The sequence below is a fragment of the Typopeltis vanoorti genome, chromosome 9, assembly GCF_054136105.1.
Source record: "Typopeltis vanoorti isolate ZY-2024b chromosome 9, IOZ_Tvanoo_1.0, whole genome shotgun sequence".
In the NCBI taxonomy this organism is placed as follows: Eukaryota; Metazoa; Arthropoda; class Arachnida; order Uropygi; family Thelyphonidae; genus Typopeltis; species Typopeltis vanoorti.
The window spans coordinates 108,127,637-108,199,725 of NC_143557.1; the positions used below are offsets into that span (position 1 = coordinate 108,127,637).

Consider the following 72,089-nt stretch of genomic DNA (forward strand, 5'->3'; position numbering starts at 1 on the left):
ACTGCCATAGCATCCATTCACAACACTGCAAAAATCGCTTACAAAAATATGCAACACGACATCAATCAAATCACTAACTGGTTAACCGAAAACGGCATATATATAAACCCTGGAAAAACAAAGCTAATGATATTCAAAAACCCTCAAACCCTGCCCATAGAAACTAAATATCTCACTATCAAACATTCATCCTCCTATACACAAAGTGCAGAACCTAAAATCACAACCATCACACAGGTGAAAACAACACGCTAACTTGGACTTCACTACGATGCAGATCAAAGTTGGAATAGCCATACAAACTACCTACATACCAAGCTTAGGATAATAGCAAGCAAACTATACAGATTAAAAGACATTGCCCCAACCCACATAAAAATACTAATCTATAAAGCATTATGTGAAAACATTTTAAGATATGCAATCACATCATACGCATTCTGCGCAGACTACAGACTTAACAGGCTACAATGGTTGCAAGATAAAATGATAAAACTGATATTCTGGGAACAACCCACTCTTATGCAGGAAGCATGGACAAAACACAAAATATTTAAGGTGAAACACTTACGCCACTACACAGTCATGTTAAAACACTACTACAGCCCAACATATACAGTAACCAGAACAACATATCAAATAACAAGACCACAGTCAACAAACTACATAACATATAAGTACAACAATCAGCACGGCAAAGCCACCCGAAACTTCTACGTACCTGATATGATAAACAAACTGCCGTTCTATAACAGAAACCTAGGAACATACAGAGAGCTGAAACAGGCACTATATAAATATTATAGCGAGAATGAAAATTAGAGCAATTCCTGTTTCTCTCTCCCCCACCACACATACACACACACACAAACCACGACAACCCCCCCTCTCAAAAAACTACCACTACAAGAACACAAAGAAACAAACACACCATGTCTAAATCCAACCCTATTTGCACAAAAAAAAAAAAAAAGTTAAACTGTAATAGCAGTCAAAGTCTTACAAACACGTACCAACAAACAGTAAAATCAACACCCCGCTTGTGACCACTATAGGAACAACCATGAATCCACCACCCTCTGTCATCTATTATCTTCCTCAGATAAGCTCTGCTAAGCTTCGAGGAAGAAAATTACTAACTTGCAAGTATCTGTTATACACACTTGTAATGCGTTATAAATATTATATACATATAATTACTACAGCAACTATGTATGCAATTCATCTGAGACATAAAAAAAAAAAAAAAAAATTCTGTATAATCCTTATTGTAAATACTGTAAATATTATTATTGTATGTAACTTATACTGAGACATAATAAAATGTAAAAAAAAAAAAAAAAATTATTATTACTATTGAATTGTGTATGTATGCTGCATTACTGCATTGTATCGTGAATTGTGTGCACATTGGTGCCAATCCATATTTAGCTAGTTTAAAAAAATGTATATTCATATTTATAAAATGTACTCTGCATTTTGTATATCGAATTTTCGTACTGTACAGAAAAGATAATATGTTTTTCATTGTGTGTGTGCAGATACTCTGTGAGATAGTAAACCTTATTACTTTCATTGTAAAAACAAATAAGTCGTTTATAAAAAAATAAAAAATAAAAAAAATAAAAAAATTATTATTATTATTATTATTATTATTATTATATTCTAAATTCAAAAATTCTCTATAAACCTTATTGTAAATATTGTAAATATTATTATTGTATGTAATTTATACTGAGACATAATAAAATGTTTAAAAAAAATAATAAAAATAAAAAAATTATTATTATTATTATTATTATTCGTGACACCTCCAAGGAATCCGAAGACTCATCGCGGGAGGACACCCACTTTACAACTAACTCTACCAGTACACCGAACCTCTACTACCAATCATCTCCATCAACGCCATCTACCACCCACCACCACCACAACTAGTATTTTTTGTCTTTAAATTGCGTGGGTTCTGATGGGCCGATTTGTCTGTATGCGGGATGAAAAACCCGAGTTTCAGGGAGGAAAAAACCCTATTACCTCCGTATTATTTCGGCTAACTCACCTTCCATTGAATGAAATTAAAACCTCATCCATTTAGTTCTATGGGACAGATCAAATAATATCTTTCGTTGCTACGACGAACTAGAAAGAAGGATAATGAAATCTAAAGAAATCATCCTTAATCCTATACATCTTAATAGCAACCTCAGTTATAACCTATCAGACTGTCATTGTGCTGCTATCCAACTTTGGCTTTCACGAGATTCTGAACGCATGCGCAACCCCAACAATAGGTTATCCAGAGAACAGTTTTAAATGTTCAAATGTCAACGCTTTAATACTGAACTGTGTATGCTAATACTTTGATTAGAGTTTATTCCTTCAAGTTTTTTGCTTCGTTTTCTGTTTTGAATGCACCTGAAGAAGTCTATTAAAAGACGAAACTAGTTGTGCTAATAAACTATATTTTACTTTTATCCTCAGTATCCAGTCATTTAATTTAATATATATATATATATATATATATATATATATATATATATATATATATATATATATATATATATATATATATATATATATATATATATATATATATATATTTTTTATTTTTTTTTTTTAATAAACACGAACAACGAAAGCCGCCAACATGAAGTAAATTGGACAGCAAATTCAAACCTACACATTTGCCACCCACGATGAGGTAGAACGCCGCATTGTCGAGTCAAAAGAAATCACATCTTGGACCCCCTTCATATGAACAATAATCTCAGCTATAATTTGCCTCACTCTTTCAGCTCTACTATCAGATACTGGAGATCGCATGGTTCCACACACTCACAAGTGTACGACAATGGAACTTTAACACGGACTATAACACAAGTTCATAATAACTGTAATTCACAGTCGAATGTTATAACTTTATAATTGTATAGCTTTAGAGTGGCTCAATGTCTTTTAATAACTTTCTATGTTCTTAACGCCTGATGAAGTCGATCCCAACGAAACATGTTGCGTTCCAAATAAATCTCAATTTGTTATAATTCTCGGTTTTTTAGTCAGTTTATATAAAAATGAACATATTTGCGCCTGAAACATAGTTCAAGTATAAAGATGTGCAACACCAGGGCAACTCATTGTAAAGGTGGATAAAGCTCTGATCACTATTCTTAGTATTTTCCATAATGTAAAGCACATTTCACTAAAAGAGGTATACTGCAATATATTATGGGTGGGGTCACTACCCAGACCGGTTTCAACCTTTTTTTGAGTGTAAAAGTGAAACGGGCTCTAAAAATAAGACGATCTCGAAAAATCGCCCAACTCTGCGTTGTTCTACTCAATGTGACAGGCTCACCCCTTCACCGAGAAGAACTTCTCAGTATTGGCTCGACCCAGTGTAAGGCTCACCCCACCACCAAGCAGAGCCATAATCTCAATGGTGGCCCCACTCAGAGACAGGTTAAAACCTATCCCCAAGCAGAGCCTCATGGAGCACCCACCGGTTTCAACCTTTTTTTTGAGGTCTCATCAGTGAGTAGCTAGACCCTAAATAAATACCAAGGTCCTTATCCTTATAAGGACTGGCTTAAAGGGGCGAAGCAAGAATGCTTTTCATCTTCCCCGTTATCTGTACAGGACAGTGTATGGAAAAGACGTTATTAAACTATTAAAGCTCTGATTATGGCAAGAGGGTAACAGCAATAGCCGAGCCTCAGTTAGAACTTCATTGGCTACAGCATTGCCATCCATTACCCTCCAAGGGTATTAATTAATCACTGCATTTAACGGTGGATTAACTCAAATTCTAGTCATACCCAAATACCAAGGTTCCTTATAGTCCTTATAAGGACTGGCTTAAAGGGGCGAAGCAAGAATGCTTTTCATCTTCCCCGTTATCTGTAGCGGACAGTGTATGGATAAGGTGTTATTGAGCTATTATTAAAGCTCTGATCATGGCAAGAGGGTAACAGCAATAGCCGAGCCTCAGTTAGAACTTCATTGGCTACAGCATTGCCATCCATTATCCTCCAAGGGTATTGGATTCTTGATCCCTATCCAATACCAAGGTTTTAGTAATACAGAGCATTATCAACTTTACCTATAGAAGTTGCTGCAAGGTGTTTTTATTTTTAATAAGAATCTCTGGAGAAGATATAGATGTAATTAATTTTTTAATTTAGAGATACTGTATATTAGGGTTAGCAAGTAATTTTATAAGATTGGTTATTTAACTCCTAATCTCGAGTATGCAAACAATAAAGTTGATAAGGCTCTGTATTACTAAAACCTTAGTATTTATTTAGGGTCTTGCTACTCACTGAGGAGATCTCAAAAAAGGTTGAAACCGGTCTGGGTAGTGACTCCACCCAGAAGGATGGATTTAGCAGTCTGGCCATAGTATGGCTTTCCACAATCACATAAAATCTTGTACACTCCTGGAAACTGAGTAGGAAGATGCTTCTGTGTATGTTTGCTAAGTAACGAACGAAGTTTTGAAACATCTTCCTACTCAGTTTCCAGGAGTGTACAAGATTTTGTGTGATTGTGGAAAGCCATACTATGGACAGACTGATAAATCCATCCTTCTATATTTGGATGAACACCGTAGAGATATCTCCTATAACAAGACTAGAGCTAGCGCTCTCTCTAGCCACGTTCTCTTTTCAGCTAACTCAGACGAAGGCCGCCAACACATTGTAAACTGGACTCAAACTTCTAACATCCATGTGTGCTACGATAAACTCGAAAGAAAGATTGTCGAATCTGGAGAAATTTCTCTGGATTCCTCTCATATCAACAACAGCCTGAGTTACAATCTCTCTGATGAACACGTTGCTTCTGTTCAGTACTGGCGCACTCGCGACAGCGCGTAGTATACGTTTCTTTGGAACTCATACTCGCATTTGTTTTTCAAACATGCTACTGTCTTTTTTTCTTGTTCTATTATTACAATTTTAAATCTCTGTAATTTTTTATATACTTCTTTGATTGTGATACCTGAAGACGTTGATTTATTCAACAAAACTAGTAAACTAGTAGTATATTTTTAAATATATCTTGTCATCTTTTTATCTCTCGGTTTCAGTTATTAAAGTTTTTCCATAATATTCCAACCGAGTAAAATGAATTCTCATAATATATATATATATAGATATAGATAGATAGATAGATAGATAGATAGATAGATATTTTAAACTTAATGATATACTGTCTAAGAACACCGAGAAAGGTAAGAACAACTTTAATATAACACGACTAGTTTCGTCAGAACGCCGACTTCTTCAGGTGTGTAAATAATAACAAAAAACAGGAAAAATAACAAGGTAAAAAAACATGGACTTCTCAAATTAGCAAAATAAGAATAGTAACAGTCATATTTGAACTGGTGTCCGCGTGGCAGGACTAGCGTGAGTTGTAAGTGAGTACCAACTGATTCGAGAACGCCTGAACTCAATCACTGCGCTGGGGGCGTCAGGCAAATTGTAGCTTAAATTGTTTTTTATGTGCGATTGATCCAGAACTATTTCCTTTGTTTATATGATGCGTCTCTCAAGTTCGTGACCGCATTTATAGATATTAGTGGTAAGATTCCAGTCTATCTGGTATTGAAGATCTTCTAGATTAGAGTTAGCTGAGAAAAGAACCTGACTGAAGAGTGCGCTTGCAAGGGTTGTTTTGTAAGAGATGTCACGCTGGTGATCCTCAAGACGTAGTAAAATAGACTTGTCAGTCTGTCCATAATAAGGTTTACTGCAGTTGCAGACGACTTTGTACACTCCTGGAAACTGAAGCTGGTTGTGTTTTGGTTTATATATATATATATATATACACACACACACACACACGCACGCACAAGTGTACAACAATAGAACTTTAACACGGACTATAGCTCAAGTTCATAAAAATTGTAATTCACAGTCGAATATTATAACTTTATAATTGTATAGCTTTAGAGTGTCTCAATGTTTGTTTCAATGTCTTTTAATATCTTTCTATGTTCTTAACGCCTGATGAAGTCAATCTCGACGAAACATGTTGCGTTTTCAAATAAATCTCAGTTTGTTATAATTCTCGGGTTTTTAGTCAGTTTATATTAAAAATGAATATATATATATAATGGAATACTTAATAATAATTTTTTTTAATTCTGTAATAACATTGTATTTATCATCTTACAGAGCATTTGCATATATATACACATATTGACATATTACATATTATATATATATATATATAATGGAATAGGGAATCAATCGACCGTGAGATGCTGTGATTGATTCATTCAATCCAATACCCTTGGAGGGTAATGGATGGCAATGCTGTAGCCAATGAAGTTCTAACTGAGGCTCGGCTATTGCTGTTACCCTCTTGCCATGATCAGAGCTTTAATAATAGCTCAATAACACCTTATCCATACACTGTCCGCTACAGATAACGGGGAAGATGAAAAGCATTCTTGCTTCGCCCCTTTAAGCCAGTCCTTATGAGGACTATAAATATAATGGAATACTTAATAATAATTTTTTTTAATTCTGTAATAACATTTTATTTATGATCTTACAGAGCATTTACATATATACACATATTTACATATTACATATACTGTAATATTTACTTTGTATATATTTCACTTTATTTTCTGGCGTTTTTTTGTTTTACTTATTACGTTTAACCACCAAACGCTATTCAACCCTTGTAAAGCTAAGGAAAAAACAATTTGGTGAAAAAATAAACTGACAATTACATATATACATCATCGAGGGAGGGCAGCTGCTCTACAGCTCTCCGCCTCCATCACTCCACTAACCTCAACTACCTTTATCATCTACACCAGCGCCATCTACCGCCCAGGTAAAACCAGGTTTAAAAAATTGCTTGGTATTCTTAACATTTATATATATAATTTTTTTTCTTTTTACTGTGAATTTCATACAAATTTTTCTGTGAAATAATTTTTAAAAGGATATATATATGCACGCCATTGCTCCTGAAGCCGCTGGAAACTGGAAACATATTATGTTTAAACGAATTAAAATAAATTCATTTTAATTCTTAGTGATATCAGGGCAGACAATTTGCGCCATCTCGTGACTTAAGTCATAACACTCGTTATGACTTATGATTGGTGTCATAAAGTCTTTCTTCGTAAATATTTAATAAATATTGTTAACATAATATTTTTTGTTTACTTTGTATATATTTCACTTTATTTTCTGGCGTTTTTTTGTTTTACTTATTACGTTTAACTACCAAACGCTATTCAACCGTGGTAAAGCTAAGGAAAAAACAATTTGATGGAAAAAAAAATATATATATATATATTTATTATTATTATTATTATTATTATTATTACATAAAACCTCCAGGGAATCCAGAGACTCATCGAGGGAGGCCAGCTGCTCTACAGCTCCATCACTCCACTAACCTCAACTACCTTTATCATCTACACCAGCGCCATCTACCGCCCAGGTAAAACCAGGTTTAAAAAATTGCTTGGTATTCTTAACATATATATATATAATTTATTTTTATATTATTATTATAATAATAATAATAATAAATATATATAATATATGTATTATTATTATTATTATTATTACATAAAACCTCCAGGGAATCCAGAGACTCATCGTGGGAGGGCAGCTGCTCTCCGCCTCCATCACTCCACTAACCTCAACTACCTTTATCATCTACACCAGCGCCATCTACCGCCCAGGTAAAACCAGGTTTAAAAAATTGCTTGGTATTCTTAACATATATATATATATAATTTATTTTTTTTTTACTGTGAATTTTTTTTACTCCGCCTCCATCACTCCACTAACCTCAACTACCTTTATCATCTACACCAGCGCCATCTACCGCCCACCATATATATATATATATATATATATGTTAAAGATGCGGAGCTATTATAAACCTGGTTTTTATTCCATTTCCCAAGTAAGCAAAGAGACAATTAAGTCAAATTTGCACCTGCACGTAATGCACGTCTAAGTGACCCGTGAAGTAGTACAAGTCTAGGCAACTCGTGGTAAAGGAGGAATAAGCTCTGATCACTATTCTTAATATTTACCCTTAATGCAAAGCCCATCTCCTTGAGGAGATGCATGATGCTATGCATTAATGGCAAGGGGCCACTATCCAGACCGGTTTTGACCTTTATTGAGGTCTCATCTGTGGGCGCCAGGCTTAGAAATACCAAGGTTGAAGTAATAGAGAGCTTATAAGTATTTTACCAAAACAAGTTACCAAAAGGTGCTTTGACCTTATTAAATAAAAATCTCAGGATGAGAGATAGATGTAGAAGGTTTTTTACCTTTTATCTTTAACATATATTATACCCAAGGTAAAAAACTTTCTACATATATATTTACAGTGAATTTCATACAAATTTGTCCCTTTTTTGTACTCTAAAATGTGTTAATAATATTTACTGTAGACGGTAATTTATAGTTTGCAATAGGATGAGGTTACATTTTTAACAGTATTCATAGTATAACAGTAAGTTATATATATTTTACAATTTTTGCTTTTTAATGTTTTGAACCGCTGTAACTACATCACTTCAGTGTAATAAATAATTATTTTATTTCTTTTTCTTTTTTTTTTGGTTGATCTCAGTTGAGATGTAAAGCTTGGATCTTCGAAGCTTTTTAATGAGCTGATCTGAGGATGACACCGGTTAGATATATGTATTTTTTATTATGGTTTTTTTATTATTTATTTGATTGCTGTGTTGGAAGTAGGCTGATGTTTGGAGGGTCAAATGAATGAGCTGAAAGGTCTGATCAAAGTGAAATTGCCAGTATGTTCTGGTGTTACTGCATCTGTCTTGATGGTTCACATTCATTTTTGTTGTGGTCTTCTTTTTGAACTAATTAGTAGACTTTTTTTCCTGTGGAAGCATTTCTATGTCTTCTGAGCTTTTAATTTGTATCGGTTTTGAAGTTTGTGACTTCCTCAAGAATATCTTGGCATCTCTGATCCACAAAAATTGGTACTTTGTTTCTGTGTACAACAGATCCTGGTTGAATGGTGTTAAATATACGGATAGGAAGATTGGTGTGTTGTCTTGAAATGTGTTCAAGTCCTTGGCAACTGTTTTTTCTGTCTGCTGGCTTTTATGAGATTGTCTCTTGTAGACTTGCTTGTAAGACGAACTATGACTGCTGCAGATCGTAGCAAGCCTTGTTTTTTGCTCTTCCTAGGAATCTGATTTACGGTCTGAATGTTTTAAGCTGTAGGGGGATGTCAATTGCATAGCCTAATTTTAAAACTACTTCTCTGAAATTTTCTGTGGATGCAGTTTCTGGATGACCGTTTAAGACAAGATCTTCTTTATGTTGTTTATTTAAAAGTTCGTATCGTAGTTTTAGAGAATGAAGTTCTTGACGGAGTTCGGATGTTTCTTTCATCAGAGGGTTGCACCTAATGCAGCCAATGTTGCACCTAATGTTGCCTGTCATTTAGTGCATTAATGCTCATTTTAATGTCTTTTACCGTTTGCAATACTTCTATCACTGATAAATTATTATGTTTGACCAAATCTTCATATTCGCTAGATATTTTGTTATTTGTTCGTTCTATTTGTCGAAAAGTTCTTGCACAAGATCTACGAAGCTGGCTTTTATAGTCTCTAGACCGTTTGCTATTAGTATATTTAAAGTTGAAATTATAGCACTCACCTGCATTTTTTTGTCTGTTCAGTTCGTCATCTGATTGTGCCTCCGGTTTAATCGGCTGCGTCGTAGGTGGCTGCATTAGGTGCGTATCATTGTTCCTCCTGCAGAATTCACACTTCCATTCTTCGCATTTTGCATTGGTTTTACGTTCCCAGTTTGTTTCTGAAAAGCCGGCACATTTTAAGTCTAGAATCCTACTGCATTTTTTACAGGCTATTTGATTTCGGTCGGACAATAAATCCTCCAGGCATTTGATACACATCATGACTCACCTTTCTTCCCTTGAGCAATTGTGGCATGATTGTAAAGATCGCGACGTCCTTTGTTCTTCGATCGTTGTTGACCGCGGTCCTCTCTGTTCACTTTTCAACACTTCAAAATTTGGTTTCTTCTTAGCCGATTTCGGTGAATTTTAGATCACTGTCTTTGGCGTGACTCGTAGAGTTACTTGGGAGCACTTTCAAATTAAAAACAGCAGTTGGAACCACTTTAAAACTATAAAAAACGAGGGCAGCGATATCGCCGTGCGCCTGTTCGTATGCCTACACAGCGTCCTCTTATTTATATTAATAATAATAATAATAATAATAATAATAATTATTATTATTATTATTATTATTATTATTATTATTATTATTATTATTATAATCCATATGGATTGCAAAGGGTGCACTGAGCTTATATTCTATCGTATTATACACACAGATCATAAGTTCTATAAAATATAAAAAATTATGATTACTGGAATATTTAGAAATATTTGGGTATAGAAAACAACAAGGTAATCCGACCAGATAGAACACACGCAATTTACAGACAGAAACGTAATTGTAGGGCTAACCACCTTCTCTTCAAATTATGGTCATGAGCACTTAAATGTCTGTTATAATCACTGATGATGAGGAACAGGAAGAGGAAGATTCCCCATCTCTATTTATAAGATGCAGAAAAGCATGTAAATAGTCTGTATACTTGCCAACATGGAACTGGCCATTCACAACCAAAGAGTAATATGAATGATTTCCTTTAAGATGATGAGTAATATTGTTAATACTTTCTATGAAAGTGTCCTCTCATTAAATACAGCAATACAGAAGGGTAGAAAAATCCACAAAATACTTTTGTATTTTACTCAGTAGGGACAACACATCACAGTACAACGGTTCGAACCGATTTCGAGTTTTTTAGTCAGTCGAGTCTTCAGAATATCATTTGTTGCTTTGAGATTTCATCTCTGATTTATTGGACAAAAGTCATGTCTCATCTTAGTGCAACTACTTACCGCAATCGAACAGCGCTAAAAAGACTTTTCTTTTCTTTGATTTCTTTTCTATTCTCTTTTCTCAATCATTAGGCAAACAGTATGGCGCTTGCTTCCAAAACTTTATCAGATCTCCAAAGCAAACGTAGTTTTGATTTGCAAGGATCTGGTGTAACAAGCATGAGGGTTATTCGCATCCCAAATACGGCAGTTGTGTGAAATAACACTACCGTTCAGAAACAAATGTGCCGCGTCACGCCACAAGATCTTCCACGGTATTAATCATCCGCCTCCATTCGAGTTAAGAACCTCAGGACAAAAGCGGCCAAGTTTCCGCATCATAATGAAGAAAAGCTTGAGTATGGGAGATCTTGTAAGGGAAAAAACCTCAGCATTATACGCAGGATTTTCCACAATGTTAATATGGCACGTGTTGCCTTGATATTGTATGAGCACTGCTGGACCTTTGTGCGTTATTTATTCCGTGTTTCAAGACGGAATAAATAATTTCACGTTGTATTTAAGTTGCAACTTCGTCAACTTGTTGAGGAATAATCTGTTTGCGCCCTCGTCCTGGTCTCACTGCTAAAGATATGCTGTTTATAAATCTTATAATCGTTTTTCTAAAATTTGTTATTGTCATTGGGCCTATCCTTGATACGCTGGAATTCTCGAAGCTCGGCATTAGCGCTGCGGCGTTGTTGACAGTAACGCTTGACTTGCAACGCACTTTCCAGTAAGGTGAGATCCACGGCACCAGTCTTATCAAATGACTGGAATCCGTTACGTTCTTTCTTATATCCAACTCGTCAGTGGAAACAGTGAGATTAAGGAAATATCACACGCGTATGGCGCCAAATATCCCCTAGTGGCAGAATTTTTTAACTATTTTTTTATCTTCTGTAAATCAAAACCCTATGTTCCAATACATTTTTCGCTACAGGGCTCTGAAAACCTCCTCTTTAATTATGGCCACCCTGTATATTACACAGACAGCTGATATTAATTAATTTGGAATCATAGTGACACAAAAACTTGCTTGCTTTTACTTACGATATAGCGATATATTAAACTGAGATTAGAATTTGAAATAAAAACCATACTTTTATTTTTTAAATGATCACATCTAAAAATAAAATTTTACTTTTAACTCTGGGGTAGTGTCGTTTGCATCCACGATGTTAGGTCGCCCGAGGAAAGCTGTTCTGCGTTCCATTCTAGTCAGCGACTAGAGGAACTTTTTCTAAACTGTTCTTCGACCTGTTCCGTAGTTAAGTGATCTCTGCTCCAGGTAAACTTATTTTAAAATCATTTCAAGTTTTGCTTAATATATTTACCAAAGGAATGGCTATGAAACATTACAAAAAAAAAAAAATTGTTCCAGCTGCTTACATTCCACGGAAATTATATCAGGAAAAAGTAAATTACCGTAGAATAAATATTACATACTATATAAATACTCCAAAATACTGAGTGAACTAATTTAGAAATTATTCTATTATCACCTACTGAAAAAAGACCATGGTTTGTTTATGTAATTCAAAAAATCACTCGAAACACCAAGTTCTTATTATTCAAGCTTACCAAAAATAATAATTTCATATTCAAAACCTTGTGGTGCCATCTGTTGACGTTGACGCTACAAAATAGTTATTTCAGGAAAAAATTAGTTGAAGGCTTGTCCGAACAAGTCTTATCATACGGCAATCTCGTTCCTGACAGGCTGTCTTGGGACCACAGTTACGCCTCTTAGAAAAGCAATGTGGGTTATTTTTCCACTGATTAAACATCCCTGATATCTCTCCTTTTGAGTCAGCTCTGCTGTTTACAAAATCGTGGCTCCAGCCAGACGGACACCAACAATAAACTCTTTATCGAACTCCAAAAGTGCCTTTGAATTTTCCATTGTAATCAACACGATTGACTATTACTGACTGGCAGCATCCTTATCACGTGGGGACCAAGTATTTTGCACACACGCTGCGTGCAATTGCACAAAGGTTTCTAATTCAGTGGCCGATATACCTACAACTGCTTTCTTTTTTGTCGGTTTTGGAATTTATATTTCTGTGATTACGTAATCCTTATTGAATTCTTAACAGGAATATTTTCTGTCTGCTATCAGTTTTTATTGTTCCTTCATTTCTTTTCCTAGCTCTCGCATTCCTCTAAATTCAATATTGTTAATGGCACTCCTATATCTCCGTTTTTTAATTATTCTTTTTTTTTATGATTATATGTTCTAGAGTCTAAGGTCTAGAATTTCCAGATCTAGAATCTGGACCATCCAGGACATCCGTTTACTGGTAATAATGTTTGTAAATCTTCAATAAGATATTACTCTTGACGCTGTTTCCTTCACTTTCTCCTTCCTACATCTTCCTTTCAACTGTCCTTCGATTTTAGTTTTATATTTTTAATGAGTTATTAAATCTTCGACTTGCAATTAATGTTGGCTTTTTCACTACCCATTTCAGTCTGTTTTTCATTTCAGGTTTTTATTTATTGGTGCTTTCATTTGCTCAGGATCAATAATTAAACTGGTTGATAAGAGTATTACGTGATATTTCCATATTGTTCGCTATAATATAATCGGCTTAATTACAAACTTCATCATTAGATAATTAGCCAAACCACTTATGTTTGTGTTATTCTTATCAAAGAAAATATTGCCAATATATAAAACTCATATCCCTCTTTCAAATTCATTGTCGTTTTATTCTCATTTCTTTGGCAGTATCAATACACCAATCACCCGTGTTAACAGCGCAAGACAGTTGCGGAGTTCGGCATAAAAATACTCCAATTTCATGAGCCCATTGACGTGGTGGTTGGGGGAGGGGGTTAATGCATATACACCGCTTGGAAAGAAGTCAGCAGACACCTCTATAGGCAAGGTGAATCGTGCCATGTAACGAGTCACGTGTTTGCAACGGTATAAATTGGAAGAATGTTAATGCTATCAGGTCAGTGCAACTGTGTTCAGATGAAATGGCTGCTAGAAGGGACCCGACCCAGTCTGAAAGACGTGCTGTGATAGGATTACAGAGGCCTATCTATTCGGTAAATTGTTGTTAACAAACTGCGCCTTCCCAGATCAGCAATGAGTGATACGATACTGAAATGGAAACACAGGGAGTAAACTGCAAGTGCCACCATCAGTGGGCGACTCACCACACTCATCGAACGTGATCGTAGGGTGATACAAAGGATAATATATAAAAACATCCATTCCTCGTCCGATGCGTTGAATGCGGAGTTCTGGGCATCGACTGGAACACGAATCCTTACAAAAACATTCAGAACCGGATCGCCCAAGAAGAGTTTCCACTGAAGGATCAGAATATGGAAGCAGTATTGTGATCAATATGTCTTCCATGTTGATCACAATATGGAATTGATTCAAAATAGCGTGTCGGCCATGTCTGATCTGCAGTTTTATGCTTCGGTTATCAGGATGTTGTGTCGTTAATCAGGCAGTCGCATTGATTGAAAAGGTGGAGTAAGTTGTGCTGTAACGTGAGTAGAACAGCTGATGGATAAGAGAATAAGAGAATTCGTTCCATAAAAAATCCACAGTGTAGGAAGCACGTGATTATCTAGAATATCAAGGCACAGAGTTGCCTTTATGGAACCACGGACAACGACCAGTGGTCCCCAATCCAAGCCAGCTGAATACACCATTACTCTTCCACCACCAAAACGTTACTGTAGGTACAGCACACTGTGATATCAAGCGTTCATTAGACTGCCTCGACACCCATACCCTGGCATAAAACTGGAAACAGGTGAACTTTGATTCATCGCTCCAGAGTTCCGTTTTCCACTGGTCAATTGTCCACTTCACACGCTATTTGCACCTAATCAGACGAGTTGCCTTGTTCGTTGTTGTGATGTTCAGCTTGTGTGCCGCTGCTATCCGTATAAACCCAGTAAATGGAGTTCGTTTCGTACAGTATTTGTGCTCAACATGGTGTTATTGGCTCTCTGTAACTCACGGATGGTCTGTGCCGATTGTAGTCAGTTTGTACGTGCCACCCGTTTTAACACCCTCCTGTCCCTGTTAGCCATTTTAGGTGACTCCCATGGGGTTTTGCCGTTTACTAATGATGCCAGACCGTCAATATTTGTTGATCGCATCGCCAACCGTTGATTTTGGATGCTCCCTTTGAGCGGCAATGGCACGGATCGACATGCCACCAATGTGGCAGCCCACGATGACACCTCTCTCGAAGTCACTGATTTCACTTTGTGTTGCCATACCACCTGTATTCGACTGCTACGATGAAATATTGCTTCCTACTATCTGTACGCCGGTTTTTATTTATTAACAAACCTGGAGTGTTAAATAGCTTAAAACAGTATTTCTCAACCTTTTTTGGATCATGCCCTACTTCAACGTCTCAAATATTTTGATCCCCTTCCTCTAGCATAATAGTCAGCCTAGTTCTGAAAAAGTTTAATATAAATATGTATAAATACGTAGATGTACATTTTCTAATTGCCCCCCCCTGTTGGCCGTACGCCCCACGTTGAGAAACACTGGCTTAAAAGAACATGGGTGTCTGGACAATTATTGGGAGATTGTGCAGATCCTTATTCGAATTTTATTCCAGATCCATTATAAATCCTTATTCTAATTTTATACCTTGATTATACCTTGGATGCCTAAAACATTATGGAGCTATGTTGAGCCCATCACATTGTGGGCTGTGCTGAGATTCAATGAAATCCAGTTAGACTACAGTTCGTTGGAGTGCCTGTCAGTTGTTCGTGGTTAAGAGAAGTCAACTGGCGTTGATAACACTAGCCAACAAAAAAAAAATATTTTCTGCTGATTATGATCTGACACTTGTTTTTTACTAATCTGGGTGCGCTGATTTCAAATATCAAATCCATTTTTCTTTATCACATCAGGTTTTTCCTCTATGGGATTTTCTTTTTGCTAATTTGTAAGTTTTTGCTGGTTTTAAGGAGGCAACACTATTTAGAGGATCAAAAAAATCGATATTTTAATATTATTTTCTAAGAGTATGTACTTTTAAAAATCTGTTCTTAACTTTTTATCAAGACATTCGAAAAATTCCCGAAGATATAGCCTATTATTCAAAGTGGTGCGCAGATCAGAATCCAAGCGCTCACTGCTCTCGCTGTCAAGACTTAAAAACTATGGAAGATCGGTACCAAGGAAGATGGGATTTTCACATGATGGCCGACTACTGCTGGAGTATTCGAAGGGATTGCCAAAACAGAACACACAGCAGAAATTGCTACAAACAAACATTTATTCCCTGAAACTCCTGTGTAAGTAAAATTGTTATTTTTTTTATAAATATTCTTGTAATTTTTAATGAATATTGTTAAGTAGTTATGTATCTAATTATCGGCCTCTCTCCATTCAAAGCGCCAGTACGTATCGTTGCAGGTTCTTGCGCATTTATTCGTTTACTAACAAGCGAGAGCGGTGAGCGCTCCGATTCTGATCTGCGCACCGCTTCGAATAATAGCCGATATCTTCGGGAATTTTTCGAATGTCTTGATAAAAAGTTAAGAACAGATTTTTAAAAGTACATACTCTTAGAAAATAATATTAAAATATCGATTTTTTTGATCCTCTAAATAGTGTTGCCTCCTTAAAACCAGCAAAAACTTACAAATTAGCAAAAAGAAAATCCCATAGAGGAAAAATCTGACGTGATAGAGAAAAATGGGTTTGATATTTGAAATCAGCGCACCCAAATTAGTAAAAAACAAGTCTCATATAAAAGTCAGCAAAAATTGCGTTGGACTGTGTAATCAATGTTAAGGAAACTGTCTAGGAGTGATCAACTCAGGTCTAACTTAGGATGTAATTTTCACTCATTTTTGTGGTATGTGGGACCAAAAGGTAGTAGATTTGGTTTTTTTTTCTCTTTTCTTATTTGCAGTACCAATAGCCAAACTATCTTTCCACCGAGAGTAATGTCTTTATATTTCCCCTACTTTTAAGGGGTTTACTTTCCCCTTACTTCTCTGTTAGAATATCCGAAGTGTTTTCAGTGTGACAAGGTTGACATGAACGACTCTGAGCGTGTCAATGTTGTCGCTCAATAGTATCAGACATAACGCTGAGAATCACACCACATTTTTCATTCATTCATGTTACTCCAAACATTCTGTTATTTAGAATTCTTTATCAGACCTGATAGTTAGATATACTGTACTCTGCCATAATATGCAAGAACACACATTCTGCTAGATAGCATGGAAGTCTGTAGGAAGTCTGTAGGAAGCCTGCTTACTATGGAGAGGAAAGGTCGGGCTTTTTAAACTGTAAATGAGACTGGAGAATTTGTTTGTTTAAATGAGAATGGAGAATATTATTATTGCCACTGCTATTATTGTATAAGTTAGAGATCGCGCAGTCATATTTGGATAGAAGAAATCAGAGTGGTGGGGAATTTCTGAGTTGGGGTTTTGATTTACAATAGAATCAACTAAAGCTATCAGGAACGTCGTAATACTTCTTTAAACTGCGCGCATTCTTCTGTCCGGTTGGTAGATTTGGTGCGAAGATGAACTTTAGTTGTAGGATATTTCGTATGCTTTGAAATTATAATGAAAGGTTCCGCAATAAATGAATTTTTACAAGCTTGCAATAGCAATTAGCCACATTGACTACATTCTGGTCGGAAGATGGAGACGATTTACATTAGACCATTGTGCAACTCATGATCCATTTAAGTAGCTGTAAATGTTGATTACTCTCCAGATATTCAAATGAAGTTAAATTGCCGAGAATTTCTACATTTCTCTTCCCTGGAAGTAGTACTCAAGAAGTCACTCTCATTCAGATTTTTGTTGCATTAGAAGGACAAGTTCGGTGAACGATCTTCATGGTTTCTCTATCTCATTTCTTTAGTTGAAAGATATTTGCATATCATCGGATGAAAATATTTTTCCGGAACTCATCCTCTCAACAACTCAAAACAATAAAAATTGTTTCAGTGAATGTATCCCTAAAATATTTTTATAAATATGGAAATGTTCATTTCAGATTCCACTTTACATTATTCTCAGGGAGTTCGTAAGGTGTAGTTCACAAACAACTGTGGCCGTGTTAGTTGAAAAATGAAATTCAATATGTCGCAATTTACGTTCATGAAAACCTCTATTTCCTGCCTTTCCTCTTAACATTATATTGTGAAACAGTCGTAAGTAAATTATCAACGCTTCCAAAATCGATAATAGCAGACAGACAGGCAGGCTTGAAACAACTCTATATCGCAATTCGAGAAGATAGACTAATTATAAAATGTCGAATGTGTGTATAATGTATGCAGCTTGATCTCCATAATGCCAAAGAAGCAACATATTAAGTTCGAATCTAGTTGACGACTAAAAGTACAAAAAATTTTGAAGGCATTATGGCAGACTGTCGCTTTTCGTCATACTCATACTATTTCATACAATAATCCGTGTGAAGGTTTTTTTTAATCCCTGAGAATGTCTCTGTGACGGAGACGAAATATTGGAAGTATTAAAATTGTTTTTAATCCTTTCTCAGTGCTGATAATATTCCATTAAACCCCCAACATGAATTCATACAATAATATATACCACTTTAGCGGTAAAAACATGAGGTGTTTAAAGTTTTCTGTGTTAATCTTTCCTGTAATGCCATTGAAATCAACGATCGTCTAAAGCTCAGTTATTAATAAGAGCAAGACAGAGATTGGCTGTCTTGGATCTTCCAAAAGTTTAGATTGCCTGACTGCTCCCTTTTTTTGACCAGGGAAGAAGTTTAACATATACTGTGAAAAAATAAATTTGGCATTTATATCAACATATCATGCCTTCTAATTCGGAAGAATCAGACTGTGTTATTTGGATACGGCAGGTGTCCTTCGTAAAAACAACGGATTCCATGGAGTAACGTAACGTTTTACTCTCCTTTCAAAAGAACAATGTTTCTGTGTGTGTGTGTGTGTGTGTGTGTGTGTGTGTGTGTGTGTGTGTGTGTGTGTGTGTGTGTGTGTGTGTGTGTGTGTGTGTGTGTGTGTGTGTGTGTGTGTGTGTGTGTGTGTGTGTGTCACGGCAAATTAAAGATTTTGATGTCTTTTTAATAAGACACGTTTATATATGGAAAGTGATTTAGTTTTGCACTGTATTTCTTTCAAAAGCACGTATTAGTGACAAATTAGCATTCGCTTTTGAATATGATAACCATAAAAACTAGGAACAATATGTGGTGGGTTAAGGAGATATTTGAGACAAACTCAACAGTCAATTATTTATTTTACTATAAATGAAATGGACCATAAATCCTGAGTACTACTACGCAGTTTATGTGAAAAATCTAAAATACATCAAATGAATAGCATCAAATGATCGTAATATCACTTTAATTGTTCTCTCTGTTCTATCTTATAATGATCAATGATAACACCCTTAAAAGGCTATAAAACGTATGGTATAATGGTATGAGTTTAGTAGGGGGTAGATAATTCCTGATAATTTTCTCTATTTTTCAGAGTAAAAAATAAAAGTGATTTTCCATCTCTTGAAGGTATCCACCAAATCCATGTGGTTCACAGTCAGACTGTGATGGTCAGAATGAAAAGAAAAACATAATCCAGTAGGTCAAAACACGAAAGTGAAGTAGATAATTAGCATCCCTTCATTATAACAAACTTAATATAAACATAGCCCTGTCATTTTAAACAATACGGAACAGAAATAGCACACATTACTGAAAGGGAAGGACACTTATTAGGCATATTTCCCTTTTGTGGTTTTACTTTTGAGTATTTTTTACTCTCTTTTTACAAAACTTGAATTTTATAGCAATATAGAGCTGAAACAAATGTAAATGTTTTAATTTACTAACGATCCAAATATTAATGCATATGATACTTGTTTAGAAATGCTGTATATATGTACACACATTTAACAGGAATGACATCTAAAACATTTATCTTGTCTCGTTGTTTCGTGTTATTTGCAGACAGCCACGATTTATTTCAAAACATTATGCATTTATTTGAAATCACTGAAGCAGAAAAAGCTATCCGATTAAATATACTTCTCCCATTGAATATATTTCTCTGTCACGCTGACAGCTATGTAGTGTTCTCTATACTCATATTTTTTCATTGTAAATCAAATGAAGAAAATTAACAGCACCAAAACACAGATGTTAATTATGCATAACCCAGGACTCATGCGCCCTGCATCACTCATGCTATACTGTCTACCATGCCACTATCCCGAATCACACCCGTAACACATACTAAATTCCTTGGCTTTTACGTAGTCTGTCACCTTAAATGGACTAAACATATAGAATACGTACATACTAAATTCCGCATCACTGTGTCAAAACTCTTCCAAGTAAAGTATCATATGCAGCGTATAACAGTTAACACAAACACTGTAAACAGCCATATATACAAATTAGAAAACAATTGAACGGGATAATATTTCGACAGCGCTTTAGGAATACCTGATAATAACCGAATGCCTTAATGCGATACACAAAATCCTGAGCATTAAAAACCTGAACTAAAGAATTACTTCAACAACACCTTTCATAAAAACAGACATAAGTATCGAATAACACAACCCGCCACAACTCTTTACACGTCAGCGGCAAAAACAGTGAGATCGCATCTCATACCAATGAGATGTGATCTCACTACTCAACACCCACACACACACAGTTGATTCTTTATATTTTCCATAATGTGTAATTGGCATAACAGAGTAATTCATTTAATAATAATAATAATAATAATTTTCTTGATTTCTAAAATATTTACACATATACAGTAATATCATCTTGAGTGACATTCCAACTTATAATAATAATAATTTTTTTGACATTGACATTGGCAAGTTTATTGTCCTCATCTCATATACATAATATTTACGACTATGCAATTGAAGGTGCTATTTTCTGTTCAGTACAATTATTCAGTCCAGAATATAAAGAAAATAAATAATATGATATATAAATATATATATGCGAGGGTGGTTTGAAAAGTTCTCGGCCTCGAACATAGATAGCAATGCTATCAACAAGATTTTGTTTCTAAGTTGGTACATGCGCCATAAGCATCCATGTGAAATTGCAAGTCATTCTATCAAGCAGTTTGTTTATAAATACAGCTGTATGAAGCAAAAGTGTTGTCTGTATCCCTTGAAATGGATAAAATTGAGTATCTATGACATTGGTTATAAAATTCTTTGTAAGAGAAGGTTTAACGCCAAAAGAAATTCATTCGAAGTTCGTAAAAGTTTATGGGCACTCTTCTCTTTCGACAATTAAGAAATTGGCTGCCGAAATTGGCCTTACCAGCCTTGAAGATGATGCACGTGAAGGACGTCCAAAAAAGTAACAACACTAGAAATCATCGATTAAGTGCACTGTATGGTATTAGATGACCGGCGAGTCAAAGTGTGTGAAATTGCTGAGACTATAGGCATTTCAAATGAACGTGTAAGATATATTTTGCATGAAAAATTGCATATGAAAATGCTTTGCGCAAGATGGGTGCCGAGCTTGCTCACAGCAGATCAAAAACGCACTCGGATGAAAATCTCTGAACAGTGCTTGGAGCTTTTCAGCAAGAATAAAACTGATTTTGTGCTTCGATTTATTACTATGGATGAGACTTGGATTCACCATTACACACCAGAATCCAAACAGCAGGCAAAATAATGGACAAAAGACGGTTGTTCATCGCCAAAGAAGACAAACTCGGTTTCATCACCAGGAAAGGCCATGACATCGGTGTTTTGGGATGCTACAGGCATTTGTTTATTAATTATCTTGAAAAGGGTAAAACAATAACCGGCGAACATTATTCCTATCTTTTAACCAGACTAGATGAAAACATTTGTAAGAAAAAACCCATTTCGCAGGGAAAAAGAATCATTCAGCAGGACAATGCACCTGTCCACAAAGATGTTTTGGCAATGGAAAAATTAAGGGATCCGCACTATGAATTGTTGGAACATCCACCCTATTCCCCAAAATCGGCTCCCTCTGACTTCTGTCTCTTCCCAAAACTAAACCTCTTTCTCTTTGGGCAGCGTTTTTCTTCGAATCAAGAGGTGATTGCAGCTAGTATAGAGGGGTATTCTGCAGATCTTACTGAGAACCACTTCAGGGATAATGGCGCTGAAGCATCGCTGGAATAAATGTATTATTCTTAAGGGAGATTATGTTGAAAAAGAAAAACAATTTTGAAATTTTGTTTTGGGTGGCATTTCTGCTTTCATTCTCGAAGCATCGGCGAGCTTATCTGAGGAAGATAATAGCCGGCGGTGGTTTCGTGGTATTGTGTCAATATCCGTCGCGAGCCAAGTGAAGATTTAACTGCTTATATGCACGTGCTTGGAAACTTCTATGTGAAGATATATTTATATTTATATAAGCGTGTTAGTGTCCTTTGTGTGTGTGTGTGTGTGTGTGTGTGTGTGTGTGTGTGTGTGTGTGTGTGTGTGTGTGTGTGTGTGTGTGTGTGTGTGTGTGTGTGTGTGTGTGTGTGTGTGTGTGTGTGTGTGTGTGTGTGTGTGTGTGTGTGTGTGTGCGCGCGCGCGCGCGCGCAGGGATACTTTAATATTAATTCCTGTATGAATGCCTCTCATAACGTGTTTATATTTAAATCATCGAATAATATATGCAGTTATTAATTTTTACATGTAACACTTCTTTCACACTCTGTTCGTTTTTGATTGAAGATTTTTTCTAGGCATATGTGTCCCGTTGCGTACGAGAATTAGAAATAAAAAAGGAACCATTTACCAATATACTTGTCGACAATTCCAGCAATTGAGGATGGCTGCATCGATGCCTGCTCAGTAAATTGGCATCTTTGGTCAAACTGTCATTCAGTTCATGTCGTAGTACCTTGTCGAGAACTCGTAAATGTTTCTAGTATTTCTCAACAGAAGTTTAGTAAGCTGATGATGCACAGGCAGTGTTGTTGTTGTTATTGTTGTTTTATTTATCACTTACTATAATTCTTATTATGCAATTAGTGAAAAATATGTTCTCTTGGTGATTCGTGCTGAGAGATGAGTCATAATTTCATAATCACTCAGAATAAAAACAATAGCTTCGCTTGCTAGTGCTTTCGTAATATTTGTAAAGATAATAAATAATCCAAATCTGTGTTTTAAATACTTTTCTAATTTTTTTCTTTACTTTTCTCTTTCATTTTCACTGAAGAGTCATTCGTCTTAAATTTTTCTTACCCTTTTTAGCCATTGCATACAAAATAGACTTAATAGTACTGCATTTGGCATTCATTTGCCTTATCATTTTTTATTTTTCCTTTATGTTTATTAAAGCGAAAATATATGTTTATTAAAGGAAAGGAAATTAAACTTAATAAGACATAAATTGAAATAGCAATTTGATTTTATGGAAATAAATATAACATAAAAAAAACGTTTATCCATTACGAGTTTCTAGGTAATATAATTTTGTTATTGGTGTTTTCTTAAATTTATAAGAATATTTTCAAAACTACATTAAATATTACATTTTATTTTTAAAAATATCAATTATATTTTATATACACTTATATTATATTCATTATATTCTTAGATCTTTATTTTTTATATAGATAGTTATTATTTTTAACGGGTATTAACAACGAGTGATGTCATTTAATAGAATATTCGTATTCAATGAGTAACATTGTCTTTAGTAAGTTGCAGAATGTGCAGCTATGCACATTCTGCCCATTAAAATGCTTCAAAAGATCTTATATTTCATCATTTGATTTCTTTTATCAAATACAGATGTTTGCAACGTCTTACCAAAGTTCACATCAGATGTTTTTTAAAAAGAATAGTGTATGACAGGAAGTAGCACTTTGTTCGTGATCCGAATAGCTGCACAGTACGCAGCTATGTAAAGAGTTAAACAAACGTACAAAGCTTAGTGTAGAGCAAATGCATAATATTTGGTATCTGGTGACTTAATACGTGAGCCCAGTGAATGTGGACGCGACACGCAAACATACACACACACTCGAAGGGAAAAGCACGCGATACATCACAAGGAAAATAACAAAAGGGTATAACAAAAGATTTAAGGGAGGTTTTTTTTTTATTAGTTTAAGGAGAACGAGATCTTTTGCCAGCTTTTAGGTAATAAAGCAATGGACAAAAAGTGAACAAAAAAGAAGTACAACGAATTTTTTTTTAAAGCGACTCAAACGGTGGCTTTTGGATTACAGTATTGTTAATATTTTTTTTGCAGTGATTCTTTGTGCTTTTTCAGAAAGCTCCGCTATTTTTTTTTTTCGAATTCAAGAATTAGCGGTCTAGTATGTTCTCCTTTCGTTCTCTGCTAATATAAGGGACAATATCTCCTCCGCGTGCTTGGAAGAGTTTCGAAATTTTCAGATGAGAAATTAGAAGGACGAACTCCAATCCCTTTCATTCCTTCCAGTTTGTTTCAAGCTCTCTCTCTCTCTCTCTCTCTCTGTGTTTTATCTGATTGAAAGTTTTATTCAAACTTTTAGTCATGGCAGAACATTACTCTTTACTTTTCCTTCTTTTAATTGACAAGCAGACAAGATGTCAAGACTTCAACAGTTAGAAAAATTCAAAATATAGAACAATCATTCTCTAAATTCAAACATTGAAACCAACACATTTTAAGCTGACAGTATTAACATAACTATTAGAGACCACAGAGGAAGTAGCAATCCGTGTGGTCAAAATATTTGCGAAAAACAGTTGTTGTCAGTAACACGCTGTGCATTTCTTAAAATGTTTTATTAATCTTTCATCATTATGTCGTCAAAGGGCGCTGAAATCGAACTAATGTTGAATTTTTTTAATAATTTGATTAAGTTCTTATTAGCACAGTTTGATAGGTAGCACTTCCATATAGCTACTGAAAAAGTTTCGTATCGTTATAAGCATTTCCCAGCAAGTAACAATCCTCTTCAATTCCGTGCGCATAGTTCGATGAAATACGAGTCGGAAACAGACTTTATTAAATGCATATACAGTAAACCCTCGATTTAACGGACAAAACGGCCGGTCCGTATGTCACATGTAAAATTAACAGTTAATTTTTAAATACCTTTAACAAATATTCGGTTTAATTAAATTAACAGGTTAATTTTTGTTATTAATTTCCTGTTATTTTTAACAAATTTTGGCGAATAGGCCATCATACGTTGGAAAAACACTGTAGTAAAGTAGCGGACATGAATGAGTCACCGCTCATAAAAACATGTTCGGCGAATGATTAGCACGTGATCACACCAATCGCGCTGTAATTGATTCTTTTGTCAGCGGCAGTTTTATTACACACATTGTCTTAATTTTAGGGAGTTAATTATAAAAAAAAACAGCAGAATTCAAAAAGTTCCAAAAAAATACTTGATAGTTTTTTCAAAGCAGGATATATATATATAGTATGTACTCCTCAGATATACGGTTTTATTGACATAAGAAAGGCTGTATTACAATTATGATCACGTGCTTTCCATGAGGAAAACATCAAAAAGGAGTTTAAAAAGCCTTTCTTCTCTACCGACGACAGCTTATCACGATGGAACTCTATCCACGATGGCTACAAGCTGGAATGATGATGATGATGATGATGTTCGCTGTCCTTTCTTACATGACTCAGGCAGTTAGCCTTGGTGATATTCTGTGTGGTGAGGCATTATTAAGTTTCTGCAATATGAAATACGCATCATGTAAAAGTACGTAAAGAACATTCAATCAAATCAAACGTTTTGTTTAAATACCAATATAATTGATTGCAATTATTGTATATTTGTTTTATATTTGTTTTATACACTACATTTTAATTAATAAATATATATATTTTTTGGGGAGGAGATGGATCGAGTCCTTGACTCTTCATCCCTTCATCTGATGAAAGAAAATGTGTGAATGGAGTGTTACTGAGCTAAAGGCTCTGGTCATGGATGGGTAACGGTTATAACCGAGCCTCAGTTAAAACTTCACTGGCTACAGCATTGCCATCCTTTACCCTGGGAATCCGTTAATAAATATAAATAAATAAATATATATATATATATATATATATATATATATATATATATATATATATATATATATATATATATATATATATATATATATATGTTAAAGATTAAAGATACCAAGTAATTATAAACCTGGTTTTACTCCATTTCCCAAGTAAGCAAACAGACTAAAAGTCAAGTTTGCGCCTGCAATTGATGCAAGTCTAACTGATCCCACAGGTAGTGCAGGACCAGGACAACTCGTGGCAAAGGTGGAACAAGCTCCGATCACTAATCTTAATATTTACCCTTAATGCCAAAACACATCGAAATACTTACAAGCTCTGTACTACTAAATCTTGGTATTTCTAATTCTAGCCTAGCTCCCACTGACGAGACCTCAATAAAGGTCGAAACCGGGCTAGGTAGTGGCCCCTTGCCTTTAATACAAAACATTATACATCACCTTCTTGGAGATGTGTTTTGGCATTAAGGGTAAATATTAAGATTAGTGATCGGAGCTTGTTCCACCTTTGCCACGAGTTGCCCTGGTCCTGCACTACCTGTGGGATCAGTTAGACTTGCATCAATTGCAGGCGCAAACTTGACTTTTAGTCTGTTTGCTTACTTGGGAAATGGAGTAAAACCAGGTTTATAATTACTTGGTATCTTTAACATATTTATACCCAAGGTAAAAATACTTTCTACATATATATATATATATATATATATTTTTTTTTTTTTTTTTTTTGGCTTGATGAGTGAAGCAAGAATGCTTTTCATATTCCCCGTTATCTGTAAAGAAAATGTATGGATAGGATAATATAGGGCTATAAGCTCTGATCATGGGAGGAGGGAAACAGCAATAGTTAAAAACTTCATTGTCTACAACACTGCCATCCAATACCCTCCCTGGGAATCCATTTTATTCGCCTCGTACGGCATGCATGGGCTACAGTGGGGTTATTGTTATCCCAGCCACCACACGTGGTGTGTATATATATATATATATAAATATATATATATAGATGACTATACGAGCAGATGTATAGTCACATTCAATACAGAATCGTGTAGAGATTCTTCTTTCTGCCAAGAAATTTCCAGTTCAAATTTCGAATATTCATATCCCCCTTGAATTACTGAGATGTCTTTATATTCTATTCCAATGCGTTTATTTGTCATTTAAAAAAACACAATATTTCATTATAGGTAAACCTAAAGATTATTCTCCACACTACTACAATATAAGTAGTGGATCGTGTTTCTGCTGGTCTCCTTCGTCTGCACGATATGCAGTAAAACCAAAGGAATTGGGAATAAATATAGTCCTGTACAACGAACAATATCCAAATGGCAACAAATTAGATATGCAAGACAACTCTACCTTGGCTGTTCTTCAGAATCCAAAGAATATTGGTCAAAAAATTTATTTTATCGTGCATGGTTGGAGAACAAAGGCTACAGGCACGAAAAAGATACGGGTAAGTCAGCGCAATCAGTTATAAATTCAGTGATTCGTTCTCAACTGTCATAAATGTCCTTCTTTTCACAGTGTGTGTGTGTAGAACGATGATATTCTCAAGAGCGGGAAATGTTTCTTGTATTGTTAACTTTCCTCTAAAGAAGCCACAGTTTAACCAGATGTTCTCGATGCCGGCAAGAACTCCCAATCTTTTTTTTTTTTTTTAATCAGCATACGTCTACATGTGCTCACTGAGACAGTTCTAATCACAGTCAAGGCAGTATTCAAATTGCGATTATTATCCAGCAGAACTAAAACCAAACATGTTCCCTAAAGTCGAAGCAAGAATGCTTTTCATAATCCACTTTATCTGTAGAGGAAAGTGAAGGATAACGTGTTATTGAGCGATATAAATATGTAGGAATAAGGTGTTATTGAGCTATAAAAAGCTCTGATCATGGCAGTAGGGTAACAGCAATAGCCAAGCCTCAGTTAACACTTTATTGGCTACAGCATTGCCATCCATTACCCTCCAAAGGTATTAATCATCGCATCTCACGGTCGATTCACCAAACATGTTCTTATAGTCCTTATAAGGACTGGCTTATAGGGGCGAGGCAAGAATGCTTTTCATCTTCCCCGTTATCTGTAGAGGTGGTATTGAGCAATTAAAGCTCTGATCATTGCAGGAGGGTAACGAGCAATAGCGGAGCCTCAGTACTTCACTAAACCTGGAAGTACGTACAGATTTGGTAATAAAAAGAGTATCTGAGAAAAATTATGGTGTGTTCTATGGGGAACCAAGTTTTTTTTTTGTGTAATTTTATGTTGAATCCGTGTTAAACAAGTTTGATTTTTTTTGTCTGATTTATTCTTTGTTTCATAGTCTTATGCTGTTGTTATTTTACGATGTTGATAATACCAGATCGAAGTAAAGATCCGATATGCTCAGTGATGTTTTTCTCTGTATAATCTATATAATAAGCATAATTTTAATCTTAAATTCAAACTTTTTTTTTTTACTGAAACTTCATCTCCAACTATTTTTTTTTCTGCCGAATGAACTATTCCTCCGTTGGATCGTTTCCAAAATCGTCAGATTTCGACTGACCATTATTTGGTAGTATTCTTGGAACATTAAATGCATTCGCTCTAGTTGTTGAATATGGACGTCAGTACCATTCATGACAAACCTCTTTATTTCATTGGTTCATGGATAATCATATGACTTCGCGTGCGCCATTTTGGAAATTACATTTGTTGATTATTTAGGAATCTAATGACATCCTTAGGATGTTTTAAGTGTTTGTGGTCTTTATAAAATTATTCATAAATTAAATTTCATACTAATAAAACGTGTTACAATTTTTATGACTTTTTTCTTGACTACTAGTATTAAAAAATTAAATACTTAATTCTGTATGTTAGTCAAGTAACTATTAGTATAATATCCAACGTTTCACTGACTGATATCTGTCAGCAATTTCAAAAGAATACACTGGTAAGCATTAGAAAGTAACAAAAACTAGAAAACTAACCGACGATTCTAAAAATTATACAAAGTTATCACTATGCGTGATACAATGATATAATCCGCGTGTCACAAGTGCAACGTTTTATTTGTTGAGATATTTAATGTAATTTTCATAAAAGAACACATTCACAACACGGATTCCTATATCAAGAACTCTCACAACCACATGATTTAGGTATGTTGAAGATATTTTCATGATTTGGAATCACAAAAAAAAGAATTAATAGATTATCTAAACAAAATTAATTGCTTCCACAACACCATCAAGTTAACCTTGGGACTACAAAAAGATAATAAACTTCAATTCCTAGGCGTACTTATTAAGAAACAAACTGACAATAGCATCAACCTGTCAGTATATAGAAAACCTACTAACACCGGACGCTACCTCCATTTCGACTCGTCTCACCACATATCCCAGAAACTCAACATTATCCATATGCTCAAAAAAAAGAGCTATACAGTGTACCATAGGCCCTGGCGACGTACAAGAAAAATTAATGAAAATATCCAGAGATCTATCCCTAAATGGCTACCCTACAAGAATCATCAACAAGATCCTCTTTAGTGCCATACCGCAAAGACAACGAGATGAAACCCAATACATTAGCTCTATAACAGAGTAACCTTCAAACCTATTGAGACCATACAAACATTTATAAGATCACCAAAAGATAGCCATCTTTTCTACAAATACCCTGGAGTTTATAGCATACCCTGTTCTTGCGGTATTAATTACATCGGACAGACATCTAGAAGTTTTGATACAAGAAAGAAAGAAACGTAGGCTATGTAAGGAATAACAGACAGGATATATCAGGCCTTTCTTCACACTTTTTCCTCTACCAACCATAATATTGAATGGAATATGAGTCATATGCCCTACATAGAAGGCAACTACCGTTCCAGAACATTTAAAGAAGCTGCTACAGTCGCCCGTTCAACAGGTAACTTAAATAAGAATCAAGGCCTAATCTTACCAGATATATGGAAAACTCTAATCTGATCATTTAACCAAAAAGAAATGAACTTTCATGAAAATTACATTAAATATCTCAACAAATAAAACGTTGTACTTGTGACACGCGTATCATATCACTGTTTCGCGTTCCGTGATAACTTTATATAATTTTTAGAATTGTCGGTTAGTTTCCTAGTTTTTGCTTCTTTCTATCGCCTACCAGTGTATTCCTTTGGAAATGCTGGAAGATATCAGCCAGTTAAACGTTGGATATTAAAGTAATAATTACTTGACTAACATACAGAATTAAGTCTTTAATTTATTAGTGTTACAATTTCCTTTTCAAATGGAAGGAAAGGGATGTGTTGCTTTTCTCAAATAAAAAGTCAAGATGATATTACGGAAACTGATATAATTTCGTGTTTTGAATTCAATTCGGATCGTGACCTGCTAGCAACAAGTGATAAAGGGGGAACAATTTTGATATTTGAACATGAATCGTCATCTAAACATTAGATATTATGTAGAATCGATTACAGTGTGTATGGCAGCTTTCAGCGTTAGGAAACGGACTTGGAACATTTTAAATAAACCGAAGCAAAAAATAAACAAGATTAGATATCTGAAAAGAAGAAATTCAGCTGTTGTTTATTGTCCACTAATCATAAGACGATAAAAATATGGAAAGTATCAGATCGAGATACTTTCAGATAGATTGGTTCAATTTAAAACATGATTATGATCAAATTCAGGATCCATCCTCAATTTCAACATTAAGATACTCTGTTGTTTAATAAATGTATCGTATAGTTGAAGAAAGTGAACAAAGAACTGATTGTTAATGATTGGTATTTATGATTGTGAATTGTTAATGTTAATATTAAATTCTGAAACTAATTGATTAATTTACTTCTTTTACAGGAACTTGCAGACGCACTTGTGGCCAATAAAAAATGCAATGTGATTGAATTCTCCTGGGAAAAGGGAAGTAACGTTTGTTACGAACAATCCGTTGCAAATGTTCCCTTAGTGGCTGCCATTTTATCACGATTCATCAATTTAATCCATGTAAGTAAGAAGGAAATATTTTGAAAATATTTCTTTTCTGTCTCTATAATCCACTTTTGGAGTACCTTCCTGTTCAATGGATTTATATCTATCTATTCTGTTTCTTCTTGCTTTCATGTTTAGTTGTTCCTTTATGGGATATCCACCCATAAAGGAGAAACAAAGGTAAGTAGAGAAATCTCTATGCTGGGCCTGTATCGCAATTTTTTCGTTTTCGAAACTAAAAGAAAATAAATACGAAATTAAATCAGTTGCCTATCATGAATTAAACTCAAGATAGGCTACTGTGAAAGAGTGCGAACCTAAAGAAATGTTCGTACACACACACACACACACACACACACATCCTCGAATATTCTTGATAAGGTAATTTACTTTTTTACATGTTTGCGTTTTGATTTACTAATTTTTAGGACCGGTAAGTAGAGTAATATCTTCTAAGTGACTGGAATTTTAACTCTAAAGCTCAGGAATATAAACTATATAACTAACATTTCATTAGGCAATGGGAATAGCTAAGGTACCCAGAATGGAGGCTTATTAAGGAGAATTTCAGGTGCTTATCGATTTCCAATAGTTAGTTAAGACTAAAAGTATCCTGCCTAATCCAGGTGGAAGAATAAAAGCCGTCTACTCCCCAGGATATTATAGCATTAGCGTTCATGAGTTTAGTATTACAATTGTTGAAAACAATACAAACGAAGATCGTGAAGGTTCCTTTGAGTGATATGTAGGTGTTGTTGTTTGAGACAAAAATGATCTTATATTTTCATAGAAACTTAATGTCATCTTCACATCAAACGATGAAAAGTTCTTTTGCATATATAACAAAACAGTATTATAAAGGGACGTTCTTGATGTTTGTAGATCCTGCTTGTCCAAAAGTAATAATATAAAAAAATAATAGAGTTTAGAAAAACTTTTAGAGATATTTTAAAAAAATAAAAACCCTGCTATAATGCAAAAAAAGACAAGAGAATCATAATGAAGTTATTTGAATTATTACAAAGGGGTATATTAAATCGAATTCTGAGGTATTTTACACATATACATACTGTACACGATGATGATGATGGTCAGGTAAGATAAGTTTAAGTTATGAAATATCACCTTGGAAAGAAAGAAACCAAACAGTTTAGCAGAGATATCCATACCTTTAATATTATATATTTCATTGAAATTAAAATATTTCGATTAAATATATATTATATAATATTAGTGATATATTGTTAACTGAATATTACTAACTACTGATATAATTACTGATTTTAAAGAAAAGCGATTCGGAATCTAAAGAAGGTAGCTGAAAATATTGTAAAAATAGACAATAATGATTTTTTTAAATCAAGACCCAAATTGAATTAAATTAGTAAGAAATAAAAAGAATTCATAAATAATTCTTTTGCATGTTTAGACTATCAATCCATGTAAACATGAAATACTTAAAAAAATGGAAAAATTTGATTCTAAAAATAACACAAGTAATAAATTATGCAAAACAATTAACTCGCTTACAGAGACAGGCTAAATTAAACATTTTACAGTATATTAGTTATCCGACACCATTTCGTGGAAGGAAAATCTGGATAATAAATTAAAAAATGAAATCTCAATCACAAATGATCCCCGTGTAGTTGCCGGGATAAGAATAGCACCAATGTAGCTCGTGCAATGTAGTCGTACGAGGCGACTAAAATGGGTACTCAGGGAGGGTAATGGATGGCAATGCAGAAGCCAATGAAGTTTTAACTGAGGCTCGGCTATTGCCATTACCTCGCCATGACCAGAGCTTATAGCTCAATAACACCCCATCCACGCATCTTCTTCTACAGATAAAGGGGAATATGAAAAGCATTCTTTCTTCACCCTTCTAGCCAAAAAAAAAAAAAAAACATCAATACGATTAGAACTGGGAACCTTAAATAAAGAAAAAAAAAACAGTTAGATAGAAAATAGATAGAAGTTCTGCCTAAGTAATTACTTAGAATAAACCAATCGGAGAGACGGGCCATATGATTTATTAAAGATTTAGTAAAATGTTTTTAGGCCATAAATAGCATTAAATCATAATTAAATGACAACGATTTGCTTGTCCAAATAGTTTACTACCTTTTATTCTGTTGTCGATGCTTGTCACATGAGGTTAGTCACTGATTAGCAGCTGATTCATTTACTCTGGGAATGCTTCTAATATTTTGACCAATCAATATACATTAAAAAGAAAAAAAAATGCTTATAAATCGTTCGACTTCGATGCTTTCAACGCTGCCAGTGAACTACACGTAACCACCCTTTCTTGGATAGAAATGCCATAAAATAAATAACACGAAATAAAAATATCATATTTTCTTGTTATTTCTGCTTCATTTTTAAGAAAGATAATTAAAATAAATAATTTTATCTAAATTTATATTTAAACTGTCGTTTCAGGAAATAGCAGGAATTTTATTCAGACAGATCATTTTAATCGGACACAGTCTTGGTTGTCATATATGTGGTATGGCAGCAGAAAGGACGAAAGGACAAATATTCGCACTTTTAGGTAAGTTTGTTCCTTTTTAGAATATATTTCATACTCTATGCATAAATACCCCCCCTCCCCAAAAAAATAAAATAAAATAAAACTAGAAATAATTCTAAAACCTCTCTCACGTCTCCCTCTGGATATATTTACGAGAAAAGTGATCTCAATTCACATTACAAAATTCAGATCATGGCATATGGATTCAGTGATAAGAGGAGTGTGTTTGAGAAGAGAATAAGGAAGTCGTATTTCCATGGAGGCAAGATTAAAGATGTTAGCGATTTGTAAGATATAAAGAAGAAAAATGAAAGAGATGATTATTTTGTTTGATACTCATAATCTAACATATCATGAGTACCAAACATCTTCTCGCATACATGGGTATGCGAGAAGATATGAAAAAGTTTCTGGTAAAAACGAATAACAATAGTGAGCAAATAAAAGTTGTGGTTCTGTTGCCACGGTATGATGGGGGGGGGGCTAAGACAAAGAGACTGTTATTGCAAATGATTCAGTGCGCTGTTGCGCAGGAGGAATGGTATGGAGTTTGTGGTTGGGTCAAGTGAGTATTATAGAAGGAAGGATTTATATAAGGCAGGTGGTTTGCATTCCACAGGTGAGAGCGTATCCATTCAACCTACAGGATGGGAGTGAGTGAGTGAGTTAGCAAGTGGGAGTGATCACATGATGCTGAAAGTTTCGCCATAGAGTTCTTAATTTTATTGGACCTAAACAACAGGAGGTGCAAGGCAGGTTGTTGGTGAACGAAGGTTATTTCAGTCTATGTTAACTAATGCCAGAAGTAGTCGGAATAAGGGCAAGTTGTTTTTGGCAATGGTTAGCTTATCTTGGCCAAACCTTATAGGCATTAGAAAGACTTGGTTTGCCGAGGATGATATAGTCATCGGAATGGAATGCAAAGGATGTACTATCTTCAGAGAGGCTAGAAGGCACACCAGATAGCTCAAATTCCTTTGAGGCAATTTGGTGTGAGACAGAGGCCAGTGGGTTGGAAATATATAATTAGTTACTGTTACAATGTATGCCATCTACTTTCTTCCTATACCAAGAAGTATAGGAAGAAAGTAGATGGCATACATTGGCAAATTGGCAAGAAAGTGTAGTTCGAGCAATTATTATGATATTTCAACTAGGGACACAAAGATTGAGAGGAGGAATAATCCCAAAGTTCGAAGGAAATGGATTTTATACAGCTGCTAAGAGATAATTACATCTGATACCATGTAATGGAGGGAATGCATGGTTCAAGAGTGTTGAATCTGGTCACAGCATCAGAGAACGTAGCTGTAACTAATATAGCCACGCTCTCTTCGCTAGGGGAAAGCGATCCTATAGTCTTGACCTGGAAATTTTCTATTAAGAAGGGATATTGGGTGGAACTATAAAAAAGCTGATTATGACACGGTGAGGAGGCCGCTTTAAGGAGCTATGGCATGAGAATTTGGAAGAGGAGATGTTGAAGGTGCATGAAAGATAGTCAAGGGGAAAGAAGATAATATAGTCCCTACATAAAGAAGGCTCCAGAAGTAGCAAATAATTATGGGCCAATCAGTATCTGCGGAGTAGTTTAATTAGAAAAGTTGGTTGGTGAAAGGCATAATTCACGACTGGAGGACAGGAATATGATAGCTGATAAGAAACATCGTGGTTTAGTGAAGGATAAGTCTTACGTAGTAGTTTGCTCTTTTTTTTTCAATAATGTTACAATGGAGTTGGATAAAGGAAATGGCAAGACACTTTGTAAACGCATTTCAGAATTCCATTGTTCTATTGATAAATTGAAGCAAATCGAGATAGATATAAAGCTAATGATTTGGATTAGAGGGCAGATGATGGTCAGATATCAGAGTGGTTTATGGAGGAATTGTGTCCAGGAGAAGTCGGTTGACTAGTAATGTACAGCAGGATTGAGTATTTGATTCTCTGTTGTTTAACTTATATGTCAGTGATATAGAGAATGATTTAACAGAAAATACTCAGTTGTTTACTAATGATGCAAAACTGGATGAGCGACAGTCCATGAAATTAATGGGCAGATCCTACAAAATAAGAAAAGTAAATAGAAGCCATTAAAGCTGGTCAAGTATTGTGATGCACTTGATTGAACTGCTTGAACTGCATGATCTTGAGTGAGTCTAGAGATTTCGGGAGTTGTGGCCAGGCAGTTGGAGTGAGAGAGCCACATCTGCACTGCTGTGCCTGATCTGGTCACATGGAGTCTGTGGGAGTCGTGAAGAAGTGTTGCAGAGGATCCAGTAGAAACTGACAAAGATTGAGGCAAATCTGTGGAATGCTCCCCCATGAGAACATATTGAAGGGATTCAAAAATTAGCTGATTGGAGAAAAAGAGGAAACATGATAGAAGCATATTAAATAATTCAAGGTGTTTTATAGAACTGACAGTGAAGACTCTTTTCAATACAAGGCACAAAGGGAGAGAACAAGAAATCATCCATCTTCTTCTTTAGTAGAACTTGATTTAGTAGCCGTTAGCACCAACTAATCTTATTGTCCAATTATCCATTTTGATGTTGGCTCTCATCCGAAACTAAAATTGCTGCCATTCATGTATAATATCTTGTTTATATTTATTAATCATATTTCATTAATATTAACAAATATTACCTTTAATGCATTTTTGATTTATCGCACCTAACAAAGTTCTGCCTCTTGAGATGTTATCTTTTACCAGGAAGGCATCTGAGATTTGTAGTTCTCCATTTCCGTTATTTCAAGAACGAATGCCCCATCTCATCCTCTGTATCAAACAGCTATCATTTCGACGATCAACTACAATGAAGGAAATGTTAATAATTTCTATTCTTAATTTTCTATTCTTTATATACTACAATCAAAATGATGTGTTTATTTATGGTTTAAAAAAATATGCGCATTTCAGGAAACAATTATATTTAAAATAAATAAGATTTAATGTTTTACTTGATAATTTATTATATTTTTGTTTATCAGTTAAGTTTTCTAAAATAAAGTCTCCAGAGAAGAATCAAAGCTTTTATTTGTTTAAATCATGCAAATAAAACAGTTCCACATTCTTTTTATACCTTTATTAATAGATGATAGAATTGAGGACATGCTTTAGATCAGTATCTGTCTCTAGATAAAATAGATAAAATTCAAGTTTGGAAAACACTGTAACTAGGACATACGTATAAGTAGGAAATACTAATAAAATAAAAAAGTCTTGGAATTAATATATTTAATTTATTACAGCTTTTGTTGCACACTGAAGAAATAAGTAATTTTTTTAAAAAGTAAATCTAAATATATTTTAGATTTTTATTACAACAATGTAAAAGTCATGATAATAACCATTAAAACGGTATCAGATTACAGTAGTCCTATGCAAAAAACGTACATGAAATAGCTCAGCTTAAATGAGAAGGTGAACGATTTAGGGATTTAGTCTGACATTGATTGAGGGCCATCATTACGCAATAGACGATATTTAATTGTAAATTATAAATATCGTGGAATTTTATTCCAATGCCAATATTCGATAGTAATCCGAATTGCTTAAAACCTGTTGTTGTTATGTGCCATCCAGTATCTTTCGACCCCTGGTGATCCTGTGAACAAAGGCTCTCCATCCCACTCGGCCTCTTGTCATTCCTTTCACTAATCGTAAGTTCAAGTTAGTGAGTTCTTTCATGTTCTCCATCCAACTCATTTGTGGTCTTTCTCTTCTTCTCATTCCCTCGATCTTCCCCAACATTTTTCCAATGATTCATCAGCTCGCATAATATGACCAAAGTACATCAACTTCTGTTTAGCGATCATCGCTTCCAAGTAACATTCTGTTTTTATATTCTAAAACCTCCTCATTGACCATTCTTGCAGTCGATGAAATTCTTAATAGTCTCCACCACACCCATAAATCAAATGAATCAATTCTCGTTCTGTCTTTCTTCCTAATAACCCAGCTTACACGTCCATACATCACTACAGGAAACACCATTGCTTTGACATTTCTGACTTTCGTGGCCTTATTCACACTACTATCTTTCATACTTTTATAAGGTTTAATATCCCTTTTTTTTCTATGACTATCCGTGTTTTAATTTCATTTTCACATTTACCATTTCTGATTCTGGATCCCAGTAAATCATAACTTTCAACGATTTCTATTTTATCTCCCTCTATCATAAATTCATTTAAATTGCCAGAAGCCAACATTTATTTTTTGTGACGTTTAAATTAAGCCCCCGGCTCAGTTTCTGCTATGCGGGTAGAATCATCTGCATATCTTAAATTATTTATTTTTCTGCCGCCAATCTTAATTCCAGCTGGATCTTTGTCTAAATGACATTGTCATAACATAGTCACTAAAAATATGAAAAGACAGGGCGACAGTATACAACCCTGCCGCAACCCCTTTTTCACTCGAACACACTGTTTCTCCAAAGACCGTTTTACTGAAGCTTCTTGGTTGTAATACAGCCCTCTTATCAAGACAATTACAGATGTTCAGTATACAGAGGAGGACAAATTTATCACACAGGTTCGTTAGTATTTGCTGAATGAGACACGAGGTGATATCGAATGATTTCCCAGAATTAGTCAGGATGCCACTCATTTGAAATTTGTACTACACTTATTATCTTTATTCAGAAATTAATTAACAGAATTCACCTTTAGAAGACCACCGTGGAACAGAACATGAATGTGCAACAAATTTTGTCCCAAATAAGAAATTGTGACGATAATCAGTCATTAAAAGTCATTTTAAGTCTTCCTTTCCTAAAAATACAAAGCCGAGAAAATATGGTTAGAAAGAAAATAACACTTTTGAATCTGAGAAAATGTTAAAGTAACCTGCAACCTCTCTACGACTATCTCAGTACAGTAGCACCATCCGGCACAAAAGCCGAAGGGCGTTTTCTGCTGCTAATTTAATTATGAACCAAATTAGATTCAGTTTAAACGATAACACTATGGATTGCATATGTTTCTTAAAAGCTAATTTTTCAGATAATTAGTGGGAATGCTTAAACATAAGTAAAAAACGTAGTACCAATAGATATATTTTGGTTTTCAGTTTTTAACAATTGTTTTTCAGAATAATTGTTATTGCAATAAAAGTTCGAAATAAAACATAAATTCACTAAATTAATCTAAATTATCTAAAGTATTTTTTTTATTTCCTTTTTTCCTACCTAATTCTCATAAAAATTCATTGAGAAAAAGTTTGTTTTAGGGATACCGATTTCATAAATTAAAAATGTACGATATTAAGATTTTATCGGTATTATAAGTCCTATTGTACTTATTAAAAAAGGAAGAAAAGTTAGAATTTGAAAGTTAAATTTTCAAATTTACTTCTTCTTCCAGTTTTTTTTAATTTCATTTATTTTGTATTAATTTCAATTAATTGCTTTTAATTCTTATCTTTAATATGTTCTGTAGTTTTATATTACAAATTAATTAATTTCATGTAAAAACGAAACAGAATTTATTTAAAAAAATTGTTCACTGTAGTGATTTTTGTTTACTGCACATTCAGATGCCTTCAATTCAAAGGTAAGTGGTTAAGCATTTATAACACAAAAAATCGCTTGTTCCTCTACGATATGCATTCGATGTAGCTAACATTTATCTAGCAATATGCTAAAAATTAAAAAAAAAGTAATAAAAAAAGTCATTGATGTACAATTTTTTTTTGGTTTCGCCAATTACGTCGTGACTTGGTCGTTTTGTAATTTTTGTAATTTTTAGATTGCGAAAAGAGTTAATTAATTTTTTCTATAACTATTTATAATCAGTTATTTTCTCTATGATCCAAGATACTTCATTATTTGTTCGTTTTCTGATTATTCTGTAAGTTGTATAGTTATTCACGAAATACTTGGTAAAAACTTTGTCGATTATCTAGTGTCTAATAGTTCACTTCAGTCACTATTATTTATTCATAAGCTATAAAAAAAGACGTCACTTCTATCCGAAAATGAATTTATGTGATTCTAACATTGACGATGCTCTCTGTCTGTGACGCTAAAGAAATATTAGCTGGTGGTTCATTAATCATCTTTTAAGTTTCCTGGCTTATTTTATTTGTTAAATTTCATGCAGAGTGCAGAATGCTGTAAAATCGACGTCTGCTGTCTCTTATTTTCTAAAATAAGATTTATGTCGTGTTCTCGGAATTTATATTGCCGATATGGTCTACGTACACAAAAGCCATATATTCTATTGATACCTCGATTTTGTTAAATCGAGATATTTATTAGCATTAGGTGAGTTATATCTTTACATTGATATTAAAATCTACAATCTTTAATTAGTATAATTACTTACGATTTTGAAAAGCAAAGTTAACTTGAAATCTGTTCTCTGGTTATCGCAAAAATCTAATAATTTTCGTCTGAGGAGATAAACAGCACTGCTTATTGTTTTAACGTCACTTGTAAGAGCTTCAAAGATTGGTATTTAGCAGCTATTAGTGGATATATTAGTTCCATAGTGAGGTAAAATGGAAGGAAAATTAAGGAAGAGTAATACGTATTCATTTAATTTAATTTTTGCAGGTTTGGATTGTGCCCTTCCATGTTTTGGCCAATTTGTTAACAGATATGTGAACGTTACTATGCATTCACTGAATCTGGCAACTGGCGCCGGCGGAGACCTATGCCTCGGTAAGCGCAATCTAACATTTTTTTTTAATTTAATCCATGATAGCAAGAAATATTATTATTGCTTATTTTGTACATACCGCATGTATGTAGAGTCAGTCAAAAATTGTATATGCATTTCAACAAAAGAAAAACCTATAAAAATTGTAATACTAAATATATACGGACAACAAGGGATGAATGTTACCTTTGACTTCTCCAATTACTCGTGGTGCTCAAAGTGGTTACGATTAGCGTCCGGATACTTATTATTACGGTGAACTACTGCTTGGGCAACGTTGTCCAAAGTGTCTAGTGATTGCTATTTCTGAATCACGGAGTAACTCTTCAAACTACTTCATGTTTCCATTAAGCAGAAGAGCATCTCCCATCAGTCGATGAAACTGTCTATCACCTAAAGACTTTTGAAAATATATGTTCACAGTGAGATTCGAACCCAGAGTCTGTTGACAAGAAAGCGGAGGCGCTATCTACCCTACCAAACAGGTATATTTATGCCCGCTCCTTATTACCTATAGGTGAAGTTCTTTTGATGAAGCATACAATGATCTAAGGTTTATTAAATGTATTACCAATATAATTTGTGCGTTATGTTTTGGGTGTTGATTGGTGAAATGGTTTCGGAACTCTTTAAAGGATCCTGTACATCACTCAAATTAAGAAAATATCACCAATATACCATTTCCATAATCCTGGCTTCAACGGCTTCATTTCTAAATATATATTGGCCAGTATAAGTCGAAGTTCTGTTTGTAAATTGTATTTTTAAAAACGTAAACTGAATTTACCAGAATAATGGGTTGGGAATGACATCATGTTTTAGATAATTTATTTTTTAAAAAAAAGTAATACCTAATCTGTGGGTGGGCACATTAGTAAAAAGGAAAATATCGAAATTTACCATAATTTCTTCTTTTTCATGAAGAATGTCTTATTCACTGAAGACAAACACAGTGTTCAGAATTCTTGAGGAAGCAGGCGGTCGAGTCTGTTGTACCTTTCTCAATTATGACCAAATGTTTAGAAAGCTTGTATGTGGTAGAATCGCTGACTTCTACGATGGATTTTAGCAGAGTGTTTTCCTTATATATTTTAGGAAAACTATATAAAGGAGGGATGGGAGGATGAAGTAAATGAAGTAACAGTCTTAAATTTCTAGGAAATTCTATAGTTATTGTTAGTACGATTGTGGAGTTCACGAGTTGGGTCTGCCTCGAGAATTGAATAAGTATCTATTTGCAGTAACTGTAACATTTTGGTGTTATATTCTTCAGTATCTAAGATGAGAGTTACACATTATCTGCGAGGAGAATTATAGGATCCTCATTTCTCTGTAGATATCTTAAGGTTGACTTCCCCCCCCATAGTAACGTGTCTACTAAAAGTTTTGCATTTCCCACCCATGCAAAATTGTAAGCTTACTGCATATCTTGAGTACGATAATCTACATATTCGTCTGTAGAGACCAAAAATGAAGCATGTTTCAAGCCATTTCATGTCTCCAGTCAAGCTTCAATCTTCAATCTTATTCATATATGGTTGATCCCTATCTATAATTATTACGAATACAAAATTCATCTATAACTCACTGATTATTAACTCACTAATAATCGCACATAAAGCGAGACGTCATTTTAAATCTGCTGTTCTTTATTTATAGGAATAAAGTAGGCTTTATATATTAACACTCTTTTTTGTTGTGCAGGATTCCTACCAACATCAACAGTCAAATTCGTGAAATTCGTAAAAGAGCAGTACATCTTTAATGATGGAGTAAAACAGCCAAAATGTAATGGTTACAACTTGACTGGTAGTCTAGGTAATTATTTCAGATATTTTTATACTTACTCAACAGCTATACTGTAATGCAAAAATACGTATGTTAACTATGCCAAATACAACAGGTATTGCTCAATACACGTGTTGAAATGAATAATTATTATTAATAAACATTCAGTAGCCAAAATAGTGGATATTCAAACGAAATTGAATCTACTAATAAAAGTAATTGATTTACGATTAATTATAAATATGTCAAAGCAATAATTTGCGCTGGAGCGTGCTTTTAAATATAATCCAAGGTGAAAGTGAACTCGAGTAGGTTTAACCAGGAAAGAACAGCAATAACAAGACAGGACGAAGCATCTCAGAAAGTCGTTTCTTTGCTAGGATGACTGTGTCTAACAGAAAGGATGAAGGATGTGAGAAGCAGATGAAAGATGAATAGGATCGTAAAGTTCCGAGAGAGAGAGAGAGAGAGAGAGAGAAAAGAGATCAAGTTGTTCAAATTATTTCCCGGATCAAGTAAGAAATTTTGAAGGGAATCTGTAGTGAACGCATCAAGCAACGGACTTTATTCCACATGAACACGACTGTTCATGAAGCCTTTCCAAGAAACACAAGTAACTGGGGCACCAGAGGACTAGAGAATAGTGTCATGGATGATGAATCTTGGTTCCAGATTCTTCGGTTTTCATGAAATCCGAAGAATAGTGAAATCAACAAAAGGCATGGACCCAAGCCATCCGCTTAGTCACAACAATAGAAGGACGTGTCAGTATAGCAATCATGTGGTGCATATTATCTTAGCATTATCTTCCAAGAAGATAACGTCATATCACAAGAAAAGTAGGCCAATCTCCACTGAGCATCTTTAGGATGTGGTGAAATGACATTTGAATACGCAGGCACTGGTGACAAATCAGATTTTACGGCCAGAAGTTAACCTGTTATCGAGAATCTTTTCTCCTGCACATACACATTCTGAAAGCTCACAGTGATCTAAGTTATTAAATTGATATCTCTAGTAAACTGGCGCTCTAGTTTATTCACGACAGAGTAGGCTAAGAGATCAATGGTTTATGTAGCTTGTATATCTATCAGAGCTTTCTAAATTGTTTCTCTACAAAACGTAGTGGTGTGCGTAAAATTGGAAATTTTCTCATATCAATAACTTCACATGACTCCTTCGTCATGTGGGTTGATTAATTCAGAATTACTCTGCATTTTTTTGTTTTAATATCTTGTGTGAGAAGGTTGTTCTTCTCATTATCATTAAAGAAGTGAACGGATCCAACAGCTTTCCTGAATCCATAGAATATCCATAGAGAACTATCTTAACGAGTCCGCAGAGTGCACCTCTATGGATACTCAAAAAAGCATGAGAGACATATTCAGAAGTGAAATCCCTATGAATCTAAAAAGAAAATCTTTAGGTGAGTGCATACTTTCTGTCCTAACATAGAAAGCTGGACTATAACAGAAGCCATAAACAAAAAGCTGCGAAAACGCAACATCGGATGGAGTGAATCACAGATAATCACAATAATAGCTGCATCAGATTGATATGAATGTTCTTAAATTTTATGCTTACTATATCAGACTCATAAATCGATATTGCGATATTTAACATTTACTGAGGCATTAGTAAACTTTTAATTAAACTCACGACGAAAATGGAAGTTCTACTTGATTAATTTCGATCTAACTCACACTTGTAGTTGACTCTATAAATGCTCTTATGTCACATTTCACATCTAAACGTTGTACTCTGGTTTTCCATATGCAGTCAGAGTATAACGCAGTATTTTTTAAGAAACGTGTATAATTGGTGGTGTTGTATTCGTAATAAATAAAACACTCAAGGACAATGTCTTGTTAATAAAATAACATCAAGAATAGCTGAACTAAGTCCCTTCATAAATAAAAGATACCAACTGAAAATTATACAAATATATGCCTCAACAATGAACCATCCAGATGAAGAGATAGAGGATTTCTATGAAACATTAGAATCCACATTAAATAATTCTAAAGAATTCAACATAATTATAATGGGCGACTTTAATGACAAGATTGGAAGCATAGATGAACATCTGAGTTCCATCGGTAAATTAGGATTTGGACAGAGGAATGAAAGAGAAGAACTTATTTAATTCGCAGAAGAAAATTATCTCTATATTATGAGCAGCTTTTGCAATAAGAAAATCAACCGAAAATGGACTTGGAGAAACTCAAATGGACAAACCTATGATGAAATGGACTTCATCCTCTCCAACAAAAGAATTCCCAAGTACTTAATAGATTCAATACAGGAAATGATCACACACTAGTAAGAGCAAAGGTATGGATCAATAAAAAATGGGAACAGAATAAGCTCATAAGAAAAAAGTCCAATTTATTCAATCTACAAAATCTCTACCACAATAAAAGCTGTTGTAGAGAATCACTCAAAAATGAACTACAAAGTTAAACACAGCTACTTCCATCGATGATGCCAATGAAATCTTACCATATCTCTCTTGAATTGTGCACTAGAAATAGGAGGTGTAAAAGGCACCAAAGAGAGAGAACATTAAGACAGGAAGCCTTATATCTGATGAAGAAAAGAAGATATATGAAAAGAGATTTGAATGAGACAAATAAAATAGAATATTCGTAAATTTGTAAAACTATACGCAAAAGGATGAAAAATGAACTTAGATCGTATAATACTAGGAAACGTAAAGAAACGAGAGAAAACAATAGTAATATGAAGGTCCTAAGACGAACATTATCAGTTGGAACAAAGGTAATAGCTGCTGTAAGAGGATGAAATGGTGAATTTATGAAAAATAGAGATGTAATAATCAAAAGAATTCAGGAATTTTATACTGAACTGTATGAAGACAAGGACTGAGACATCCAAGAATCATCTATGGATAACTCGAGTGAGGAAGAACACGATGCTCCTGAAATCTTACAAGGTGAAGTAGAAATGGCACTGCGAGAAACGAAGAATGGAAAGGCCCCACAGGAGGAGATGGAATTACGGTAGACTTCTTCAAACTGGGAAGAAGCCCTGTCATCAAACAGTTTACCAAAGTCTTTAATGAGTGCTTAAATTCAAGAGAAAAATTGCAAAAAAAAATGGAACAATTCACTTCTAATTTTTAAAAAGAGCAATAAGGAAGAAATTAAAAACTACAGACCTATAAGCCTACTCCCCACCATATATAAAGTCTTCACAAAAATTATAAATAATAGAATAATATCTGACCCGGAGGGAATGCAATCCTGTGAACAAGCTGGATTTAGAAGGAATTACAATACTTTGGACCATATTCACACATTAAGACAGCTCATTGAAAAATCAATTGAATATAATAAACCCTTATGTCTGGCCTACATAGACTATGAAAAAGCATTTGATTCAGTTAATATATCTGCAACACTAAAAACATTTGAAACCCAGGGAACTAATGAACCAAATATTGAAACACTAAAACATATTTAGAATAATGCAACTTCTTTAATTAAATTATGTAAATATACTGAAAGGTTTCCAATACAAAAAGGCATCCGGCAAGGCAATACTATATCTTTCCCAAATTGTTTACAGCTGCACTAGAGGAAGTCTTTAGAAGCCTTGATTGGGAAATAAAAGGAATAAACAGAAATTGAGAAAGGCTGCATCATCTGAAATTTGCAGATGATATTTCCTAATAGTAGATAATCTTGGGATCTGGAAGAAACACTAAATCAGCTAAAATGAAGACTTCAGAGTAATTGGATTAAAATTAAATAGATAAAAAACAATAAATAATGATGAATAAATACATAAACCATACAACTGCCAAAGTTGAAAACCATGAAATAAAACAAGTTAACTCATATGTATATTCGGGCCAATTGTTATCCTTTGAGGATTGCCAAAGAAAAGAGATTGAACGAAGAATTCACCTTGGATGGATGGCTTATGGGAAAATGAGAGACATATTCAGAACTGATATCCCTATGAGTCTAAAAATGAAATCTTTCGACCAGTGCATACTTCATGTCCATTTGGTTTTGTCCAGCAGTGGACAAAACCAAAAGGTTGAAGAAGAAGAAGAAGCTGTATAATTAGATAAAATATAACTTTTAAAATATTGCTAAATATTCCTTCCAGTTTAGGACTTCTGTTAAAGTCCTAAACAAAAAGCTGAGAACAACACAACATCGCATGGAAAGAAGTATGCTAAAAATAACATTAAGAGATAGGAAGACAAATATCTGGATAAGATCTCAAACAAGAGTCATGGATATTATAAAATACATTAAACAGGCTAAGTGGAGATGTACTGGCCATATTTCCAGATGCAATGACGGAAGATGGACTAGAAAAACAACAGAGTAGAGACCAATGGATGGAGCAAGACAAAAAGGAAGATCGAGAAGAAGGTGGAGGGATAAACTGGAACAAGTTGCAGGAGTGAGTTGGATGGAAAAGGCGGAAAACAGAGTGGTTTGGAAAACCATGTGGAGACCTTCGTCCAGCAGCAGTGGAGAAGACCAAAAGGTTGAAGAAGAAGAAGATGTATAATTAGATAAACTACAACTTTTAAAATATTGCTAAAATATTCAACAAATAAAATAAAAAATCTGATGAAATATGTAGTAATATATGCTATAAACAAAACTATTATATAAATTTATTTTTGAAACTAGAATATTTTGAAAAAAATATTTAAAATATTAAAATGTTCATCTTACACCATTTCCAGGAAAATAGTAGATGAAAAAAAAAAAACAAGTGGACAAAAGCATATTTACATATATTTACATTTTGTTTTACCCCGTATGGTGGCCAGGATAAGAATAGCCCCACTGTAGCCCATACATATCGTACGAGGCGACTAAAATGGATACCCAGGGAGGGTAATGGATGCAATGCTGCAGCCAATGAAGTGTTTTAACTGAGGATCGGCTATTGCTGTTACCCTCCTGCATGATCAGAGCTTATAGCCCTATATTACTCCATCCATACACTTTCTTCTACAGATAACGGGGAATATGAAAAACATTCTTGTTTCATCCGTCTAGCAAAAAATAAAAAATTTCATTTTTAAAATTGAATTTGCCTGTTTATAATTATAGGTCTTTCGGGTTATTGTTATTCGTAGAACAAAACATTTCTATTTCTAGAGAAAAACAAAAATATCTGGAATACAAATACTTATTATATAGTGAAGAAATATCTCAAAGTCCTGTAGAATAGGTAATTCTAAACAAAATAAAATTGCACTGATTGTCATCTAATACGCGTGTTTAATCTAATACACATACTGTATATTATCTCATTTAAACTATTGTGACGCACACTTCGTAGCCGTGGATGTGGCTATATACATCTCAACCACAACTCAGACAGATATAAAAGGAAGAACATTCTTGCAATCTTCAGAGACAAATATTGATAGTATTGAAGGTCTCGGTGACTTTCGAAGTGGCATTACCATTAGATACTACCTTTGCAACAACTTCGTTCGGGATTTTTCTACCCTGCTGCAGCTACTCCTATCAACTTAAGGAATGTGATTATGAATGTGAATCGCCTTGGAGTAGTATACCGAGCTTAATCATTCTAGCATTCGAAAGACGACTCCAGGTTCGGCGAATGCTACTTGCTCGCATGTGTTTTTGCCAACTGAATATTTTGAAAAGGAGGCGGTATCATGATTTGGGCTGTTTTCATAGGTCGCACTTGGCTCGCTAGTTCCAAGAGAGGGCTGGAATCTTAACGCTGAGGTCTACTGTGACATTCTAGACAATTCTGTGCGTCAACCTTTTTGGTAAGAGTTCGGTGGTGACCGTACCCTGTATCAACACGACAATGTCTACAAACTGAACTATGTGCAGGCAAGGTTTGATAAGATGCGTTACGAAGAACTTGGATTGCCTGAAAAGAGCCCGGATCACAACCAAACCCCACCGAACATCTGTGGAAAACTACAAGACTGATTACCCGCTAGGCCGAATTAGTGACGGGCCTCAGTAGTAATCTTATGAGGTTGCTCACTGAATATAAGTTGGAAGGAATTGAGTGATTTGATGCAGTATACAGTACTCATTAAAATTGAAAAAATGGAAAGCAATTAGCGCAGCAACGTACTAATATCTACTGGAAAGCTTCACAGAAGCAATTTCTAAGGCTGTTATAGTAAAAAAAAAAAAAAGTGGGCCAACTCCATATGAATGCCTTTGTATATTAGAGTGAGAGTTGCCCGTTATATATTATAGTGTGTTTGTTTTTTTAAGTACTTTTAGAATTTTACCCATAACAGAGAGCACATGCTCTGCTTCAAGGAAAATGCTCTGCTTAAACTGATAACAGTTGTAGAATTTAAAAAAAATTCAACTTATACAATTTCAGCATTATCTGACAGCGTATAATCAACAAGAAATGGATACTTCATTGTCAAAATATAAGTCGGAAGGAGTCCGGACGTTTGATTCAGTGGAGTATTGATTAATTGTAACGACTTTGAAATTTATCGAAGAATTCTATTTTAATTGATCTATTTAAGTTAATGATTTACGTTTTCCGGAGAAGATATACTAGCGGGAATCTGAAATACGAATGCTAACATATAATCGTATAAATTAAATACTTCTGTAGTGATATTTGTAAAGAATAAAGTTTCATTTCTTTATAAAATAACCACTTATATCCAGACGAATATTATTTAAACATTTAGACAGTAAGAAAATAAATATGTTAAATTAGAAATTATATTAATACAAAAGAACAGAGCTTAGAAGGATCGAATTTTGACAAGACAGTAAATAAAATGAAGATAAAGGATAACTGCCATTATTGTTAGTCAAATAGATGGATGAGACATAAAAGTTTCGAAGGTTTCTTAATAGGTAATGCCAGTATTTCATGTGAAATATTTAAATCCAACATATCAAATCTTTTAAATTTTCTTGATTAACTATAAAAGATTCCAATGTATTTAGAGCTAATGAAAATTTACTTTCAGCTAATGAATTAGTTCTGTTACTATTTTAATGGTTTTCTTTCTTTACAATTATCGGTGTCTTTGTATTTTTTTTAAAAAAAATATTAAAAATAGGAAAAATAAATAAAATTTAACATTAATGATGATGTAGTTTAAAGTTATAAAGTAAGTACTAATACATAATACACTTTTGATTAACTATCATCTGTCAAATTTGAAATTAAATATCAACATCTTACTTCAATATGAATTTTGTTTTTACATAGTCATTTGTTATTCTCGTGTTTTAACTATGTTTTGATTCTCATTTCAGGATTTGACTATATCTTTTGTTCCCACTTTAAATGCTTCGATTATCTCATTCAAATTATTCGAGGAACAGAAATGAAAGCAACAGAATCCGAATCCTGTAAAAAATGCTCAAAACTTTGTGTCAAGGACTGTAATGTGCCAACACGTTTTGAGGAAAACCACATTAAAAGTGGAACCTTTTGCATAAAAACTGCAAGCGATTCGTCCACGTAAGTACGATATTCATAACTTCTGTAAATGCTTAAGGTGGAAGTAGTAAAAGATTGATTATTCCTTTCATATCCAAAAAGAACACCGGCAAATAATATTGTTTCGTTGACAAATTTTATAATCTCTTGACTGCTGCAAATATCGAAATTTGTAAGCCTCGTAAGCAGCCAAGGTAGAAGTTCATTCGCTATAACAATAGTATTCCTTGTAGACACATACTGGCGATTCCTATATGGTGTACGATTAATGGCTTTTTTTACTTTTACTTTTTTAAACGTACCCATGCACAAATAATATCCCTGATTACTTTTGAATTTCGACTTTATCCCTTTAGATTATTTCATGTGGAACTATACAAAGTATAACGAATTCACGGCAGTTTAAATTCCTCTTACTTTATGAGTAATTGTTACTTCACTTACAACAAATACAGGGTGTCTGAAATCAGTAGTAAAATTTGTATTTTTACAGATGAAGAATGACATTAACACTGGATGAGAGTGGAGACAGACTTTCGTATGAGTACACCAAAAGGGAAGTGGCTGATGAGTTTAAGCACAGTGCAGTTTAAAAACGTGAAGAAATTAAAAGAGAGACGATCTGTTTTATTTTTTTTAAAAAAAGAGCTATTTCAATTTCTTTTAAGTCTGAAACTATCGATTCCAAACACCCTATAGTATTAATTAAACATACAATCTCAAATGTACAGCACGGTATTCTTGTAATCTGATCACCATTAAGATCCCAAAAGGAATTTGGGATAATCACATAATCATTAAAATAAGTCTTAAAGTTCTTAAAAGAACTGGGAGATGGACTGAGTCCTTGACTCTTTATCCCGTCATCTGAATGAAGTAAATCTGTGTGGATGGGGTGTTATTGAGCTAAAAGCTCTAGTCATGGCTGGGTAACGGCAATTGCCGAGCCTCAGTGAAAGCTCCATTGGCTACAGCATTGCCATTCGTTACTCTGGAAGTCCCAAAAAGGACTTTTCTTCCTCCTTCCCCCTCCCACCATTAAATTTTTTTTTTTAATAATTCTTAAAGTTCTTAAAAGAACTGGGAGATGGACTGAGTCCTTGACTCTTTATCCATTCATCTGAATAAAGAAAATTTATGTCTGTGTGGATGGGATATTATTGAGCTAAAAGCTCTAGTCATGGCTGGGTAACGGCAATAGCCGAGCCACAGTTAAAACTTCATTGGCTACAGCATTGCCATCATGTTACCCTAGGAGTCCTAAAAAGGACTTTTTTCTCCCTCAAATTCAGGAGTTTATATAAATTAAAATAATTTATTCCAACAGCATTTATAAATTTATATTTCATATAAAATTTTTAAAGGTGTATAAGAAACATGGATAATTCCGAAATTTCTAAATTTATTTTAAATTAGTCATATGCTTACAAAATAATTAATAATCTATTTTAATTAAGAGATATTTAATCCCAGATTGCTTCAAAGCCGAATAAGAAACTCTAAGATAGAAATCAAAGAGTTTCATGCCGAATATAGCAAACTATAAAAGTTCGGAGAGTCCAAGCGTAAGCAAACACCTGGTAGTACAATACCGGGTAACTCGCAGTAAAGGTGGATAAAGATCCGATCACTATTCTTAGTATTAGCCCTAATGTAAAACACATCCCCTAGGAGATGTATGTTGTTTTATATTAAGGGAGATAGGTCACTACCCAGATCGGTTTCAAGTGAGAAACTAAAAATGCGATCATCGGCCTACTAAAAATAAATGGGGTCAGAGTGCCCCTGGAGAGAAGAAAAAGAAGGGTAAGGAAGTGACAGAGAGGTTGGAGTGGTGTTCTAGGGGGGGGGGGGAAGAAGAGTAAAAGAGATACAAGAAGATGGTTCAATTAAAATCAATTGTAAGGCAACGGCTCACTCTTATTCGTCATCCATACGGAGAACATTACGAAGAAAATTGGAATTGAACCTCATATCGACTTCAGGGATAATAACTTAACTCTTTACTTTAAAGGAATAAGAAATTCGGTATGAAAATCGTCAATAAAAAGACAAAAACTATGAAAATGGGGAGGATTATAAAAACCTGCAGTTGATTCTTTCCATTCCATTCATAGAAAAAACGAACTGCATTGGGAATGAAGAACCAATAGAAGAAGTAAAGAATTTCACTAATTTATGTCGACTTTATACTGAAGATGGAAAACGAAATTATGGAAATACACAACACAATAATCAAAGCTCTGCAGCTATGATACATACGTAGTTGAAGAAATTGATATGGAAGAAGAGAGAAATTAGCCAAGCCACCAAATGGCCAGTGCAGAAGACGGTATTGAGACCTATTTTATTTTTCGGATCTGAGCGATAGATTAGGGCAGAAAAAGTGGCACAAAGCTAGAGTTCATAGATATCAGTATTTGGGGGGGAAATGGCAATTGGGAAGAAAGAGCATCATTAGCAGATTCATAGGAAAATGATAAGAAGATATTAGGAAGAAACTTGGCATTGTTAGTATTCAAGAATGTATGTATACAGCTAATCTTGGGTGGATAACAGTACTGTCGACGTGGAAAAAAGCTTTTACGTAAATTTGATGGAGTAGTGCTATACCTTCTACACCAGTTGATGATACTATCAGGAATTTGACTCAATATTGAAATTATCTGTGTAGGCAATTTTCGCACTTTTATGGCTAAATTAATTTAAATGTATGAATGATTAATTTAGATCATCTCTTACTAATAACGTTTTTCTTTTATTTTCATTTTAGATTCTTAGACAAACTTGTGAAAGGATTCAAGAAAACATTCCAGTAGGAACTTCTTCTTTGATTTTCTGAAAATATAAAATAAGTAATCGAGTAAGGTTGACGATAAGAAAATTAATTTCTGCATAATGAAATTATCTGTTTTCAATTTATTTGCTTACATAGCATTCAAGTTTTAATAAATTAGCTTTATTTAGTAACAGAAATATCTCTCGTGTGTGTGTGTGTGTCTGTGTGTGATGAAACAACTGACGAAAGGTATGTATGCATGGTTAATATTTTTCACTTAGACTGTTTCCTAAAGAAAATATACCTTTTCTTTAGAAAAGTTGCATTGCAATTAATGTTTTAATTTTATATTTTCTACATATAAAATGCGACTGTGTATTAGACCCATTTTCATAATAATAACATAATAACAAATGTTTCTAATTGTGGCTTGATAAAAGCACGTGATTATTACGTCGCAATGTTAACACTGTTTTTAATTTTTTTTTTTTTTTTTTTTTTTTGTGGAGTAAGCAGACGTAATATCGAAAATATTACATCTTCTTTCTCGAGAAATTGACTCAGCATTTAAGGAATTTATTGAGGAATACTAAATATTGAATGTCGCAATTTTTTCTTTATAATTCCATTCCAATTTTCTACGTGAGTCGATGTTTACTTGTTTTGGAAATTGCGTGAAAATCGCTACACAGAATAAACAATTAGATACACAAAACAAGAATTTTTACTTAAAAAGGTAAACAAGCTATATCAAACAATATTAAAAGGTCAAGTAAATTTGTGTTATGTTCCCAAAAATGTTTGAACATAGTGTTAATTATTTTAAAGGCTGCTAGTTTGAATATTGCTGATGTTTCATTTATAAATATTCTGAACTGTTGACAGTGTTACAGTTGAATAAAATATGCTCCCTACCTCCGCAATTTCTTTAACATTTGTGAAAACCAAATTTGCATAAAATGCAAACATTTGATCAACAATATCAATTACTCATTTTATTCCGATTGTAGAAGGTATCTTGGTGATACCGTCTAGTTATCTTAAGAGACAATTTACAAGCACATACAAGATTTATGTCGGTTAAATTTAAACCCTTATTACACAGCTGATTTTCCCTTTTACATCACTTTGATATGACGTCCATTCGGAACAGCATTTCCTTCTTATTTCATGTAAAATCTTTCGAGTATCTAAAAGAAATTTGAAGTTGTTGTTAAAGCGAAAGTTTCATTTAAAATATCTCTATCATGTGATAATTTTAAGGGTGTATCAATGAATATCGGGCTTCCCCTTGAATGCTTGTTGGCGTATCTATCTACGTGCGTACCTCTTTCGTTCCTTTTTCAGAGCGTTTAAAAAGAGGGTTTGGTGAGTGATGAGTACTGTAATAATATCTTCTTTTGCCGTAAGGGTAGTGGCGTGGCTATAAAGAAAATTGCGTTATAGTAATCACCTAATTATGTCATCTTTGTGTCGAAAAAAAGTAGTTCATTGCTTTAAACACACGCACACACACACACACACACACACACACACACACACGAACCCATCCACCCACCCCCACACACAAACAGACTGTTGTGTAGCCTGTGTGATATTGGTAATAATTAAATGAACAAGAACACTTAATATACTTGGACATTTTTTTCAAAATCATTATTCTTTAGTATATAAACAATTCCCGCCTGACTGGCCGAGCGGTTAGCGTGTCCACTTTCCAGCCAAGAGGCTACGGATTCGAATCCTGCGTAAGTATGGATGTTTGTGATTGTCTTCCACCTTCATACATTATATTCATCTAAGTATAAATACACTCTCCCAATATGGACTGGGTCACCACGGGAGTAGTAGAGCCAAACCTCCCGCAATGGGAAAGGCATTCAGCCTGCAGTGGGTAGAAAAGTAAGCTGTTCATCATCATCAATGAATAAAGTAAAATAAAACAAAACAAAAATGAAAATTAATAAATGTTATCAGTTAATCAGCACCTAATATTAGATAGCATATAATTTAATAGGAAAGACATCACCAGAAGAAGAAGCTAATTTAGAAATGTTCCTATATTACATTCGTTTATTCATTCATTTATGTAAAGTGTACTAATCGGTGATTCATATACAACTTTTAAATCTGTGCAACTTGGGGTTGTGTATGGATACTCTGAAGTTTTAATCTATATTTCGGATCCAACATTTTGCATTGAGTTCAGTTGTTCAGCTGTTTTACTGTACACAGTAGTAACTTAATATTTTCTAAGCTTTGCCTGCTATAATACAGTATGTGTGCATGGATTACAATTAGAAACCAGAATAGTACATTATACTCTGCTAGGTTACTATTTCTATTAAAGATATCATTTTCCCTATTGTAAAAATGCTGTTTCTTTTCACGAACAACGCTGAATGGTTTATGCATTTATTATAAAACTTTCTACTAAATGTGAATTTAAGGTGAATTTTTGTTTAAGTACGATTAGGATTTCGATGTTAGTATCATCCTAGACAAACATACTGTACTCTGAAATAGAGTTCACTAATGCTTACGATAATTCTAAGACGACCCCATATTATATTATTGGTTACTATGCAAGTAACTGTTTACATGTTAGTTGTAAGATTGGTCCATGTCAGTTGACTGGAGATACATAATTTTATAAATTGCATTTAATGCACAAATCGACATTTGCTTGTTTCTTTTATTTGGTAGATAAGGTTATTGTATATTTATTTTATCCTTAACTACTGATTTATCAGATAACGTCTCAGTCATTATCTATCATTCTAAATAAGGGGGAAAATCCAATCAGTAAATCCATAAATCAAATAGATCCATAAAATCAAATTCCTAGGACACGTCAAATTACAGGAACTGAGTTGTACTGATCCAACTCACGACTGCTTATAAGAATAAGAATAATATTATTATTATAACCCCTCCAGGGAGTCACAAAGACTCATCTAGGGAAGGGCACCTACTCTACAACTCTCTGCCTCCACCAACCACAACAAACCGCAACGACCATCATCATTTACACCAACGTCATCTGCCGCCCATCATCACAACTAATATTTTCACAGACAATCACAAATATCCATGCCCACCGCGGAATTGATATTCGAACCCGCAGCTTTTTGGCTGGAGAGCGGATACCCTGACTACTCGGCTAACCAGGCCAGCACATATAATAATATATATCTATAATGGAGCTAGTTGCTTGGTTTCTCTAATTAGTATCCATATTGATCAGTGAAAATTAGGTGTCATTTGTAAAGTTTGAGCCACTGCAGTTCATCTAAGAAACGAGGAATCTTTACGAGGGTGTTTAAACTGAGTTGAGTTTGCTTGTCTCGTAAGAGATGATGGATAGTTTTTCCTTACAGAAACCCAAACCTTTCATCCACAAAACAGGAAAACAATCCGACCTGAGAATACATACAGCTAGCATAGAAGTCTAAGAGAATGACGACAACATCCTATTCAGTCAAATTTGATTTTTAAATCTCACTGAATTGGATGTACATGTAGTACTCAACGTAGGCATTATTCAGGATAAACTAAAATGTGCATAGAGTTTACTCTGTAAATACAGAAGACAATTAAGTATCAAAATGGAGGATATTATGGATACAACCATACACTATCTGATCAAAAATATCCGCACATCTCATCGTGGTAGTTGATATGGCTATATATATATATAACACCTATGGTTCACGCAGGCATAAAGCAGGCATAAACGAAGTACAAACGCCTCGGGCAAAATTAGTACAATTGGGATCTTTTAGGCTACATAAAATCATAGAGTCAGACAGAGAAATGCTAAAGAGCGTGGTGTACTTGGTTGTCAATTCGCTATCGAGTAAATGCCACTCTAAGCAACATATCCAGTGCAACAACTGTTCATTGGAAGCTGAACAACGAGTTTCCATGTTGTTGCAGAACGCAGCACACATGCTTTTCATATTCCCCTTTGTCTGTGAGGGAAATTCTTTGAGTGGAGTGTTATTGAGCTCTAAGCTCGACCTGTGAGGGCAGTGAGATTAGCCGTGTTCAGCTGAGCATAAGATTGATTTGGATCTTTTGTATTTGTAGTATTCGGCTTCATTGTAGTCCGATACTTGTTTGATCAGCGGGTTTAGATGAATACTTGCCTTGATGAGGAACTTTTCTGCTAGATAGATCATGGAAAATGCAATGTCATATAATTAAATTGAACATAACTGAACTCTGGATAGGTGTATATTCTATATTTACTAAAATATTGAATTAAAATTTTCATTTGAAACATGTAATTAAAAAGTACATAGATTATTATTCATGCAATTATATTTTATATTAAAATATAGCTCATCTGGTTGACCAAGAGGATAGCGTACCCGCTGTCCAACCTTGTGGTTTAAAATCCCACCTTAGGCATGAATGTTTCTAAACGCCTGTTCTAGACGAGCAAGATAGCTTTTCAATTTATAGCACTTGTATTAACTGCATAAAAAATTAAAATCTTTGGGAAGTTCCACACCAAAGTTTATATTTGCATAAGCTGTTTTTGAAACAAAAGCTCAAAAGTAGGTTCAGCAGAAACTATTTCTGCTAAACCTATTGGAGACCAGATGTGCCTTTAAAAGGTTCCATAGTTGGTTTTCCACAGCAGGGTTTACGAACTATGTAAAAATAAATAAATAAATAATGCAAAAACAAATAAAATTGATAAAAATAGAAGCAACACCATAGTCCATCCACGGTACAAATGTACTATAGGTGTGCAATTAACCTTTCTTAGGTGGGAACCAAATAAAAGAGAGAGAGAGAGAAATGAGCAGGCGTTGTTTCCTATATTACATTGAAGACTGTACATAATAAAGAGATATTTGTATCACGAATATCTTTAATATATGGTTTTTACAATCGAAAAAAATTAAAAGAAAAAAGGTTCACGAATTACAAATATCATCGGAAAAAATTCTTTAAGCATATTTATTCCCATCGATGTTACTGAGTTCGGATTGGGACTCTGTATAGGATACTGCAAATCATAGTTCCCATTTTATTCTTTTTAAGTTAGGTGTTTATTTACATTCACTGTAAATCAGTGGTGTAAATTTTGAAAAGTATAAGGATTGGTATCATAAATTGTCATATCATTGGCAATATATCCAGATTTAGGCTCTGGCAATTATCCAGAAACATCGTTGCAGGATATAGTAGTCATGATTCTATTCCATAGAACCAGTGGGCCTAATCCACTCGACAAGAAGTATCCTGACATTATTACAAGGCACTTCCGCTTCCAAATTGAATTATTCAGACAACTTCCTCAGGTAAAGCGTGTTCTACGGACATCCACCTTACCCAAATACTTGCTGAATCCTGGATAAGAAGAAGAGCGATTTATCGCTACTTACACTCATTTTCATTTTTCAAAGTTCGAGATTCTCTGTTTGCCCTACGCCAATAAACGATGTATATTCCTCTGTTAAAAGCAATTGTAGGCCGCAGCATTTAAAATGAAATTCATGGGAGGCAGCTCTACTTATCACTAATTATGGATTAGCTTGTAGTAACTAGCATATTCAAACACAAATTTTCTACGATCTGACTAAGAGACAAAGGAAAAGAAATTAACCTTCTCAAAAGAACATCGGCTCTTTTTGTCAGTCAGTTTATCTCCCAGCTAACACTATACTTGTTTTCTAGCGTAGATCAATTTTGCTTTTAGCCTTCACTGTTTTTATTAAAATCAAAGCAAATTACTATGAACGGTTCATAGGAAACCTATGAACGGTTTCCATCTTCGTTTATGGTTGTTGAATCAGCCAGCATCTCCACTGCTGAGCACTCTCTTCAGACTTGGAAATCATTTGACTGGTCTTTGAATCCGCTTTGGTTAGGATGCGTAAGCCACCATATTTTGTCCTCTTCAGTTTAATTTCTTGCAGATGGCCATTGCACGGTTAACACAGCATTTTATTCTTCCAAATTCGGGTTTTTCAGCGGCGTTGATGGATGTTCGAAATTTTGAGAGCAGTGGCACTAACCATTGGTTGCCTTTCACTGCAGTGGGATTTGGTTTAACAGTTAAGTTTTGAGATTGGATATTTCTTGATCTCAGCTTTCTCATTGTTCGCTGGTCTCCTCTGAGCGTGCAAGTAACTATGGTCCGATTGATGCACGGCATTTTTGACCCTGCGCGATATCTGCTGTTGTTGCGTTTTTATTAATGCACCAGCTTCGTTTATGTTCCTTTCCTTTTCACGGAGAAAGTGTTCGATGGAAGGTTTTTTTTTTCATCCAGCAATGTCGTGAGTTCTCTGTAATGAGATACCACTCCAGTTGAATACGAACTCCGTCGGCATATCTTGAATAATAGAAATTAATCTTGTGACTTTTGTTGGAGGGCTCCACTGCCATCCATTCGTCTTGCCCCTTTCGCCCATAAAGACTAAGCAATCATCTTTTTTTTTGTATTATCATTTACTGAGTCCATATGGTATGCAGTCTCACTGCCGTGGTTTCATTTACATCGTATTTCTGCATAGTCACTTAAAATGACCCGTTCTCAAAATGCCCAAGTCAAGGTTTTGGAGTGGCCCGCGGTTAGCCATCTGCAACTTCATTAATCGGTGATACATTCCAATTCATACCACAGGTGTTCGATTGACTTTAAATCAGTGAAGAGTTCCCCCCAACACAAAACCTCGCTTTATGGGCGGGGGTATTGTCGTATTGATTTAGGAAGGATCTTAATCAAAGTGCTGTCATAAAGTTGAAAACAGAATTTCTTAGAATATCATTATAGATTAAAGCGTTAAGGTTTTCCATTACTGGAACTAGAAGGTCCAGCCCGAATCATGATAAACATCATGAAGATCATGATGCGTCCTTCACCAAATCTCACACTCCGCACAACGCATTTCAGCAGGTAGGGTTCCTATTGCATCCGCGAAACCCAAATCGGAATGTGGAATGTCAGATAGTGAAGCGTGTCTCATCATTCCAGAGAACGGGTTGTTTTCATTACTCCAAAGGAGTCGATCTCTACATCACTCTACCCAACTCGTGCCATTGCCCTTTCTGATGTTAGACTTATGTGCAGTAGTCGTGCCGTGGAAAGAAATCCATCTTCTTCAGCTCCTAACGAACAATTGTGGTGCTGCCCTTGGTTACATGTGCATTTCGGATGTCGGTTGAAGCACTCATTTGAAAATTCCATGTTTCTAAATCGTTACCGAGTATTTCAACCAAGGACTTACTAATTGCAGAATACAAACTGCTGACCAGGATAATAAATAATAGAATAAATATAAGTATCCTGGTATACTTACAATACACAGACTTATAGCATTTCCGGTAAAGAAATTAGCTTCAACCAATTCTTATGGCGGTATGCCATGCAGCTCTCCAGAAACAACTCATCGCGTAGAAATTTTTATAATAGACTTAGTGAAGGTATTTAACAGGGTACAACATGAATACTTACTTCATAGTCTGAACTGTGGGTGTATTGGTTGGCAAGTGTCTATGGTAAGTCATTAAAAACATTCATGAACGTGCCGAAAATGTTACTGATCAACAACTATATATTTTAAAGAGACGTGAACTCAACTCTCCGTAGAGTCGACTCCTCTCTTTGCATAAGATTTAGATCCATTTTAAAACGGATATACACAGATATGATAAAGGGAATTCCACTGCCAGCACATTAAAGGAATACGAGTTAGTAGCTTACGCTGAGGAGTTCATCTGCACGTTCGTTTAGGTATGACAACAGGCTGCCATTGGTTGTTGTGTCTGCAAGTAACGTGAAGGAATTCAAGAACAAGTATGACAGGTGTTCCGTGTAGTATGTGACCTCCCTCGATGTGTTCCTGACTCTCTGAAGGTCTTCTTTTTCTATTAGTTTCCATAGTGAAGGTTTTTCGTTCTAAATAAATCTTTTTTACAAATGACTGTAATGTGTGACATATTCTCTAGATAAATAATAAGAATGCAAATGAGTTTTCTATCTTCCTGCCAATTTTCATATTTTTATTATTTTTATTTGTTATTTTTACTAAGATATTTACAACTATAATTTATTTGGAATAAAAAAAAAGTCTCGAAGATCGCATCATTAGTGTGAGGTAAAGAACAAAGAATCTTAGATATACATTTCAATATAAAATTGAATACTACTTTTCTTAATAATCCCGTATAGATTATAACTAACAACAGGGTAAACCCAGCTTCGAGCTGTCTCAGCATGAAACCATCTTCCTATACATTGTTTAATTCTAATTGCCCATTTCATACTTTCGTTATAGGCTGTGTATGTTGTGTATAAGGTTCAATTGAAAAGGGAACTGCTCTTATCCTTGTTTAATTCCCAATATTGTTTCTTTAAAATTAATACTATATATATTTTTTCTTTCTGATATCAAATATTACTTCCCATAACACTGTCATCTTCTTCTATGAGAGATGTTCCCTTTCGTTGAAATCAAATGAACAGAAACTCACTCGGAAAGGAATTAACTCATGTTTGTAATGCTGGACATATGAAAAGACCAATTAATTGACTAATATGGAACTGTGGATTTCTTTGTGATCTTGAAGTTGGTAGGACGAATTTTCATCTCTGTAGCAGCTAAAGAATACTCCGATCCTTTCCATTTATACCAGGCCATTCCACTACGTGAAGCAGTGTAGTTTCCCTTCAAATAAAGCCCATTCAAATTCGTAGTTTGGCAATTATTGTACCACCATGCACCTTGGCGAGCTTGAGCACAACTCTCAATGGCGTTGTCGTTGTCTCTATCTTTTGTAGAAAATTGCATTCCGTTGTGGTAATTAAAAGAATCGCCTGCAGAAACAAAAACAAAACTATAGAAGTCTTGGCTGGAATATGATGAATAACAATAAAGAATTTCTTATGCATTAAAAACTAAGAGAAAAACTAAGTTCCTAACTTCGCAACACTAAGAAACTCACAAACTCGATAACTGAAATTTTCCTGGTAATGACGAGGCTCCGTAACTATATTCTTAAATGTAATTAGTGCTCACTAGAAGGTACCCTACGAACGAGGATGTGAAGGAGTCGTTTGATGATGCGAAAAAGAAGAGTGTAAATCTTCTCCCACGCTATGATAGAGGTAAACTGAAGAGCAGGGCAAATGAATGATAGTAAATGATAGTAAATAAATCAATATGCAGCTTGTGTAGAAGGAATAATGTAGGGTTAGGAGGTCTATGGTTTGAGTTTGACCGTTGAAAGGATTTGTATAATGCTGACTAACCGTGCTTAAATGGTTTCGTTGTTAGGTTTCTAGAGAGATTTGTTGATTCATGAATTGACTACCGTACTCGATAGTACGGTAGTCTATTCATGAAGTAAATTTGGTCTTGGACCTAAAGAGATACCACATTTGTAGAAATTGTGGTATCTCTGGGACCTAAAGAGATACCACACTTTCTGCACACTACTTCAGGAAATATCTAGAACAAGAGGAATCAGTTTAGTTCAGTGGTTAGTTCAACCCCGCCAATCGTTACATACATCAGTGTGACTTGGCTAACAGCAGATAGTGTAGGTACAGCAATATAATTTGAAGGGTTTACTAATTTCAGGGAGTATAGAGAAGATAGCATGACGGGAGGGATATTGCTCATGATAGCCGATGAATTACATCTAAAAAGGATAAAAGACAGGCAGGCAGCAGACTCGGATTGAGAGAATATTGAAGTTGTTTAGGGGATCCAAAAGCTATCCATAGTCAAGGTGGCCACATTTCCTCCGATTGATGAATGTTACCATGCGGTTTTGACTTGGGAAATTACACAATATGAAGAATATTTTGTCAAGAAGGGGTATATGTTGAACTACAAGACAGGTGATTATGATAAACTTAGGAGGGAACTTGAACCTGTGTCATGGCATAAAAAAGCTTCAAGGGAAGGATGTTAGTAATGTATGAGAAACAGTTAAGAGGCATCGACAGAAAGCAATATCAGATTGTATACCCCCAATGTCAGGAGGGTTATTCAGAGGTTGGATGAATGAGTTGTATCATTAAGCAGGAGCTACAAACAGAAAATGTTGTGAGATATATAGGGAGAAAGGTTACCAGCAAGCTCATGAACAGTACAAACGTCAAACAAGAAACGTGATCAGCATGATAGGGAAGGCAAAATCAGATTTTGATATTAAACTAGCTGAGCAGGCCAAAGGAAATCCTAAAGCGTCCTTTCATTAGGTGTCAATTGAGACGAACAATGACTATTGAAAGATAACTTCCTTAACGACAGCTGATGGTCGCAAGGCGACAGAAGCATATTATGTGAAATGATGTTACTGGATGTAACATCGATAACATCAGAATGGTTGCTCGTACTGAGTGACCACTTTGCAAGGATATATAATCTAAATGAGTTACTAATATAGCATGTGTGGTAGCGCCTGATGTGGTAACAGATCTGGATGAAGTGGAGCTTCTTAGGATACTTCAGGATATCCATGTAAATAAGGCCTTTGGATTAGATTGGATACGAGCTCTTGTTTTACGAGAATGTGTAAAGGAACTGGCAATGTTTCTGGTTAGGCTCTTTAATCTAAGCTTCAACTGTAGTAAAATTCCAAGGGAGTGGAAAGGGGCAAAAATAATTAATTCCTTTGCAAAACATAGCTTCTATGACTTCGGTAGCAAATCATAGACCAATGAGTATCCACGAACGGTGCTAAAAGTACTGGAAAAGTTTCTATGGCAGCGAATTGAGGAATCAATGAAAGAGAATTTTATACTCTGTGAGAGGCAGCATGGCATTATGAAGGGTTGTTCTGTTACTAACTTTTTATAACAGAGTGACAGCTGAGTTAGATAAAGGGAACCGCTACGAAGATGCTGCTTGATATTATGAAGGCATTTGATAGAACTTGATGTAATAGCATTTGATGTAACTCTGTTATGCAAATTGTAACAAATGGGAATGGATATGACACTGTTATATATTGTAGATAAGAGATTGGCTGATAGATAAGAAAAGGTGATATGTAGAGGAGCAGAATATAGGAGAATGCCGGTGATGACTAGCGGTGTGGCGCAAGGTTTCGTCTTAGAACCACTGCTGATTAATTTGTACATAAATGTTATAGGAAAATCTGAAAGACAATATTCAGTTGTCTGCTGATGATGCGAAATTAGGCAGAGTAATAGTTATTCACGGCGATGTGGAGAACTTACAGGATGAATAAAGTGGTTATCAGTATGGGCAAAATAAAACGAGTTTCAGTTTCATATAGAGAAATATAAAATGGTATATTTTAGGTTAAATATATTACAAGCTGTATACCACATTGATGGAACTGTACTCCAGAAAATAGATGAAGATATAGATTTGGGGGCAGACGTAAATATAGAATTGAAGTTTAGAGGGCATATTGCTAAGGTTGCCAATGTAGTTCATAAGATTTCTTCACTGGCAGGATTTCTTCAAGAACACACTAACATGTAGAGATGGGAAAGTTGTTATTCCTCTTTCTTCATAAGGTCTTGATTCGCCTTCATATGGATTAAGTAGCTCGGATCTCAACGCCTGGATTTCCTGGAGATGAAAAAGTGGTGGAGAGGATCCAGATTCGAGTGACGTGAGTAATGTTTTCTGTAATATCTATTGCGGGGTCTGTGAGTTGCAAAAGTTGGTTGATAGGTGAAATAGGAGAGGACATGATGGAAGCATTTAAGTTATTTAAAACATTTTAGAAGGTTTATACGAGAAAATATACGTTTATTCGGCTATTGACTAGAGAGACCAAAACTAAGGGTAATCCCTGGAAGGTGATTAAAGATGTGGTTATTAGGGGTATGAGGACTATATTGTTTGCTTGGAGTTGTAAAGGATTGGAATGGGTTGCCATTCCAATCATTGAGTTGTGAGTGCTTTGTCTGTTGATGTTAATGGTTTCAAGGAGAAGTATGTAAGATTGTATGGATAGTTTGGGTTTCCCGCGATGATTCTTCGACTACATGCAGATATCCGTATGATAATATTAGGAAGTCATTATGTTGTTATTTGCGATTTAATCAAAGGTAAGCTACGATGGATAACCACACCTATTATATATACGGGGGTAGTCTGAAAGATTCTCGGCCTAACAATGAAAAAACGAATTTATAATTTCAAAATTATTTTTATTTTTCAATATAATCTCCCTTAAGACTAATACATTTATTCCCGCGATGCTCCATTATCCCGTCCCTGTAGTGGTTCTCAGTAATATCTGCAAAATACTCCTCTACAGCTGCAATCACCTCTTGATTCGAAGAAAAACTCTGACCAGCAAGGAAGAGTTTTAGTTTTGGGAAGAGATAGAAGTCAGAGGGAGCAACCTCTGGTGAATAGGATGGATTTTCCAACAATACATAGTGCAGGTTCCTTAATTTTACCCATCGCCAAAACACTTTTGTGGGCAGGTGCATTGTCCTGATGAAAGATGATTTTTTTTCTTCTGAAAACCGGGTCTTTTATCACAGTATTTTTCATCTAGTCTGAGATTTGAATAATATTTCCTGGTTATTGTTTTACTCATTTCAAGATAATTAATAATCAAAATTCCTTTATTATCCCAAAAGTAATGATACCGACTGTCTTCTTTGGCGCTGAACAACCGACTTCCGTTCACTGTTTTGACTGCTGTATGGATTCTGGTGTGCTATGGTGAATCAAATTCTCATCCATAGTGATAAATCGACGCACAAAGTCAGTTTTATTCTTGTTAAAACGCCCCAAGCACTGTTCAGAGATTTTGCTGTGAGCAAGGCGCGGCACCCGTCTTGCGGAAAGCTGTTTCATATGCAATTCTTCATACAAAATATATCCTACACGTTCGTTTGAAATGCCTATAGTCTCAGCAATTTCACACACATTGACGCGCCTGTCATCCAATACCATATCGTGCAGGTGACACATTTTGGACGTCCTTCACGTGGATCATCTTCAAGGCTGGTACGGCCACGTTTAATCTCGGCAGCCCATTTCTTAGTCGAAAACGAAGAAGAAGAGTGCCCATAAACGTTTATGAATTTCTAATGAATTTCTTTTGGAGTTAACCCTTCTTTTACAAAGAATTTTATAACCGCACGATACTCAATTTATATATATATATATATATATATTTATATATTACAGGACCTCCTTTCTTTGCCATGAATGCAGCAATCCTACCGGGCATAATTTCGACAACCGTAAGATAGCGATCAATGGCAAATTTAGACCATTCTTCCTGTAGGCATGTAACGGGTCCTGGACTGTTTTGGGTGAACGTCCATTGATCTCATCTGACGCTGCAGTTCATCCTATAGATGTCCATATGATCGAGTTCAGGCCTCACCAGAGGCCTGATCTGCCATATGGTGATATTCATGTGCACGAACCACGTAGTTATAGCAGCAACCATATGACTCTGTGAATTGTCTTGCTGAAAGATACAATGTTCAGTTCCGTAGAAACGTCACAAAGTAGTAAAATTGCATTGCCCGGAATGTTTAGATACCTCTCAGAGTTCAGCGCGTGGCATCTCAAACAGTGGTCTGAGGCCAAACTAGGAAATTCAGGACATCACACTGTCCCCCCAAATTTTACAGTTGAGGTTATATATATATATATATATAATGTATTATAAGGATAATTTGAATAATTGCAATTTTTATATCTTTACAAGTTTATATACTGTTAGACAATTGCCATATGGAGAGTTTATGAATTTCAAGGAAAAAGATTTTTAAAACGGATTCTCATTGTAATCGAATAGGAAAAGATATTCCAGATTAAAATCGCAAATAATGTAATCAATATTATTTCATGTTAACATTTATATTCAAATAATTTAATCAAACTAAATAACTTAACTATCTAATTGAAAATGTGCAATTGATATAACATTGCAGTAAATATCTTCTTTAAGTTTTGTTGTTTGTTCTTTTTTTTTATTCCATCTTACTCGGTTCTCTTTTTTATTGGTTCTTTCTTTGTTCTTTGTCATTACTTTGCTATCGTTACATTTTAAGTGACTATTTTAACAATAATATTTAGCAAACCATGTCACATCAAGAAAGATAGAAATAGAAAAGAAAGAAATAATAATAATCGATTTCGAAGAGTGACTGTTGTATATTGAAGACCGAGTTAAGAACTCTGTAATACGAAGGAAGTATGGGTTTTCTTCCTCAAGGATTCTCGAATATTTTCATTCCGCATACAGCCAAATGAGGCTGAGAACACACAGTTAACAGAACAAAAAATCATTAATGGACGTTAGATGATAACATGGATGATGGATTATGAGGTGTGTAGACGGTTGTGTGGTATTTAGCATCCTGCTGAGTTGACTCCTTGAACACTGTAATGCAGAGAGTCAGAGAAACTAAATTATAAAGGGAGGAATGGTGTGAATGTGAGTGTAAGAGCAACAATGGTATATAACTGTGTTAATGATGGAAATGGGCTTTGTCATGGAAATGTTGACGAGGCGAGAACGATTTCGGGTTTGTGTTGGTCCGTTTCGGACCCATCATATGTGTGCAAAGATGTCTACATGTGTAAGGCATTAGAGAAGAACAGAGATCTGCAAGTTGTCCAACTGTGTCATGCAGACTGCAAACAAGAGTACAAAATAACATGCAGGTAGATTATTATGTCTGTTCATGAATGCTAAGAGTATCAGAAGCAAAGTCGTAGAGCTTGTTGCTTTAGTCAATACCTCAGATTGTAGAAATTAGTGAGACCTGGCTATCATCAGAATTAGACATACTAACTGGCATCGAGTGTCATGGGTACAGTATATTTAGGAAGGATAAAGTGGATAGGGGAGGAGGGAGAGTGCTCCTAATGATATCGGATGGCATAAATCCAGTTAGAGTTGAGACCTATGAATGTACTAATACTATTATCAATATTTCATGTAGCAGTGAGTTTAAAGCTATCTGGTGTGAGGTGGAATCTAACAAGACAAATTATATAGTGGAGTGTTGCTACAGACCTGGTGGATCGGTAGCTGGTGATGAAGAAATGCATCACCAAATAGAAAAGGTGAACGAGAAAAGAGTAATCATAATGGGAGAATTTAATTATCCAAATATTGATTGGGTAGCAGTAGAATCTCATGAGAAGAATGAAAATGCATTTATTGAGCTGTTGCGGGACAACTTCCACAAGCAGCATGTGACAGAAGGAACTCGAGGTCAAAGAGTGCTAGATTTGATTATAGTGTCCGAGGGCGTTTCAGTTAAAGACGTAATTATTATTCTGTATCATATTCAATAAAATATTCAATAAATATTCAATATTCAATATAAAATATTCAATAAAAGTATCATGGATACACCGTGATACTTTTGGATTTTGATAAGGCTTTTGACTGAATACAGCATGGCAGACTGCTGCATAAATTCGAGAAAATGGCTTTGGGTTATACAACATTAGCATGGATAAGGATGGCTGACTGACAGATATCAAAAAGTTGTATACGGGAGATCTGGGTCTGCAAGGTTTAAGGTAACAAGTGGTGTTCCATAAGGATCAGTGCTTGGTCCACTGTTATTCAATCTGTACATTAATGATATTGGGAAGGATTTGACAAGCGACATAGAGTTATTTGCTGATGATGCAAAGATAGGTAGAGTAATCAGGAGTGCTGCTGATATGCAGTCTTTGCAGAGTGATTTGAATAGGAGGGAATTGTGGGCGTGGGGAAATGGGTGTCAGTTCAATGTCAGTAAACGTAAAGTCATTCACTTCGGCATAATTAGATATCCAAAGTGGTATTATATTGGTGGGATTAGGATAGAAGAAAATGATGGTTTTCTGTCACATTGTATTTTTATTTGATAAATGTCACAATGCCACCTCATTTTTTGATTGGTCTGCATAAGTTGTAGGTTTGATAATTATTTATGTTGTATGCGTAAATTTCTGTGTCGTTTATTGCAACTTCGGTCAGTATTAGCGCATCTTTATCATGTTTATGTTTATCATGGTATAATTGAGGTGCGTTATCAATGTAAGCCAGTGTTTTTTTATACTTCTTATGTTTGTGTGTATGATAGTGAAGTTGGTGTTGGTGGAAATGTTGTCTAACCATTTCTTCAACGAGTCAAAGACCTTGAAGTTTATGTGGTCTGACTGGATATGTTCGCCTATGTTTGAGATCTCCATTGTATAGTTTTTAAATGAGTTCTAATCTTATTCTTAAGAATGTGAAAAGTTAGTGTTTTATATTGGTAGGCTGTGTAAGTCGGATTCACTTGTAATTATGTATACTCGAGTGTTTGATTCTTTCTCAAAAATATCTGGGAATTCTTTGTCCAGGAACTTGTTTTTCTCTGTTTTGTCTTCCTTGCTTGGTATAGAAGATTTTTGAAGTATCGAGTCCAGTGTTCCGTTATATAGATCGGTGTTGGGAGTTTCTTATCAGTTAGGATCGTTGTTGTCGGCCTTGTTTTCTTGCTTGCTGTAAGAATGGAGCCTCTCAGATTTCTGTTGGTAAAACGAGCGATGATTGGTGGCGGTCTCTCTTTATTTTTTTGTGGGCCTCGGTTGATATAGGTGATATCTGTGGTTGCGATTTGAATTCCAATTTTGCTGCCCATCAGTTGCATTATGTTGCTTAAGTCTGTTGTATTTTCTTTCGTTATTCCCTCAATTTGAAGTTCTTTTTTCTTTCTTTTTGTAGCATGTGTTCCGTTTGACGCTTGAGTGTGTTTACTTCTTTCCGCAATTCTTGATTTTCGCGTTGGAGTGTTTCTTGCGTTTCTATCGCTACCGTTAATTTCGTCTTTATTTTTCGCACGGTTCCTAACATTTCTTCAGAGGTCTTTATTGAACTGTATATAATGCTGATACTTCTCGAATATTTTGTTAATTTGTTCAATGTGTGCATTTAATAAGTCTTTCACCATGAGTTTAAGTGAATCAAAGTTATCTATAATTTTAGGATCCGGAAGCGGCTTACCTTGATGTGCGTCGTTACTTTTCTTTGGTGTCTGGTCTTTGTTCTTCGTTTTCTCACGGCACTGTTAACATCGCCATTCGGTCCGTTTCACAGCTCCTTTTGCTTTCCACGTGCTTTCTGAGATCCATGAACAGTGGAAGTGTTGTTTTTTTTGTTACATCCGGAACACTGCGGCCCGTCCCCTACATCGCTTAATGGCTTATTGCATTTGTTACAGCTCATTTTGCTTGAACTTCGCTGTCTCAGTGACCTTTAGCCTTTCTTCGTGTGAGATACTATAGTGCGACTTTTAAAATGGCGACGTCCTTTGTTCTTCGTTGGCTGATGACTGCAGTACACTCTATGAACTTCCAACACTGATAATTTGAATCTTACTTATCCGATTTTGGTAATCTGAACGTCCCTGCCTTCAGCGTGACTAGTAGAATTAAATAGTAGCACTTTCAAGTTAGAAACATGAGTTAATTAACACTTTAAACCTATAAAACCAGGAGCAGCGATACAGCGTACGTGCACCTATCTGCCTACACAGCGCCATCTGAATGTTTTTTTGTTTTTTTTTATGTTTCAGTATAAATTACATACAATAATAATATTTACAATATTTACAATAAGGTTTATACAGAATTTTTGAATTTAGAATATAATAATAATAATAATAATAATAATTTTTTTATTTTTTTTTATTTTTTTTTTTTTATAAACGACTTATTTGTTTTTACAATGAAAATGATAAGGTTTACTATCACACAGAGTATCTGCACACACACAATGAAAAACATATTATCTTTTCTGTACAGTACGAAAATTCGATATACAAAATGCAGAGTACATTTTATAAATATGAATATACATTTTTTTAAACTAGCTAAATATGGATTGGCACCAATGTGCACACAATTCACGATACAATGCAGTAATGCAGCATACACACACAATTCAACAATAATAATAATAATTTTTTTTCTTTTACATTTTATTATGTCTCAGTATAAGTTACATACAATAATAATATTTACAGTATTTACAATAAGGATTATACAGAATTTTTTTATTTATTTATTTATTTTTTTTTATTTTTATGTCTCAGATGAATTGCATACATAGTTGCTGTAGTAATTATATGTATATAATATTTATAACGCTTTACAAGTGTGTATAACAGATACTTGCAAGTTAGTAATTTTCTTCCTCGAAGCTTAGCAGAGCTTATCTGAGGAAGATAATAGATGACAGAGGGTGGTGGGTTCATGGTTGTGTTCCTATAGTGGTCACAAGCCAGGTGTTGATTTTACTGTTTGTTGGTACGTGCTTGAAAGACTTCGTCTGCTATTACAGTTTAACTTTTTTTTTTTGTGCAAATAGGGTTGGATTTAGACATGGTGTGTTTGTTTCTTTGTGTTCTTGTAGTGGTAGTTTTTTGAGAGGGGGGGATTGTCGTAGGTTTGTGTGTGTGTGTATGTGTGGTGGGGGAGAGAGAAACAGGAATTGCTCTAATTTTCATTCTCACTATAATATTTATATAGTGCCTGTTTCAGCTCTCTGTATGTTCCTAGGTTTCTGTTGTCGAACGGCAGTTTGTTTATCATGTCAGGTACGTAGAAGTTTCGGGTGGCTTTGCCATGATGATTGTTGTACTTATATGTTATGTAGTTTGTTGACTGTGGTCTTGTTATTTGATATGTTGTTCTGGTTACTCTATATGTTGGGCTGTAGTAGTGTTTTAACATGATTGTGTAGTGGCGTAAGTGTTTCACCTTAAATATTTTATGTTTTGTCCATGCTTCCTGCATAAGAGTGGGTTGTTCCCAGAATATCAGTTTTATCATTTTATCTTGCAACCATTGTAGCCTGTTAAGTCTGTAGTCTGCGCAGAATGCGTATGATGTGATTGCATATCTTAAAATGTTTTCACATAATGCTTTCTAGATTAGTATTTTTATGTGGGTTGGGGCAATGTCTTTTAATCTGTATAGTTTGCTTGCTATTATCCTAAGCTTGGTATGTAGGTAGTTTGTATGGCTATTCCAACTTTGATCTGCATCGAAGTGAAGTCCAAGGTAGCGTGTTGTTTTCACCTGTGTGATGGTTGTGATTTTAGGTTCTGCTCTTTGTGTATAGGAGGATGAATGTTTGATAGTGAGATATTTAGTTTCTATGGGCAGGGTTTGGGGATTTTTGAATATCATTAGCTTTGTATAATAATAATAATAATAATAATAATAATAATAATAATAATAATAATAATAATAATAATAATAATAATAATAATAATAATAATAATATTTTAACTTTGTAATATTTTAATTTTTGTTAGTGAACAAGCCGTGTTGTTAATTTTGAACACAACTAACGTTACTTTGTAAAATGTTATTGAACTATGTGAAATAGTAAAATCACGTTCTCATTATCCTTTGACAAATACTCCTATATTTCACATTATTACACTATCAATGCATGTGAAAGTATTGACAACCCTGGTTACAAGCAGTTGTCATTACACATCCGTGCTTATGAGGTTTGAAGAGAATATCAAATTGCAATCTAGTAAGAGAAAATTAAAAATCGAAACATGCTATCCAAACTTACCAGAATTTCCAGAGTAACCACCAACGAGCAGTGTATAGTTATATTCTTCGCTTCCGACCCAAAACTGGCTATATGTGGCATACCTGCGTTCACCATCCAAGTCTCGAAGATCAAATCTGATTGAGTTCTCTCTCAGCTCTGTTATAGCGTGTATATTATCGTTACCTGAAAAGGATGTTTAGGAAAATTAATTTTATCAATTTGAAGTAACTGGCATTTTTCACTTTTACTAACAATTAATTGTAAAGCGCGCGTACATACACTACGGAAAATTAACAGAGTCCTCCACCACTTGAGC

The 72,089-nt window shown here is 34.7% G+C and overlaps 1 protein-coding gene across 1 annotated transcript; it reads left to right on the forward strand.

Annotated features, from left to right (window-relative positions):
• Nucleotides 1-25,530: 25,530 nt before the first annotated feature.
• On the forward strand, nt 25,531-52,262 carry LOC150103401 (pancreatic triacylglycerol lipase-like). Its single transcript, XM_090398469.1, has 8 exons — nt 25,531-25,597; nt 27,171-27,442; nt 30,840-30,986; nt 33,417-33,528; nt 40,074-40,181; nt 41,884-41,997; nt 49,257-49,464; nt 52,217-52,262. The coding sequence occupies exons 1-8, from the start codon at nt 25,531-25,533 to the stop codon at nt 52,260-52,262; spliced, it is 1,074 nt and encodes a 357-aa protein (XP_090254595.1).
• The last annotated feature ends 19,827 nt before the right edge of the window (nt 52,263-72,089 follow it).

What these genes read in the sequence shown, in the direction of transcription:
- LOC150103401 (XM_090398469.1), top strand. Translation starts at nt 25,531, where the DNA reads ATGGCTACAAGCTGGAATGATGATGATGATGATGATGTTCGCTGTCCT. An exon ending in CAACTTGACTGGTAGTCTAG is followed by an intron (nt 41,998 to 49,256) that starts GTAATTATTTCA and finishes TTCTCATTTCAG; the next exon opens with GATTTGACTATATCTTTTGT. An exon ending in ACTGCAAGCGATTCGTCCAC is followed by an intron (nt 49,465 to 52,216) that starts GTAAGTACGATA and finishes TTTTCATTTTAG; the next exon opens with ATTCTTAGACAAACTTGTGA.